Consider the following 72,089-nt stretch of genomic DNA (forward strand, 5'->3'; position numbering starts at 1 on the left):
ATTTTCAATTAATTTGTAAAAATTTAAAAAAAACATCATTCCAATTTGACATTATGGGATATTGTGTGTAGGCCAGTGACAAATTAATTTATATTTAATCTTTTTTAAATTCAGGCTATAACACAACATTTGGAAAAAGTCAAGGGGTGTGAATACTTTCTGAAAGCATTGCAGTGTTTTAGAATGAAACTCTCAAAAGATAAAAAAATTATATTTTTTTCTCTCCAAAATGCTATTCACAAATGCCACCGCAATTCAACAATGACCCTATTACAATCTCCACCTTATAGCAGCGGACCAACCACAGTTTGTGACCTCAAAGACATTGCTTCGATTGGCTCTGTTTGATTACACAGGAGATTGTTACTTAGCAGTCCACTCCACTCCGTCCCCTGGACAAGCAAAGCACAACACATCCACAAGAAGAAAGAGAAGAAAGAAACCAGCCGTTATCCTCCTTCTTATTCTGTGAAAATAACTGCATTTATCATCGAAAAACTTGAGATACCTTCGTCAAACAGATTATTTCTTAGAATAGGTGAGGCTTGTTGAAAATGGAGTACTCATGCAAGTCTATTAGATATCCTGAAGAGAGACGACCAACAAGTAGCAAGGTATGTAGGCTATACGTTGCACCATTATGTAGTGAACAAAATTGACATTTTATGTCCTCAGGACAGAAGACTATCATCTGTCCACCGCAAATGTCTATTTATTTTTATAACCTCTTTCTTGGTGAACTTTGCTTTTTGGTAAACCAATGCCTGATAGGGCCAAGTGTACTAAGCTCCAATACTTATTAATTTCGATTGCTTTCCTATTAGTTTGTAGAGCTCCATGTGCTGTTTGTACCAAATGAACAGTGGAACTTAAAACTGAATAGAGTTTCGGTTGAAGCCATAGAGAGCTTCATATCTGCTGGATTCATCAGGTGAGATATTTATTAAATGAGACCAGTATAGCCTACAATTTGTAGGAATATTTGTAATAGAAAATATGTACAGAATATGTAAAGAAAACTGCAGATTAAACAGTCAACAAGATACTTTGATGGTTGTTGTCTTCACCTATATTGTATTGATGTGAAGATGTTTTTGAACATAGTGCCTCTTCACTGTAAATTATGTTGTTTTCATGCCAGGGTGTCTCCTGATATATCTCTCAGAACTCTCAGGAGTGAGCTCGGCATTCTCCTCGGAGCTGAGAGAGATATTGACAAGTTTTCATTTCTAAAATGCGTGGGCCAAAGCTTGGCATTGGTGAGTATAGCAGGCCTAGTTCAGGGATACATGTACATTACATTTTAATCATTTAGCAGACGCTCTTATCCAGAGCGACTTACAGTTAGTGAGTGCATACATTTTTCATACTTGCCCCCCGTGGGAATCTAACCCACAACCCTGGCGTTGCAAGCGCCATGCTCTACCAACTGAGCTACAGGAGGCCTCCAATTGCTTATAGCTTGTGTTTCATTTGGCAAACTGGCACGAGGTGATTCATTGTACCACTGCACTTGTATTTTTTTAACAGGTCAAAGCCAAACAAGAAAGAGATCTGAAAGTGAAGTATTTTGCCCCTCCATATGTATGTACCGTACATTCAGCTTTAATTTTTCAATTTGTTTTATATTGTGCCTTCAGAAAGTATTCGTACCGCTTGACTTATTCCACATTTTGTTGTGTTACAGCCTGAATTTACACACAATACCCCATAATGACAAAATGTAGAATAAGTCAAGGGGTATGAATACTTTCTGAAGGCACTGTAGATAGTATAGTATTAATATAAGTGAAAGAAAGAAATCTATAAATAACAAGCTTGTAGCATGCCCTATCCTTATGTCATGATCCTCTCCTACTCTCCAGGCCCCTCAGCCAGAGCTGTACCTGTTGCCCATGGTGGAGAGCGTCAACAGTGTCTGCTCACAGTCCCTCACCCCTGACACCCACAGCCACTCCACAGACCCCCAGACTTACTACACTGCCAGAGTGCGAGGAATGCCAACAGGGACAAAAGAACCTTTTAAATTCCCTCAGATCCCCCAGGGTCTCCAGCCACAGCCCCCTCCCTCCCCCAGCCCCGATGAGGAGGAGGCGGAGGAAGTGGAGAGCTATAGCTCCACAGAGGAGAACGAGGAGGACCTTCTCTCCTCTCAGAAGCCTTGGTGCGCTGAGGATGACCACCTCCTGAGGAAAGCCCAGGGGCCACCCCAGCGTGTCATAGAGGCTAAAGGTGAGAGTTAAAGGGATAGTTCATTACAAAATTAAAGTTTTTTTCGTAGATGTTTTCGTACCCGAAAAGTGGTCTTGTATGAAATTGTCTGAAAAACTTAGATTTTGGGGTGAACTAACCCCTTAAACTGATGTTTCTAAAAGCAAGTCAACCTTGTACTTGTTGTAACAGACAGACTTGTTGTTACAACCATTTACTTTCAATCCATTTGGGCAGAATCAGTCGTGAAGGTGGCGCCAGCTAAGAAGAAACAGCGTTTCAAGAGAAACCGAGCCAGAGATTCGGGGGTTCCAATGTCACTGGAAGATCATGATTCTGTGTTTTCTCCCACCCAAGACAGGTAACACACAGAGGAACCCTTTTGCCGTAACAGAGAGGAAGAGATCTACCAACTTCAGAGCAATTTAAACCCTGGTTACAGGCACTGAATTTCTAGATTATAGTCATTTGAAATACAGTACCAGTCAAAAGTTTGGACACACCTTCTCATTCAAGGGTTTTTCTTTATTTTTACTATTTTCTACATTGTAGAATAATAGTGAAGACATCAAAACTATAAAATAACACATATGGAATCATGTAGTAACCAAAAAAGTGTTAAACAAATCAAAATATATTTTATATTTGAGGTTCTTCAAATAGCCACCCTTTGCCTTGATGACAGCTTTGCACACTCTTGGCATTCTCTCAAACAGCTTCAACTGGAATGCTTTTCCAACAGTCTTGATGGAGTTCCCACATATGCTGAGCACTTGTTGGCTGCTTTTCCTTCACTCTGCCGTCCGACTCATCCCAAACCATCTCATTTGGGTTGAGGTCGGGGGATTGTGGAGGCAGGTCATCTGATGCAGCACTCCATCACTCTCCTTCTTGGTAAAATAGCCCTTACACAGCCTGGCGGTGTTTTGGATTATTGTCCTGTTGAAAACAAATGATAGTCCCACTAAGCCCGAACCAGATGGGATGGCGTATCACTACAGAATGCTGTGGTAGCCATGCTGGTTAAGTGTGCCTTGAATTCTAAATAAATCACAGACAGTGTCACCAGCAAAGCACCCCCACACCATAACATCTCCTCCTCCATGCTTTAAGGTGGGAACTACATATGCAGCGATCATCCGTTCACCCACACCACGTCTCACAAAGACACGGCGGTTGGAACCAAAAATCTCCAATTTGGACTCCAGACCAAAGGACAAATTTCCACTGGTCTAATGTCCATTGCTCGTGTTTCTTGGCCCAAGCAGGTCTCTTCTTATTATTTGTGTCCTTTAGTAGTGGTTTCTTTGCAGCAATTCGACCATGAAGGCCTGATTCACACAGTCCCCTCTGAACAGTTGATGTTGAGATGTGTCTGTGTCTTGAACTCTGTGAAGCATTTATTTGGGCTGCAATTTCTAAGGCTGGTAACTCTAATGAACTTAACCTCTGCAGTAACTCTGGGTCTTCCATTCCTGTGGCGGTCCTCATGAGAGCCAGTTTCATCATAGCACTTGATGGTTTTTGCGACCGCACTTGAAGAAACGTTCAAAGTTCTTGAAATGTTCCGTATTGACTGTCCTTCATGTCTTAAAGTAATGGACTGTCGTTTCTCTTTGCTTATTTGAGCTGTTCGTGCCATAATATGGACTTGGTCTTTTACCAAATAGGGCTATCTTCTGTGTACCCCCCCTGCCCACCTTGTCACAACACAACTGAACCATTAAGGAGGAAAGAAATCCACAAATTAACTTTTTAAGAAGGCACACCTGTTAATTGAAATGCATTCCAGGTGACTACGTCATGAAGTTGGTTGAGAGAATGCCAAGAGTGTGCAAAGCTGTCATCAAGGCAAAGGGTGGCTATTTGAAGAATCTCAAATATAAAATATATTTTGATTTGTTTAACACTTATTTGGTTACTACATGATTCCATATGTGTTATTTCATAGTTTTGATGTCTTCACTATTATTCTACAATGTAAAAAATAGTAAAAATAAAGAAAAACCATTGAATGAGAAGGTGTGTCCAAACTTTTGACTAGTAGTGTAAATAAGCACAATATTGTTTATTTTTCTCTTTGGAGGTTCAGGAAATATAAAGATGCACAGACACAGAAGTATATCAGGATTAAACGAAAAAATGAGGTAAGAGATGCTTGCGTGCTGCTTACATACTTATTGAAATGGCATTATGTTACAATTACCATATTTTTCTGTCATAGCCAGCCTATTGAAAATCTGCAAGCCCATTCAATTGTGTTTTCTTGAAGGTGTAGTTCCATCAAGTACTGCACACTAAGGGAGGTTGTTGAGACAACTCAAGAGTAGTTTTATTGTAAATGTCCAGCGCCTTGTAAAAAACGTGTGGCTTTGTTACTGCTTCAAAATTCCACAGCCAGCAGGTGGGTTGAATTGAAAAGGGGGTCTTAATCAGGGAAATACACTACCAGTCAAAAGTTTGGACACCTACTCATTCCAGAGTTTTTCTTTATTTTTAAAAATTTTTACATTGTAGAATAATAGTGAATACATCAAAACTATGAAATAACACATATGGAATGATGTAGTAACCAAAAAAGTATTAAACAAATCAAAACATATTTTATATTTGAGATTCTTCAAATAGCCACCCTTTGCCTTGATGACAGCTTTGCACACTCTTGGCATTCTCTCAACCAGCTTCATGACGTAGTCACCTGGAATGCATTTCAATTAAAGGTGTGCCTTGTTAAAAGTTAATTTGTGGAATTTATTTCCTTAATGCATTTGAGCCAATCAGTTGTGTTGTGACAAGGTAGGGGTGGTATACAGAAGATAGCCCTATTTGGTAAAAGACCAAGTCCATATTATGGCAAGAACAGCTCAAATAAGCAAAGAGAAACGACATTCCATCATTACTTTAAGACATGAAGGTCAGTCAATACGGGACATTTCAATAACTTTTAAAGTTTCTTCAAGTGCAGTCGCAAAAACCATCAAGCACTATGATGAAACTGGCTCTCATGAGGACCGCCACAGGAATGGAAGACCCAGAGTGACCTCTGCTGCAGAGGTTAAGTTCATTAGCGTTACCAGCCTCAGAAATTGCAGCCCAAATAAATGCTTCACAAAGTTCAAGTCACAGACTCATCTCAACATCAACTGTTCAGAGGGGACTGTGTGAATCAGGCCTTCATGGTCGAATTGCTGCAAAGAAACCACTACTAAAGGACACCAATAAGAAGAAGAGACCTGCTTGGGCCAAGAAACACGAGCAATGGACATTAGACTGGTGGAAATTTGTCCTTTGGTCTGGAGTCCAGATTTGAGATTTTTGGTTCCAACCGCCGTGTCTTTGTGAGAAGCGGTGTGGGTGAACGGATGATCTCCGCATGTGTAGTTCCCACCGTAAAGCATTGAGAAGGAGATGTTATGGTGTGGGGGTGCTTTGCTGGTGATGCTGTCTGTGATTTATTTAGAATTCAAGGCACACAACCAGCATGGCTACCACAGCATTCTGCAGCGATACGCCATCCCTTCTGGTTTGGGCTTAGTGAGACTATCATTTGTTTTTCAACAGGACAATGACCCAACACACCTCCAACACACCTCCAGGCTGTGTAAGGGCTATTTTACCAAGAAGGAGAGTGATGGAGTGCTGCATCAGATGACCTGGCCTCCACAATCCCCCGACCTCAACCCAATTGAGATGGTTTGGGATGAGTCGGACAGCAGAGTGAAGGAAAAGCAGCCAACAAGTGCTCAGCATATGTGGAAACTCCTTCAAGACTGTTGGAAAAGCATTCCAGTTGAAGCTGGTTGAGAGAATGCCAAGAGTGTGCAAAGCTGTCATCAAGGTGGCTATTTGAAGAATCTCAAATATAAAATGTACTTTTTTGGTTACTACATGATTCCATGTGTGTTATTTCATAGTTTTGATGTCTTCACTATTATTCTACAATGTAGAAAATATTAACAATAAAAAATAAACGTTGAATGAGTTGGTTTGTCCAAACTTTTGACTGGTACTGTACGTCCAGAGGAGTACTTAAACTATTTTCTTGGCATGCAGACAGAAATCGATTCGCTTCAACAACAAAAATAAAATCACATTTGACCAATTGTTTATTTTCATGTAGGTCCCTGGACACCCAGTGACTATGCCTACACCTACCGAGTACGCTTCTCCATTCCCCGCCCCAACCCTGGGCACTCGTAAAACGGCTGCCCCTGTCTTCCTAACAAGTAGTAAGCAGGCATTTCTGTGATATTGTCTCAGTCATCCATATTGTTGTTGTAGAAATGTAAGGCGCAAATTACATGGTATGTTTCCTCCCTCCCTCAGGAGATGAACTGATAGAGAAAATTAAGATGGCAAAAGACGAGAGAAAGCAACTAGAACAGACAAGACAAGAGTTGCTGAGAAAAGGAAAAGACTTGCTGGCACAGAACAGACACCGTCGAAATCAAGGTGGTGTATGTCTGGACTAGTTATTTTGCACCCCCTTTTCAGGATATGACAAACGCACGTATGACCCCCTTCTAATGTATTATCATCTCATTATGATCCAGATTAAATACCAACAAGCTTGTTTAACTATAAAAATAAGCTGTGCGACAGGGCACAGCAAAATAAATTACTGGCCTGCCCTACAACATAGAAATGACTATTGTGATGCATAATTGCCATGGTTTGCCATTGTGATGCATATTTTATAATAATAATAATAATAATAATAATAATAATAATAATAACTAGATTGAAACCCTTGAATGAGTAGGTGTGTCCAAACTTTTGACTGGTACTGTATGTGGTCACCAATTGTGTGGTTGTGGTCAGAAGTTGTGTGGTTGTGGTCAGTTGTTGTAGTCAGTAGATGAGTGGTCAGTAGTTGTGTGGTGAGAAGTTGTGTGGTTGTGGTCAGAAGTTGTGTTTTGTGGTCAGTGGTTGTGGTCAGTAGTTGTGTGGTTGTGGTCAGAAGTTGAGTGGTTGTGGTCAGTAGTTGTGGTCATTAGATTTGGTCAGAAGTTGTGTTTTTGTGGTCAGTAGTTGTGTGGTTGTGGTCAGAAGTTGTGTGGTTGTGGTCACTAGATGTTGTCAGAAGTTGTGTTTTTGTGGTCAGTAGTTGTGGTCACTAGATGTGGTAAGCAGTTGTGTCGTTGTGCTCAGAAGTTGTATGGTTGTTGTCAGTAGTAGTGTGGTTGTGGTCACTAGATGTGGTCAGCAGTTATGTGGTTGTGGTCAGAAGTTGTGGTCAGTGGTTGTGTGGTTGTGGTCAGTTGTTTTGGTCAGTAGTTGTGGTCAGTATTTGTGGGGTTGTGGTCTGTAGTTGTATGGGTCAGTTGTTGTGTGGTCAATATTTGTGTGGTTGCGGTCAGTAATTGTGGTCACTCTTCACCCTCGTCATAATTTCTGCCCTCTGTGTCTGTGAGTATTCATAGCAACGACACCATTTAGGCTGTTCAATGATGACTCAGAGACCTGTTAGTAGACGTCAACTAGCAACTTTTTAAAACTCAAAACTCAGACAAACAACTACGTGTTTATTGGTAGAAGCTATTCCTAATCCACTCTATCCAGTCAGAGGGGTACAGCCCAGCCTTCTCTTTAGAGACAGGCAAACGAGCCTGTTAAGTTATTTAGTGCACTTAGCATGATCCTGGAAAAGGAGGACAAAGCTAGAAAGCATTAGAAATATTCTCTTTATCATTCCAGGTCGTCCAGATCGGGAAAGTATTGTTAATATTAACGCTATCTGTTTTGTCTGAAACATATTGATAAATCATGGGAATTTAAAGAACTATGAAGACATACATTCCAGCGAGCCAAACGTTGCTAGGCAACAGTAGCCTTGGCAACACTGCTGCCTTTTGGCTAAAGCAAGTGAGAAACATGCTAACATACGGTAAGTTTGTGCTTTAATATTAACTAAATACTGCACTCTGACCCACAAAATGTCTTTGCTAGATTCATGATAGTGTTGTTAGACAAATCAAGGAAAGTGAACTTCAAAATGTGATGTAGTTTTACTGCAATTTGCAGCTGTTGTTGGTAAATTAATCTGCTAGCTTCTGACATGATTTACTGTAGCTAGAAAGAGAGCAGTTGATGGGTTCCTAAAACAGCTCTCTCTAGAGATTGGTAGACGGTATTCCTAATCCATTTTCGGATTTTACAAGCAGAGAAGTAGGGGAAGATTTCATACCTTGGAATATTTGTGTCTAACTTGTTGGGTTAGTGGTCAAAACGGCAGTTGTTTGGAAAAAGGTGGAAGAAAATGTGCAGTTACTAAAACAGCCAGAGTGAATATTGTGGTTCCGCGAACAGATATGAAATCCTTTCAAATTCCCATCGATAGTCAGTATTGGTCAGCAGTAGTGGTCAGTAGTTGTGTGGTTCAGTACTTGTAGTCAGTCTCTTCACTCTCCTCATAATTTTGGCCCTCTGTGTCTGAGTATCCTAACAACGGTTCCGTTTTGGAATCTCAAAGATGACATAGAGAGCTGTGGCTAGAAGATATCAGGCGATGGGTTACTAAAACAGCTCTACCTAGAGATTGGTACACACAATTTCTAATCCGCTTTCTGATTTGACAAGCAGAGAAGTCATGTAAGTCGCTCTGGATAAGAGCGTCTGCTAAATGACTAAAATGTAAATGTAAAATGTAAGTAGTAGATTTCCTACTTTTAAAATGGTTCTATAACTTGTTGCGTTAGTGGTCAAAACGGCAGTTGTTTGGAAAGTAGTGAATCTGCTAGCTTCTGACATGATTTACTGCAGCTGGAAAGAGAGCACACGATGGGTTACTAAAACGGCTCTAGTTACAGATTGGTACGCACGATTTCGAATCTGATTGCGGAATTGACAAGCAGAGAAGTACGGCAGTTGTTTGGGAAAAGTTGGAAGAACACGTGGTAATGCAGTTACTAAAACAGCTGTGCCGTAAGTTCCGTAGTGAATATTTTGATTCCGCAAACAGATATGAATAGCAGAGAAGTAGACGAATATCCCATACCCTCTAACTTTTTGTCTAACTTGTTGGGGTAGTGTTCAAAACGGCAATTTGCAAAAATGTTATAGAAAATGTTGTTGATGCGGTTCACTTAAACTGCTGTATCCTTTTATCCAAATATTTTATGTCCAAACGCCAGATTTGAGTAGCAGAGAAGAAAAGGAAGATGGGAACGCTTTAACTTTTTGTCTAAGTTGTTGCATAGTGGAAAAACTTGCTGAATCGTGTCAAAAGTTGCATGATTTCACTTACAGAAAACGGACTGAAAAATGTATAATGTAAAAAGTATAACAGATATCAAAAAGTTGTATACAAGCAACTCGATCGAGACCGTTCCGCATGTTTTGAAGTTTGAACGTTGTTTCTAGCTTAAACGGTGTAGGAGGAGTAGCGTGCAGAATAATAATAATAATAATAACTAGATGGTAACTTTACAAGTAAAGTTGTGGGGCTTGCAAAAGCTCTTTAAAAGTTTTTTTGTGGTAATGAAAGAAGTTTAAAAAATTGCACTTTGATTATATTATTCCCATTTTGAAATCATTTTTAATTCCCATCAATAGTCAGTAGATTTGGTCAGAAGTTGTGGTCAGTAGTAGTGGTCAGTAGTTATGTGGTTCAATTGTTGTGGTCAGTAGTTGTGTGGTTGTGGTCAAGTTCTGTGGATATGGTCAGTAGTTAGATGTTTGGTCAGAAGTTGTGTGGTCAGAAGTTGTGTGGTTGTTGTCAGTACTTGTGGTCCTTAGATATGGTCAGAAGTTGTGTGGTTCTGGTCAAAAGAAAGTTCTGTGGATATGGTCAGAAGTTGTGTGGTTGTGGTATGTAATTGTGTGGTTGTGGTCACTAGATATGGTAAGCAGTTGTGTGGTTGCAGTCAGAAGTTGTGTGGTTGTGGTCAGTAGTAGTGTGGTTGTTGTCAGTAGTTGTAGTCATTAGATGTGGTCAGAAGTTATGTTTTTGTGGTCAGTGGTTGTGGTCAGTAGTTGTGTGGTTGTGGTCAGAAGTTGAGTGGTTGTGGTCAGAAGGTTTGTGGTTCTGGTCAGAAGTTGTGTGGTTGTGGTCACTAGATGTGGTCAGAAGTTGTGTTTTTGTGGTCAGTAGTATGTCGAATATCTAAACTGGGGCTCTTGCTGCACAATCCCCACAATAATAATAAGAAGTATGTCGAATTTCTAAGCTGGGGATCTTGCTGCGCAAGTCCCACATTCATATTAAGACGTATGTCGAATATCTAAGCTGGGGATCTTGCTTTGCAAGCCCCACAATAAGTAGTATGTTGAATATCTAAGCTGGGGCTCTTGCTGTGCCAGCCCCACAATAATAAGAAGCATGTTGAATATCTAAGTTGGGGCTCTTGCTGCACAAGCCCCACAATAATAATAATAAGAAGTATGTTGAAATTCTAAACTGGGGATCTTGCTGCGCAAGTCCCACATTCATATTAAGACATATGTCGAATATCTAAGATGGGGCTCCTGCTGCGCAAGCCCCACAATAATAAGAAGCATGTTGAATATCTAAGCAGGGGCTCTTGCTGCACAAGCCCCACAAGAAGTATGTTGAATATCTTAGCTGGTGCTCTTGCTGCGCAAGCCCCACAATAATAATCTGAAAAAGTATGTTGAATATCTAAACTGGGGCCCCACAATAATAATAAGTATGTCGAATATCTAAGCAGGGGATGTTCCTGCGCAAGCCCCACAATAATAAGTATGTTGAATATATCTAAACTGGTGCTCTTGCTACGCAAGTCCCACAATATCAAATATGTTGAATATCTAAGCTGGGGATCTTCCTGTACAAGCCCCACAATAAGAAATATGTTGAATATCTAAGCTGGGGCTCTTGCTGCGCAAACCCCACAATAATAATAAGAAGTATGTCGAATATTTTTGTCTAACTTGTTGGGTTAGTGGTCAAAATGGTAATAAGAAGTATGTAGAATATCTAAGCTGGGGATCTTGCTGTACAAGCACCACAATAATAATAAGAAGAAGAATAAGAAGTAGTATGTTGAATATCTAAGCTGGGGGTCTTGCTGCACAAGCCCCACAATAATAAGTATGTTGAATATCTAAGCTGGGGCTCTTGCTGCGCAAACCCCACAATAATAATAAGAAGTATGTTGAATATCTAAGCTGGGGCACTTGCTCACAAGCCCCACAATAATAAGAAGAAGTATGTCGAAAATCTAAGATGGGGATCTTCCTGCGCAAGCCCAACAATAATAATTATGTTGAATATCTAAACTGGGGATCTTCCTGCGCAAGCCCCACAATAATAATAAGAGGAAGTATGTCGAATATTTTTGTCTAACTTGTTGGGTTAGTGGTCAAAATGGTAATAAGAAGTATGTAGAATATCTAAGCTGGGGATCTTGATTCGCAAGCCCCACAATAAGTAGTATGTTGAATATCTAAGCTGGGGCTCTTTCTGTGCAAGCCCAACAATAATAAGATGAAGTATGTCGAATATCTAAGCTGGGGCTCTTGCTGCGCAAGCCCAACAATAATAAGAATGAGTATGTCAAATATCTAAACTGGGGCTCTTTCTGCACAATCCCCACAAAAATAATAATAAGAAGATGTATGTTGAATTTCTAAGCTGGGGCTCCTGCTGCGCAAGCCCCACAATAATAAGAAGCATGTTGAATATCTAAGCTGGGGCTCTTGCGGCACAAGCCCCACTAAGTATGTTGAATATCTTAGCTGGTGCTCTTGCTACGCAAGTCCCACAATAAGAAATATGTTGAATATCTAAGCTGAGGCTCTCGCTGCGCAAGCCCCAAAATAATAATAATAAGTATGTCAAATATTTTTGTCTAACTTGTTGGGTTAGTGGTCAAAATGGTAATAAGAAGTATGTAGAATATCTAAGCTGGGGATCTTGCTTTGAAAGCCCAACAATAATAAGAATGAGTATGTCGAATATCTGAACTGGGGCTCTTGCTGCACAATCCCCACAATAATAATAAGAAGAAGTATGTCGAATTTCTAAGCTGGGGATCTTGCTGCGCAAGTCCCACATTCATATTAAGACATATGTCGAATATCTAAGATGGGGCTCCTGCTGCGCAAGCCCCACAATAATAAGAAGCATGTTGAATATCTAAGCAGGGGCTCTTGCTGCACAAGCCCCACAAGAAGTATGTTGAATATCTTAGCTGGTGCTCTTGCTGCGCAAGCCCCACAATAATAATCTGAAAAAGTATGTTGAATATCTAAACTGGGGCCCCACAATAATAATAAGTATGTCGAATATCTAAGCAGGGGATGTTCCTGCGCAAGCCCCACAATAATAAGTATGTTGAATATATCTAAACTGGTGCTCTTGCTACGCAAGTCCCACAATATCAAATATGTTGAATATCTAAGCTGGGGATCTTCCTGTACAAGCCCCACAATAAGAAATATGTTGAATATCTAAGCTGGGGCTCTTGCTGCGCAAACCCCACAATAATAATAAGAAGTATGTCGAATATTTTTGTCTAACTTGTTGGGTTAGTGGTCAAAATGGTAATAAGAAGTATGTAGAATATCTAAGCTGGGGATCTTGCTGTACAAGCCCCACAATAATAATAATAATAAGAAGAAGAATAAGAAGTAGTATGTTGAATATCTAAGCTGGGGGTCTTGCTGCACAAGCCCCACAATAATAAGTATGTCGAATATCTAAGCTGGGGCTCTTGCTGCGCAAACCCCACAATAATAATAAGAAGTATGTTGAATATCTAAGCTGGGGCACTTGCTCACAAGCCCCACAATAATAAGAAGAAGTATGTCGAAAATCTAAGATGGGGATCTTCCTGCGCAAGCCCAACAATAATAATTATGTTGAATATCTAAACTGGGGATCTTCCTGCGCAAGCCCCACAATAATAATAAGAGGAAGTATGTCGAATATTTTTGTCTAACTTGTTGGGTTAGTGGTCAAAATGGTAATAAGAAGTATGTAGAATATCTAAGCTGGGGATCTTGATTCGCAAGCCCCACAATAAGTAGTATGTTGAATATCTAAGCTGGGGCTCTTTCTGTGCAAGCCCAACAATAATAAGATGAAGTATGTCGAATATCTAAGCTGGGGCTCTTGCTGCGCAAGCCCAACAATAATAAGAATGAGTATGTCAAATATCTAAACTGGGGCTCTTGCTGCACAATCCCCACAAAAATAATAAGAAGAAGATGTATGTTGAATTTCTAAGCTGGGGCTCCTGCTGCGCAAGCCCCACAATAATAAGAAGCATGTTGAATATCTAAGCTGGGGCTCTTGCGGCACAAGCCCCACTAAGTATGTTGAATATCTTAGCTGGTGCTCTTGCTACGCAAGTCCCACAATAAGAAATATGTTGAATATCTAAGCTGAGGCTCTTGCTGCGCAAGCCCCAAAATAATAATAATAAGTATGTCAAATATTTGTGTCTAACTTGTTGGGTTAGTGGTCAAAATGGTAATAAGAAGTATGTAGAATATCTAAACTGGGGCTCTTGCTGCACAATCCCCACAATAATAATAAGAAGAAGTATGTCGAATTTCTAAGCTGGGGATCTTGCTGCGCAAGTCCCACATTCATATTAAGACGTATGTCGAATATCTAAGCTGGGGATCTTGCTTTGCAAGCCCCACAATAAGTAGTATGTTGAATATCTAAGCTGGGGCTCTTGCTGTGCCAGCCCCACAATAATAAGAAGCATGTTGAATATCTAAGCTGGGGCTCTTGCTGCACAAGCCCCACAAGAAGTATGTTGAATATCTTAGCTGGTGCTCTTGCTGCGCAAGCCCCACAATAATAATCTGAAAAAGTATGTTGAATATCTAAACTGGGGCCCCACAATAATAATAAGTATGTCGAATATCTAAGCAGCGGATGTTCCTGCGCAAGCCCCACAATAATAAGTATGTTGAATATATCTAAACTGGTGCTCTTGTTAGGCAAGTCCCACAATAACAAATATGTTGAATATCTAAGCTGGGGATCTTCCTGTGCAAGCCCCACAATAAGAAATATGTTGAATATCTAAGCTGGGGCTCTTGCTGCGCAAGCCCCACAATAAAAATAATAAGAAGTATGTTGAATATCTTTGTCTAACTTGTTGGGTTAGTGGTCAAAATGGTAATAAGAAGTATGTCGAATTTCTATGCTGGGGATCTTGCTGTGCAAGTTCCACATTCGTATTAAGACGTATGTCGAATATCTAAACTGGGGCTACTGCTGCGCAAGCCCCACAATAATAAGAAGCATGTTGAATATCTAAACTGGGGCTCTTGCTGCACAAGCCCCACAATAAGTATGTTGAATATCTTAGCTGGTGCTCTTGCTACGCAAGTCCCACAATAAGAAATATGTTGAATATCTAAGCTGGGGCTCTTGCTGCGTAAGGCCCAAAATAATAATCTGAAGAAGTATGTTGAATATCTAAGCTGGGGCTCCTGCTGCGCAAGCCCCACAATAATAAGAAGCATGTTGAATATCTAAGCTGGGGCTCTTGCTGCACAAGCCCCACAATAACAATAAGAAGAAGTATGTTGAATATTTTTGTCTAACTTGTTGGGTTAGTGGTCAAAACGGTAATAAGAAGTATATCGAATATCTAGGCTGGGGCTCTTGCTGCGCAAGCCCCACAATAATAATAATAATAATAATAATAACAAGAATAAGTATTATGTTGAATATCTAAACTGAGGCTCTTGCTGCACAAGACCACAATATTAATAAGAATTATGTTGAATATCTAAGCTGGGGCTCTTGCTGCGCAAAACCCACAATAATAATAAGAGCTATGTTGAATATCTAAGCTGGGGCTCTTGCTGCGCAAGCCCCACAATATTAAGTATGTTGGATATCTAAGCTGGGGCTCTTGTTGCGCAAGCCCCACAATAAGAAATATGTTGAATATCTATGCTGGGGCTCTTGCTGCGCAAGCCCCACAATAGTAATAAAAATAAGAAGAAGTATGTCGAATATCTAAGATGGGGCTCTTGCTGCACAATCCCCACAATAATAATAATAATAATAAGAAGAAGAAGAAGAAGTATGTCGAATATTGTTGTCCAACTTGTTGGGTTAGTGGTCAAAACGGTAATAAGAAGTATGTCGAATATCCAAGCTGGGGCTCCTGCTGCACAAGCCCCACAATAAGAAGTATGTAGAATATATAAACTGGGATTCTTGCTGCGCAATCCCCACAATACTAATACTAATAATATGAAGAAGAAGTACACTACCGGTCAAAAGTTTTAGAACACCTACTCATTCGACTGTTTTTCTTTATTTTTACTATTTTCTACATTGTAGAATAATAGTGAAGACATCAAAACCATGAAATAACACATATGGAATCATGTAGTAACCAAAGAAGTGTTAAACAAATCAAAATATATTTTATATATACTTACTGCGCATGCCCCACAATAATAAAAACTAGTAAGTTGAATATCTAAACTGGGGCTCTTGCTGAGCAAGCCCCACAATAATAAGAAGAAGTATGTCGAATATTTTTGTCTAACTTGTTGGGTTAGTGGTCAAAACGGTAATAAGAAGTATGTTGAATATCTAAGCTGGGGCTCTTGCTGCGCAAACCCCACAATAATACGTACAGTGGGGGAAAAAAGTATTTAGTCAGCCACCAATTGTGCAAGTTCTCCCACTTAAAAAGATGAGAGAGGCCTGTAATTTTCATCATAGGTACACGTCAACTATGACAGACAAAATGAGGAAAATAATTCCTGAAAATCACATTGTAGGAATTTTTATGAATTTATTTGCAAATTATGGTGGAAAATAAGTAGTTTGGTCAATAACAAAAGTTTCTCAATACTTTGTTATATACCCTTTGTTGGCAATGACACAGGTCAAACGTTTTCTGTAAGTCTTCACAAGGTTTTCACACACTGTTGCTGGTATTTTGGCCCATTCCTCCATGCAGATCTCCTCTAGAGCAGTGATGTTTTGGGGCTGTCGCTGGGCAACACAGACTTTCAACTCCCTCCAAAGATTTTCTATGGGGTTGAGATCTGGAGACTGGCTAGGCCACTCCAGGACCTTGAAATGCTTCTTACGAAGCCACTCCTTCGTTGCCCGGGCGGTGTGTTTGGGATCATTGTCATGCTGAAAGACCCAGCCACGTTTCATCTTCAATGCCCATGCTGATGGAAGGAGGTTTTCACTCAAAATCTCAAAATACATGGCCCCATTCATTCTTTCCTTTACACGGATCAGTCGTCCTGGTCCCTTTGCAGAAAAACATGATGATGTTTCCACCCCCATGCTTCACAGTAGGTATGGTGTTCTTTGGATGCAACTCAGCATTCTTTGTCCTCCAAACACGACGAGTTTAGTTTTTACCAAAAAGTTATATTTTGGTTTCATCTGACCATATGACATTCTCCCAATCCTCTTCTGGATCATCCAAATGCACTCTAGCAAACTTCAGACGGGCCTGGACATGTACTGGCTTAAGCAGGGGGACACGTCTGGCACTGCAGGATTTGAGTCCCTGGCGGCATAGTGTGTTACTGATGGTAGGCTTTGTTACTTTGGTCCCAGCTCTCTGCAGGTCATTCACTAGGTCCCCCCGTGTGGTTCTGGGATTTTTGCTCACCGTTCTTGTGATCATTTTGACCCCACGGGGTGAGATCTTGCGTGGAGCCCCAGATCGAGGGAGATTATCAGTGGTCTTGTATGTCTTCCATTTCCTAATAATTGCTCCCACAGTTGATTTCTTCAAACCAAGCTGCTTACCTATTGCAGATTCAGTCTTCCCAGCCTGGTGCAGGTCTACAATTTTGTTTCTGGTGTCCTTTGACAGCTCTTTGGTCTTGGCCATAGTGGAGTTTGTAGTGTGACTGTTTGAGGTTGTGGACAGGTGTCTTTTATACTGATAACAAGTTCAAACAGGTGCCATTAATACAGGTAACGAGTGGAGGACAGAGGAGCCTCTTAAAGAAGAAGTTACAGGTCTGTGAGAGCCAGAAATCTTGCTTGTTTGTAGGTGACCAAATACTTATTTTCCACCATAATTTGCAAATAAATTCATTAAAAATCCTACAATGTGATTTTCTGGATTCTTTTCCCTCAATTTGTCTGTCATAGTTGACGTGTACCTATGATGAAAATTACAGGCCTCTCTCATCTTTTTAAGTGGGAGAACTTGCACAATTGGTGGCTGACTAAATACTTTTTTTCCCCAGTGTATGTTGGATATCTAAGCTGGGGCTCTTGCTGCGCAAGCCCCACAATAATAAATATGATATAAGAGTGTGCAATACTATCATCAAGGCAAAGGGTGGCCATTTGAAGAATCTCAAATATAAAATATATTTTGATTTGTTTAACACTTTTTTTGTTAATACATGATTCCATGTGTTATTTCATAGTTTTGATGTCTTCACTATTATTCTACAATGTAGAACATAGTAAAAATAAAGAAAAACTCTTGAATGAGTAGGTGTTCTAAAACTTTTGACCGGTAGTGTATGTCGAATATCTAAGATGGGGCTCTTGCTGCGCAAGCCCCACAATAAGAATAAGTATTTTGAATATCTAAGCTGGGGCTCTTGCTGCGCAAGCCCCACAATAAGTAGTATGTAGAATATCTAAGATGGGGCTTTTGCTGCGAAAGCCTCCAAATAATTATGCACTTTCTAAATTGGCCTACAAATACATACACCATATGCATTGTGACAGCATGGTATACCAGGGATACCGGACACTCACACAAAAACCGGGAAAATAAACTACAAAAAATAACAGCTGATGAAACTGTGGGTTTGCACAATTGCAGAATTTCTGCACAAACTGTCAGAAACCGTCTCAGGGAAGCTAATCTGCATGCTCGTTGTCTTCACCAGGGTCTTGACCAAGGGTAGTCGGTGCTGTTCAAGATGAGGAAGGATGATTTTATTTTTTTATATGAACATGGCCTTATTTCTATTACAGCATATTTGATGACTGTCATTCATATTCCATTCACCCAGCTCAATGTATAAACAATATAGGTTTAGGCTACTACATGATACTAACATTTTCCCTGTACCCATCATGAGGTTACTACAACCTAGCCTATGAATTAAAGTTTACAACGTAGGTGCGCAGGTCGAGAGAATTGAGTAATCAAGGTGACAGACAGTGACACATTCAATACCGCCTTGTACACTCTTGCCTGAATCTAGCTGATCTAGGGTGTAATCATTAGTCCAACAGTTGCAAATTAGTTTTTATTGGACAAATTCAGGTATGTTTATCCCCGTTTAAGAAATGTTTTTCTACAGAATCGGCGCAATGAATACATCCCTGATCAGACGCAAACACAGTTCACTTTCATAGCAGCCACATACAAACAGCTCGTTGTATATATAGTTCCTTCTCGCATCTATCTACTACGCACTCTCCTCCTCTCACCTTTTCCCTTCGCATGTGGACTTCAGTGCACAACACATCAGCTGTCTGTGACCAGGCGAAAAAATATTTCCAAGCCAAACCGTCATATCATGTCTGCTAACCGCTATACACAGCCCCTACATTGTTGTCACGTCATAGTCAACATAGCTACTAGAGCTAACGTGTTAGTAAACCCGTTACAATCATGCAGTCCAGTCAGCAGCAAGCAGTTTAGTAGTTACACCCACAGGCCCCGGTGGCAATAAATGAATAAAACCAAAAGCTTACCTTGACTTGGAAAAGTTCCAGTGTTGGATAGCCAGCTAGCTAACATAGCATCCCTCTCTGTTGGAGCTGGGTGTTTGAGTAGGCTAAACTAGCTAGCTGCATTCGATGCTAGTTAAGCAAGTAAAAGTGAAAAAATATATACTACGAAATCTCTCTAGAAATTAATTTGTTTAAAACAGTTCAATTATTGTCTCTCTCTTTGAGTCAACTACTCACCACATTTTATGCACTGCAGTGCTAGCTAGCTGTAACTTATGCTTTCAGTACTAGATTCATTCTCTGATCCTTTGATTGGGTGGACAACATGTCAGTTCATGCTGCAAGAGCTCTGATAGGTTGGAGGACGTCCTTCGAAAGTTGTCATAATTACGGTTTAAGTCTTTTGAACGGAGTGAGAACCATGAGCCTCCTAGGTTTTGTATTGAAGTCAAGACAGAAGCTAGCTGTCCTCCGGGTACACCATGGTTCTACCCTACATAGTGCTGCTGAGGCTACTGTAGAACGTCATTGCAAAATAGTGTTTTAATCAATTATTTGGTGACGTGAATACATTTAGTGTCGTTTTATCTGAAATACATACCTTTAATGTTAAAAAAAGAAAAAAGAAAAAATGAAATTCACTGAGGATGGTCCTCCCCTGAGGAGCTTCCACTGGTCTTGACCTGACTGCAATTCGGCGTCGAAACCGACTTCAGTGGACAAATGCTCACCGTCGCTGACCACTGGTACACTGGAGAAGTGTGCTCTTCAACGATGAATCCCGATTTCAACTGTACCGGGCAGATGGCAGACATGGCGCCATGTGCGCGAGCGGTTTGCTGATGTCAAGGTTGTGAACAGAGTGCCCCATGGTGGTGGTGGGATTATGTTATGGGCAGGCATAAACTACGGACAACGAACACAATTGCATTTCATCGATGGCAATTTGAATGCACAGAGATACCGTGACGAGATCCTGAAGCCCATTGTCGTGCCATTAATCCGCTGCCATCACCTCCTGTTTCAGCATGATAATGCACAGCCCCATGTTGCAAGGATCTGTACACAATTCCTGGAAGCTGAAAATGTCCCAGTTCTTCCATGGCCTGCATATTCCCCAGACATGTCACCCATTGAGCATGTTTGGGATGTTCTGGATCGACATGTACGACAGCATGTTCCAGTTCCTGTCAATATCCAGGACTGGGACAACATTCCACAGGCCACAATCAACTGCCTGATCAACTCTATGCGAAGGAGATGTCGTGCTGCATGAGCCTTTTTTTTTTTCAAGGTATCTGTGACCAACAGATGCATATCTTTATTCCCAGTCATGTGAAATCCATAGATTAGGGCATAATACATTTAAATTGACTGATGTCCTTATATGAACTGTAACTCTGTAAAATCTTTGAAATTGTTGCATGTTGCGTTTATATTTTTGTTTAGTGTAGAAAACAAAAGGCTCATACATGCTTATAACAAGTTATAAAGCATTATAGCTACAGGCTTTAAAAGTTACAGATAAAACAAATAAATCATGTTTTCCTTCCTCAATTTAACCTTTATCTTATGTTTTTCAAAACTCTTTCTGGAAATAAATGGGTTCAGACTTGACACTGGAGCCAGTCGATTTTGCACTGAGAGCTTTTGTTGTTGTTTTCCAGCTCGTAACAGTTGGAAGAGGAGTTATTTTGATACCAAGAAGGCCACAGCACCTTTAGAAGTCACACTGAGAAGTCTTCGTCAAGAGCTGGAGATATTCTACAATAACATCCTACACCAGCTAAAGGCGAGGGATGGAGGAGGCAAGCCCAGATGGCAGGGAAGAATGTCCAGCACCAAAGTAACAATAGTCCTTCAACTGAAGTGTGCTCCCCTCCCCAAACATTTAAAAGCATTGGATTGGTTGAAGCATTGGCTAGATAGTTTCCACCACATTTCTTTTACTTTTAAATCTGAGAAGGAAGTGGAGTTTTTTACTTTTAAATCTGAGAAGGAAGTGAACAAGTGCACACTTCTGCAGATTATTGGGACGCAAAGTTGATTCACTGTTTAAGGTTCAGTAAGGCCATAGCAACAATGTCAGTTTGACTGTGCCACAATGTCCACTAGAGGGAATCAGTTCATATTGTGGTCAATACAGACCATGTCATTATTATAGACAGTGGTGTAAAAATACTTTGAAGTACTACTTAAGTAGTTTTTTGTGTGTATCTGTACTTTACTATTTCTAATTTGGACAACTTTTACTTTACTACATGTACTTTTTACTCGAATCATTTTGCTTGACACCCAAGTACTCGTTACATTTTGAATGCTTTGCAGGACAGAAATTGTTAAATTCACACACTTATCAAGAGAACATCCCTGGTCATCTCTACTGCCTCTCTGGCGGACTCACTAAACACAAACGCTTTGTTTGTAAATTATGTCGGAGTGTTGTTTTCTTTGATAGCCAGGGGCAAAAAAAACAAAAACATTTTGCCATCTGGTTTGCTTATTGTAAGGAATTTGAAATTATTTATACTTTTACTTTTGATACTTCAAGTATATTTAAAATCAAATACTTTTAGACTTTTACTCAAGTAGTATTTTACTTGAGTCATTTTCTATTAAGGTATCTTTACTTTTACTCAAGTATGACAATAGGGTACTTTTTCCACCATGTTCAGAATGAGCTCATTATCCAGATAATGACAGAGAGCCATGAGATTGACAACCTAAGGAGGAAGGTGGATGATGCCAAGATGAAGCTTGTCACAGAGATCAAGGTATTAAAATAATATTTATTGGAATTTGACTCCCTCATAACTCTACAAATGTAAATACAATTCTCCTTTATTTTTCCATCCCTGTTTATCTCATGGGGAAAAACTACAGTATGTTATTTAAGGCCTCAGTTGAAAAATATTTGATCTTGTGAGAAGAAGGCAGAAATGTCTGTTATCAACTTTTACATGGGGCTTGGGCAGGAGGTGGAGAGCTTTGCTGGACAGACAGTGCTCAATGTTTTCTCATTGATGTACTTCCTTGTTTATTTCCTTCTAGCTCAGGAAGCAGGCTGCCACAGAGCTGAGAGCCTTGAAGGCTGAGCTGGCCCAGAAGAAGACCCAGACATCTCTCTCTGGATCCATGGGCTTTGGAGCAGGAGCATGGGACAGACCACAGGCTCAAAGCATCCCTAACTGAGCCACATCTACCAGTACCACAGTGGCCTTATTCCAAAAGACAATGTTTGCTTTTTGCTTATTCCAAATGATATATTTTTTAAAGGTCACATTTAAAATTGTGATGTCTATTTGCAATGCATATCATGTGAAAGCCATGATTTCACAGTTTAATACAAACAATTGTGTTTGTTGTTTGGTAAACTGTCGTGTCCCAGTTGCAGCGAGGAGGATCTTATTTTATAATTTACCTGTGTTGATACTACCATCTTAAAATCTTAAGTATGAAAACAAATATTTGTACAGTATCAAAGCAACAGTATTCACCATGAATAAGGGCTTAAGAAATTCCGTAACTGTTTCATGATGGAATTTTCTTCAGAAGTCACAGCGGTTTTAGGATGGACTATTTCTGAAGCGTAAACATTTACATCACATTTTAATCTTAGCAGCTCTTATTGAAAGTGACTGCATTCATCTAAAGTAGGTAAAACAACCACATATCCCGATCATTGCAAGTAAAACCGCTATCTGCAAAATCAGTGTTCGTGAGAGTAAAAGAAAATACAAGTACAACAGTTAAGTGTTGTTAGTAGGGGTTATGTGTTTTAAAAAGTCTACTGGCCTATAGTATTTATTCTGCAAAGCCAAATTTGTTTTGTGAGATTCAGACAGTGGCACAACGCTGTGTTTGACAATCAACCATTTTGAGTGAATCTGTGATGGCATGAATCTTAGTACAAAACATATCCCCCCTGTTAAAGTGGCTCATGTTTTTACAATTGCAATAAAAAAAATTTAAAAAATGAAATAGAAGTGCAAGTACGTATCCCTGAGTTCAAGAGGAAGACACTTTATGGTTCCTCCGTCCCACTTCTGTCCTCAGACAAAAGCATCTATTGACTTAGCAACAAATAGCTGTGGGATCCGGGGGAAAGGCAGTCTCTCAGCACGGAGCGTCTTGGCAACCCATGAGGGCATTCCACATGTCTCGACTCTGTTCCTGGGCAACAGGGTTGTTGCTGTAGTCCAGGAGGTTGCCGCACCACATGCCCGTGCCCTTCAGGCCCAGGTCTCGTACATAGGCCACCTTCAGGGAAATGCTTTCTGGGTCGTCGTACCACACCTGATGGATCTGTCCCCTTTGGTCCTGCGGATGATATTTCAGTTCACATACTCGGTTAACGAGGAAGATAATGCAGCCTTGGCGAGAGTTCAACTTGAGCCAGAGTGTTTTATTGGATTTGGAGGAAGCGATTTGTTGTGAGGTGACTGTGTTAGTTAAATCTAACGGCACTGCAGTCAAATAGCCTTTTCCCCGAAATGGCTGCAGCTTGTGTTGAGTTGTCACTTGTCACCAGCAGCCCAGACAAATGGGCTTAGGCTACTCTTACTCTTTCTATACACGTTCTATACAATGTGTCTCCATACCTTGTAGTTGTAGTAGGGAGCCAGCTGGACCTCGTCCCACAGCCTCCCAGACATAGAGCCGTTGATCTGTTTCATCATAAAGCTGTAAGGGATCTGACGGCCAGCTGCATCGCTACAAGGCGCGCCCCGGAACGGAACCTTGGCTAAGGAGCACACCCCTTCCTAATTAGAGAAAAAGACACACATAGTTTAGAGATACAGCAGGACAATGTTCTCTCTAATTTAAAGCGCTGTCAAATTGGTTGATGATTATTGCTAGACAGCCATTTAAGTCTTGCCATAGATTTTCAAGCCGATTTAAGTCAACTGTAACCAGGCTACTCAGGAACATTCAATGTCGTCTTGGTAAGCAACTTGGTCAAGTTATTGTCCTGCTGAAAGGTTAATTTGTCTCCCAGTGTGTTAGAAAGCAGAATGAACCAGGTTTTCCTCTAGGATTCTGCCTGTGCTTAGCTCTATTCCGTTTATTTTTTATTATAAAACTCCCTAGTCCTTGCCGATGAAAAGCATACCCATAACATGCAGACACCACCATTCTTGAAAATATGATGAGTGGTACTCAGTGATGTGTTACAGTATGTTGGATTTGACCCAAACATAACGCTTTGCATTCAGGACACAAAGTTAATTTGTTAGACACATTTTTGGCAGTTTTATGGTAGTGCCTTGTTGCAAACAGGATGCATATTTTGGAATATTTTTCTTCTGTAGATGCTTCCTTCTTTTCACTCTGTAAATTAGGTTAGTATTGTGGAGTGAGTAACTACAATGTTGTTGATCCATTCTCAGTTTTCTCCTATTACAGCCATTAAACTCGGTAACTGTTTTAAAGTCACCATTGGCCTCATGATGAAATCGCTGAGCGGTTTCCTTCCTCTCCGGCACTATCGGTGTATTGATACACCATCGAAAGCGTTATTAATAACTTCACCATGCTCAAAGAGATATTCAATGTCTGCTTAAAAAAAGTAAAACATTAAAACCTATCTACCAATAGGTACAATTCTTTGCGAGGTTGAATCTGTGTTTGAAATTCACTGTGACTTGTTAAGCACATTTTCGCTCCTGAACATACAGTGCATTCAGGAAGTATTCAGACCCGTTGACTTTATCCACTTTGTTACGTTACAGCATTATTCTAAAATGGATAGTTTTTTCCCTCATCAATCTACACACAATACCTCATAATGACTAAACAAAATGTTAGAAAACTTATTACAAATAAAACATGGAAATATCACATTTATGTAAGTATTCAGTACTTTGTTGAAGCACCTTTGTCAGCGATTACAGCCTCAAGTCTTCTTGGGTATGGCGCTACAAGTATGGCACACCTGTATTTGGGGAGTTTCTCCCATTCTTCTCTGCAGATCCTCTCTAGCTCTGTCAGGTTGGATGGGGAGCGTCGCTGCACAGCTGTTTTTCAGGTCTCTCCAGAGATGTTTGATCGGGTTCAAGTCGGAGCTCTGGCTGGGCCACTCGAGGACATTCAGAGACTTGTCCCGAAGCCACTCCTGCGTTGTCTTGGCTGTATGATTAGGGTCGTTGTCCTTTTGGAAGGTGAACCTTCGCCGCAGTCTGAGCGCCCTGGAGCAGGTTTTAATCTTTCCTCGAGCCTGACTAGTCTCCCAGTCCCTGCCACTGAAAAACAACCCAACAGCACGACGCTGCCACCACCATGCTTCACCGTAGGGATGGTGCCAGGTTTCCAGAGAATCTTGTTTTTCATGGACAGAGTCCTTTAGGAGCCTTTTGGCAAACTCCAAGCGAGCTGTCATGTGCCTTTTACTGAGGAGTTGCTTCCGTCTGGCCACTCTACCATAAAAGCCTGATTGGTGGAGTGCTGCAGAGATGGGAGAACCTTCCAGAAGGACAACCATCTCCACAGAGAAACTCTGGAGCTCTGTCAGAGTGACCAGCTCCCCCGATTGCTCAGTTTGGCCAGGCAGCCAGCTCTAGGAAGAGTCTTGGTGGTTCCAAACTTCTTCCATTTAACAATGATGAAGGCCACTGTGTTCTTGGGGACCTTCAATGCTGCAGAAATGTTTTGGTACCCTTCCCCAGTTCTGTGACCCGACACAATCCTGTCTCGGAGCTCTACGGACAATTCCTTCGACCCCATGGCTTGGTTTTTGCTCTGACATGCACTGTCAACTGTGAGACTTCATTTAGACAGGTGTGTGCCTTTCCAAATCATGTCCAAACAATTGAATTTACCACAGGTGGACTCCAATCAAGTTGTAGAAACATCAAGGATGATCAATGGAAACAGGATGCACTGGAGCTCAATTTCAAGTCTCATAGCAAAGGGTCTGAATACTTATGTATCTGTTTTTTATTTGTAATACATTTGCTAACATTTCTAAAAACCTGTTTTCGCTTTGTCATTATGGGGTATTGTGTGTCGATTTGTTTATTTAATCCATTTTAGAATAAGGCTGTAACCTAACAATGTTGGAAAAGGGAAGGGGTCTGAATAATTTGCGATTGCACTGTAATTCCACTTTGACATTATGAGGTTGTGTGTGTAGGCCAGTGACCAAAAAAAACTATTTAATTCATTTTAAATTCAGGTTGTAACAAAATGTGGAAAAGTCAAGGGGTGTGAATACTTTGAGGGCACTGTAAGCGCAAACTTGAAAGTTGTAAGAATTTTGTACAACTTCTGGTACGTGTTTACTGTGAACACTGAGGCTGTACCTGCTTTAAGTTAAAGTTTTAACAGTGGCCAAGTAGGCTACTGTGGCTATTTGATCATAATGTAGGCCTACCAGAATGGCCTATCAACAAAAACAATGGCAAAAATGCATCCCATAACATTTTAACATGGAAATAGCTATTGAAATAGCTGTTCCATGATACAGCCTACAGTAACATCCAATATGTGTTCAATGTAGGCCTCCATTCCATGAGACTTCAGAAAACATCCTGACAAAATGTATGCTACCCTCTGCCTATTGGCTTCTTAGCTTATTCAAGCCTGTCTCAAAATACAACACTGCCCCTTTAAGACATAAAAAAAGCTCTTTACCTGACTCTTTTAAAGATGGCAAGAAATGTACATGTTTTGTGCTCTTGTAAGAAGTAATCACTCCCCCATTGCTGACCAGAAATAAGCTACACCTGGGCTAATAACTCACTAACTAGTAAAGAATATGAACAAATGTGCACACATGGCTACATGCGGCTCTGATCTCAAAACAAGTGCATCTACTCGCGATCGCTCGTGCCTGTGAATGCAATAGAATCCTCAGTTGATGCGCTCTGCCTAAAACAAAATCACAGACTGTCTTGCATAGTTAGATTTGTTTCGGTATGTTGCATTGAAAATGGCTAATATGTTGATTCGATCACAATTCCCACAGTAGAGGGAAACATTGATAGTGTAAACTAACAAGGCATACACTCTAGTAAAGTGCGTCTCTGCACGGGCTGGTATTTCTTATGCGTGGCAGTCATGGGGGAGCTGCACTCAGCTTAGAGGGAACATTGCAGCAGGATAACATTATATAATAGCAATACACTGTCTAACAACTATAATGTACATTTTTCTATGCACTCACTGGAGCACTTCGCGATTGTCTTTCAATGAAAAGCGTGTTATAAATCAAATGTATTGTTTTATTACTAACTATATTCATGGAGTATTCACCTGGGAGAAGTCGAGACAAGGGTAATCATAGCCATACCATGGTACTCCCATCACAAGCTTCTTTGGATCCATCTTCATCGCCAAATATTGGTCGTACGCTGGAATAAAAGACAGAAAGCCATGGCAGGTTAGCATTAGTATATTCAGCATGACAAGTAGTGGCTAGGGATCTGTAGCTTTTTGCTTTAAGTCAAATAACTGCAATAAAATGGCTTCTGGTTTGGGCTTATAGAGGTCCTTCTCAACAGATGACTTACCTGTCAGTGTCTGATTGAATGGGGCGTTCGCCATCGCAACACAGTTGCCCCATATCTGACTCTGCTCGTCATAGGACATCACAAATAGCAAGTCGCAGGACTCGGCAATGGCGGCGTAGTCGTAGCAGCGCCTGTCTATACACTTGGGCGACCAGGCAACATCAAATGACACCTGAGAAAGAGTCAGGAGAAGAGGATAAGTTAAGGGCACGGAGGAAGCTATTCATTAGGGCAGTGGTTTTCAAATCTCTCCTCTGGGACCCCCAGATATTCCACACTATTGTTGTAGCCCTGAACTAGCTCATCTGATAAACCTAATCAAAGGTTTGATAATTAGTTGACAAGTTGAATCAGGTGTGCTAGCTCTGGAATAGCTCAAATACATGGAATGGCTGGGTGTCCCCGAGGAGAGGTTTGAAAACCCCTGCATTAGGGCACACTGTAGTATTATTGGACTGTTTAATGTAGTCCCTCCCTGTTTCAGTTCATTTTCTTCTGTTTGGTGCCTGATGAGTGTTTTCAGTTGTGACACCCAAAAAAGCTTAGGTATGCAGATTGTAAGGTTGGATTAATCAATTTACTTTTAACCAAAATGTTGTATATGACCTGCTTTCATTTGTGAATTCGGAGCGTAATTAGCCTACATGCCAACATATCTCTTACACCAAGTTATTGGTCTGGTATGACTCGGATACACTATTGTATTCACCTGGGAACCTGGGATCTCTCTATGAAAGGCCTCAGTGGTCTCTTTGACGAGTGCTGTCAAGGCGTAGTACTCTGGGGAGGAGTCGGCCACCTCTTGCTCAATGTCTATGTTGATGCCATCCATAAACTGCCTCTTGGCCAAGTCCACTTTGCCTGTGATCCATGCTGTCCTGTTGGCAGGGTCAACCATTTCAGGGATGGACACATCACCTACAGTAAAATAATGTACAACAATGACAAATGCATTTAGGATTAATTCACATGCACGGCTCTTATAGGGCTAGGCGATATATATAATTATTTCGATTAATTCAAATGTCAGTTTTAGCGCGATGTTCCAAATGCCTGTATAGCAAGAATCAATTTTTAAAAAGCCAAAAAAGCTCAATTTTGTTTAAAAAATTGTTTTTCAATATAGCCAATTTTGACCTTGTAGCTGGCCTATCTAGGGGGATATCACTCAATTCTGCCTCCAGGACAAGACTCATGACAATAAACATCAACCTGCTCATTACTAGTGGATGTGCCGTGCATTGTGCATGGTTCTGGTTAAATTTAACAAAACATTTATTTTCATAGACTTCAAAGCCAGACCAGTGATTATTGCAAAAAAGTATGTTAAACTACTTTGATTATTTTATTGTTGGGTATTATGGTTGTGGAAGGCTTACAGTGTCTTCAGAAAGTATTCATTCCACATTATGTTGTGTTAAAGCCTGAATTCGAAATTAATTTAATTTATTTTATTTCTCACCCATCTACACACAACACCCCATAATGGCAAAGTGAAAACATGTTTTTAGAAATGTTTGCAAATTTATTGAAAATGAAATTGAAATAAACGACATTGCCAAAAGTATGTGGACACCTGCTTGTCAAACATCTCATTCCAAAATCATGGGCATTGATATGGAGTTTGTCCCCCCTTTGCTGCTATAACAACCTCCACTCTACTGGGAAGGCTTTCCACTAGATGTTGGAACATTGCTGCAGGGACTTACTTCCATTCAGCCACCACAGCATTAGTGAGGTCGGGCACTGATGTTGGGCGATAAGGCCTGGCTTGAAGTCGGCATTTCAATTCATCCCAAAGGTGTTCGATGGGGTTGAGGTCAGGGCTCTGTGCAGGCCAGTCTCGACAAACCATTTCTGTATGGACCTCACTTGGTGCACAATGGCTTTGTCATGCTGAAACAGGAAAGGGCCTTCCCCAAACTGTTGCCAAAAAGTATCGTCTAGAATGTCATTAAGTTAAGATTTCCCTTCACTGGAACTAAGGGGCCTAGCCCGAACCATGAAAAACAGCTCCAGACCATTATTCCTCCTCCACCAAACTTTACAGTTGTCACCTTACATTGGGGCAGGTAGCGTTCTCCTGGCATGCGCCAAACCCAGATTAGTTTGTCAGACTGCCAGATGGTGAAGCGTGATTCATCACTCCAGAGAACGCGTTTCCACTGTTCCAGAGTCCAATTGCGGCGAGCTTTACACCACTCTAGCCGACGCTTGGCATTGCACATGGTGATCTTAGGCTTGTGTCCGGCTGCTCGGCCATGGAAACCTATTTCACGAAGCTCCCGACGAACAGTTCTTCTGCTGACATTGCTTTCAGAGGCAGTTTGGAACTCAGTAGTGAGTGTTGCAACCGAGGCCAGATGATTTTTAGGTGCTACACGCTTCAGCACTCGGTGGTCCCGTTCTGTGAGCTTGTGTGGCCTACCACTTTACGGCTGAGCCATTGTTGCTCCTAGACGTTTCCACTTCACAATAACAGCACTTACAGTTGACCAAGGCAGCTCTAGCAGGGCAGACATTTGACAAACTGACTTGTTGGAAAGGTGGCATCTTATGACGGTGCCACGTTGAAAGTCACTGAGCTCTTCAGTAAGGCCATTCTACTGTCAATGTTTGTCTATGGCTGTGTATTCGATTTTATACACCTGTCAGCAATGGTGTGGCTGAAATAGCCAAATCCACTAATCTGAAGGGGTGTCCACATACTTTTGTATATATAATGTACTAGCTAACGATAAGAGAGTGGCTAAATGCTAGCAGCACATTGAAGGGACACTAATAGCTAAAAGTTTTCAAGGGGCATTAACGTTAGTCACTACAAAGAGAAGAACATTCTCATTAAAGGACTGACATTGTTAATAGCCATTTAGTGATAAAGTGGGCTTGAGGTAACAGTAACGGTTTAGGTGTGCACATTTCTTTTTTCCTGTGATAAGTCTGTACTGTCTAACAACAGAAGTAGTATTTTTTTGTAATCTCTTACAAATGTTTGTTTACATGGATTAAGGTCTTCGAGGAAATGTTTTACTTTCATACAAAGTTATATTTTTCTACAGTCAGTCAGTAAAGGAAATACAGATATTGAAGTATTATTTTTGCTAAAGCAAAGTTACATATTTTATTTTGGTGGTTTTTGTCAAGGTTACGGAACCGGTTCCATAGGTTAAGTCACACTCATTGTGTACAGGATTATGCGTAAATATTGTCTTGGTGTCTATTTTCTGTGTTACAAAAAGTAGGCAGAGGTTCATTCATATTTGTATGTGAAGCATTTATTGTATACAGTGCATTTGGAAAGTATTCAGACCCCTTCCCTTTTTTTCCACATTTTGTTACGTTACAGCCTTATTCTAAAATGGATTAAATAAAACATTTTCCTCAAACTACACACAATACCCCATTACGACAAAGCGTTTTTGAAATGTTTGCACATTTATAAAAACAAATACCCTAAGTATTCAGACCCTTTGCTATGAGACTCTTGTGATTAATTGAGCTCAGGTGCATCCTGTTTCTACAACTTGATTGGAGTCCACCTGTGGTAAATTCAATTGATTGGACACAGTTGATAGTGCATGTCAGAGCAAAAACCAAGCCATGAGGTCTAAGGAATTGTCCGTAGAGCTCCGAGACAGGATTGTGTCTAGGCACAGATCTTGGCAAGGGTAGCAAAAAATGTCTACAGCATACAAGGTCCCCAAGAACACAGTGGCTTCCATCATACTTTTTTGTTTTGTTTGTTTGTTTTACTTTTTACCACTTTTACTCCCCAATTTCATGACATCCAATTGGTAGTTACAGTCTTGTCCACATCACTGCAACTCCCGTACGGACTCGGGAGTGGCGAAGGTCGATAGCCATGCGTCCTCCGAAACACGACCTTGCCAAGCCGCACTGCTTCTTGACACACTTCTCGCTTAACCCGGAAGCCAGCCGCACCAATGTGTCTGAGGAAACACCGTACAGCTGGCGACCGAAGTCAGCGTGCATTCGCCTGGCCCGCCACAAGGAGTGTGATGGGATAAGGACATCCTGGCCAGCCAAACCCTCCCCTAACCCGGACGACGCTGGGCCAATTGTCCAACGCCTCATGGGTCTCCTAGTCGAGGCCAGTTGCTACACAGCCTGGGATCGAACCCGGGTCTGCAGTGCCTTAGACAGCCGTGCCACTCGGGAGGCACCGGCTTCCATCATTCTTAAATGGAAGACGTTTGGAACCACCAAGTCTCTTCCTAGAGCTGGCCGCCCAGTCAAACTGAGCAATCGGGGGAGAAGGGCATTGGTCAGGAAGGTGACCAAGAACCCGAAGGTCACTCTGACAGAGCTCCTCTGTGGAGATGGGAGAACCTTCCAGAAGGACAACCATCTCTGCAGCACTCCATCAGGCCTTTATTGTAGAGTGGCCAGACGGAAGCCACTCCTCAGTAAAAGGCACATGACAGCCCGCTTGGAGTTTGCCACAAGGCACCCAAAGGACTCTCAGACCACGAGAAACAAGATTCTCTGGTCGGATGAAACCAAGATTGAACTCTTTGGCATGAATGCCAAGTGTCACATCTGGAGGAAACCTGTCACCATCGATACGGTGAAGCATGGTGGTGGCAGCCTCATGCTGTGGGGATGTTTTTCAGCGGCAGGGACTGGGAGACCAGTCAGGATCGAGGGAAAGGTGAACGGAGCAAAGACCCTTGATGAAACCCTGCTCCAGAGCACTCAGGACCTCAGAATGGGGCGAAGGTTCACCTTCCAACAGGACAACAACCCTAAGCACACAGCCAAGACAACGCAGGAGTGGCTCCGGGACAAGTCTCTGAATGTCCTTGAGTGGCCCAGCCAGAGCCCGGACTTGAACCCGATCAAACATCTCTGGAGAGACCTGAAAAAGCTGTGCAGCGACGCTCCCCATCCAACCTGACGAGAGCTTGAGAGGATCTGCAGAGAAGAATGGGAGAAACTCCCAAAATAAAGGTGTGCCAAGTTTGTAGCGTCATACCGAAGAATGTAATCGCTGCCAAAGATGGTTCAACAAAGTACTGAGTAAAGGGTCTGAATACTTAAGTAAATGTGATATTTCCGGGGGGGGGTTTATTTTATAAATTTGCAAACATAAAAATAAATACAAATAAATGCCTTGTCATTATGGGATATTGTGTGTAGATTAATGAGGGGAAAAAACAATTTAATCAATTTTAGAATAAGACAGTAACGTAACAAAATGTGGAAAAAGTCAAGGGGTTTGAATACTTTCCGAATGCACTGTATATGTGGTTGCAATTTTGAAAAAAGGGTTTATTTTGTGTAAAAGGGACCCAGAGTATTGTGATTACACCGTTATTACCAACTCTAAACTTTCTATTCATTAAAAAAAGCAGAACAAAAGGGTTAATGAAAACAGAAGTCAAACCAAGATACTGTGAGAATCCCGAAACCCTGGTTCCCTTGTATTAATGTCCTCAGATAATTACATCTTTATATTTGGCATCCCACAAACAGGTTTAAACAAGTGTGCATAAAAGTTCACATTCATCAATAATAATAATAATAATAATAATAATAATATGCCATTTAGCGGACGCTTTTATCCAAAGCGACTTACAGTCATGTGTGCATAAATTTTTACGTATGGGTGGTCCCGGGGATCGAACCCACTACCCTGGCGTTACAAGCGCCATGCTCTACCAATTGAGCTACAGAGGACCACATCAAAATGGCTGAAGAACTGGAGGCCCAAGTACAGTCTGAGGCAAGAGGTAGAAAAGCAAGAAGTGAGGTTTGAAGATCAGGCAATGCTCCTTACCCAATTTAGAGATGAGCATCGTGAAACCCTCTACTTGGCTAAGACAGTTATTGAGAATCAAAGCAACGTAACATCATTGGCCCCCACTTTTTATGTTCCCAGAGATAAAAAAGATACCCGACTTGGGTGGCCCCACCCACAAACAAGGAGTTATTTCAGTTGGAGTGGGTTACCCAGACAGACAAAAGAAGACCAAGCGGAGACTACCTCTTTGGGCAGGCAAAAATTACCATCAAGTTCTCTCTCCCTGAGGAGGGTGGTGTGGCAGCTAACAACCCATCTGCAGATAAGGGGTGGAGCTCTGCTGTGGCACACTCAGTCAGTTCTGAGCCAACGCCCGAGTCAGCTGCACTAACATGTCTCACAGAAGCATTGGAAAAGCTGGCTGCACGACAGGAAGACTTATTCCAGTTGACCGCAAAGTCCCCGTCCCCAAACCACCTCGCCGCTGACGAGATTAGGCAGCAAAGACTGAGACCCCCTCCTCAGAAAGACGAGAATGGACAATACATATGTTACCGCTGCAATAAGCCTGGTCACATTAAAAGGGATTGTCTCAGACCGGAGAACCGCCGTGCACAACAGAGGAGCACTGAAGCTGAGCAAGTTGTGACCAACACCCAGGGAAGCCCGGCTGTCAGAGCTATATCCCGAGGAGGATCAGACGGCTCGATGAAGGTTAGGCCTTCAGGCGAGATGCCTCATAAATACAGGATCTGAAGTGACAACCATATGCGCTTCCCACTTCAATGACGGTTTCCGAGGGAGCACTCATCTGAAGGATGCCAGCTGCTTGAAGTTGACAGCAGCTAATAGCCTTGACATTCTTTTCTTAGGGTTTATGGAAGCAGATGTTGAGTGCAAGGTGAAGGTCTTCCCAGGGAAATGCATCTTGGTCGTCAAAGAGGCAGACTGTGACTCAAGGAGAACGGACTCAGGTGCAAGGTATCCTTGGAATGAACATCCTTAAAGAGTACAATTACGTTTTTGGAGCGTTCCTCAGGCCTGAGGGAGAGACAATAAAAGAGAGTGGAAATGTATCCAGGATCTGGGCTAAGGTCAGACAACAAGGGCAGGTGTTAGATAAGCCAGGTCGTCTAAGTTATGTTAGATTAGTAGAACATCAGAAGGTCACTGTTCCCCCCTTCAGTGAGAAAATTGTCCAGGGCATAGACAGATGTCAGGTGCTGGTCAGTCCTACACCAGCATGCTCCCTACCCTCTAGTGTGCTGATAGGTCATATGTGTTGACTCAGGCTCAGAACCAGACAGTTCCAGTAAGAGTGCTAAATACAAGTTCTGAAAATATAAAGTGTCCACTCGTACAATAGTGGCGGAGATCAGCAGGCCAGCAGAGGTTGTCCCTCCAGAAGTCCTGGTTTTCGAAAAGCAAAGAAACTAAGTGCATGTCCGGGTACCTGTCAGCGCAAGAGTGTCAGCTGTTAGCGAACAGGGTTCGGCCAGAGGGGCTGGAATGCCGGTACCGGTGGATGTAGACACCCAAATGCTGACCAGTCAGAGGGAAAAGCTTATTTGCTTACTCCGACGACATGAGGAAGTGTTCTCCAAGAGTGATAATAACTTTAGGTACACTGATGCTGTTCACCACAGAGTCCCGACTGGCGCAGCAGACCCCATCAAACAGCGGCAAAAGGCGGGTGTTGCCTCACGTCTACCAAGAGTTCAAGAGCCATGTGATGGACCTGGTATCCCAGGGTATCCTATGGCGAAGTCACAGTGCCTGGGCTTCCCCTGACGTTATAGTGAAAAAGAAAGATGGGACAGTCAGGTTCTGTGGTGACTTCAGGAAGCTGAATAATGTCATATTGACATGCCTACCCTTTGCCACGAGTGGAGGGCTCACTGGAAGCACTGGGGCAGGCAAAGTTGTTCTCCTCCTTTGATTTGACATCCGGTTATTTCCAAGTCGCCATGGATCCTGCTGATCAGGCCAAGAGAGCCGTTATGACTAAATTCGGGCTGTTTGAGTGGACATGGATGCCGTTCGGATTGAGCAACGCCCCAGCATCGTTTCAGCGACTTATGGAGTCAGTGCTAGGGGACTACTTGTTTGACATGCTACTCATTTACCTCACCGACATCCTGGTTTTCTCAGCTGACTTCGACTCACACTTGGACAGGCTTCACCTTGTGTTCTCTAAGCTCAGAGACCGATGACTCAAACTCAAGCCAAGTAAATGTCACTTACTGAGAGAAGAAGTACGGTTCAGTAAGTTCGTGCCAAACTCCTCACAGATCGCCGCTCCGCTACATAAGCTTGTACTAACAAAGAGAAAACAGCTCTTCCTTTCATCTGGGATGAGGCATGTGCAGAGGCCTTGGAAGAGCTTAGAACTAGGCTAGGAACAGCACAGATTTTGGCTTATCCGGACCTGACGCGGCCCTTCCTTTTGACAACAGATGCCAGTTTCAAAGGCCTGGGTGCCATCTTGAGTCAAGAACAAGAGGGAAGAGCGAGAGAGTGGTGGGGTATGCAAACAGAAGACTGAGAGGGTCTGAAAGGCAAGAACTATAGTGCGTTCAAGCTGGAGCTTTTGGCTCTCAAGTGGGCTATCACTGAGAAGTTCCGTGAATACCTCATATACTCCAAGTTTGTTGTGTTCACAGATCATAACCCACTGAAATACTTTGATAATGCTAACCTCAATGCAACAGAGCAACGATGGGCTGCCCAGCTGGCAGATGTGACTTTGAAATAAGGTACAAGCCTGGAAAAGCCCATGGTGCTGCGGATGCTTTGACTCAACTGCCCAACCCTGTAGAACCGGAGGCTGATGACACAAGAGGAGATTTCTTCGTCATCCAACCACAGGAGGTCAGGGCATCCTTGTGGCCCCAAGGTGACGGTATTGACAGAGTGGGGTGTGCACAGATTCATATGTCAGATTCAAGTTACTTCCCTGAGGCCTTGAGACAGCTACAACTGGCAGACACAGACATATGCCCGGTGATCATGGCAGCAGAGAGTGGCTCTCAGCCTAGTTGGAAGAGTTGGGGAGACATTACCACTGTAGTGCTGTACAGAACCATGATCTATCCCAGGGATGGGGAACGAATCATGCAACTGATCATTCCTGGTGACCTACACAAGGCTGTATTTGAAGCCCGCCATGACCACAGAGGTCAATTTGGAGAAAGGGAACACAGGAAAGTTTGAGGAGAAGATACTACTGGATGGAGATGGATAAGGATGTGCAGGCTTGGTGAAAGAGTGCCAGAGGTGCATCCTGGCTCGAGATGTCTTTCGAAAGTACAGAGCACCTTTAACTTGCACTAACATGACAGTGCCACAGGAGGTCCTAACAATGGACTATATCCTGCTTGAGCCATGTGATAGGTACGAAAACGTTTTATTGCTGACGGATATGTTTACTCTACTCACCGTCACTGTGCCTACCCGGAACCAATAGCGAAGACAACTGCACGAGTACTTGTCAAACACTGGTTTGCCTACTATGGTGGTCCAGCCCGCTTGCACTCTGACCAAGGCAGAAGTTATATACGAACAATGCAAGCTGTATGGTATTGCCAAAAGCAGGACCACTCCATACCAAACCACATGGATCTCTGGGAGTCTACGCCCTACCTTGTTGTGAGACAGAATGGCTCAGACCTGCAGGTTTTCACTGTCCGTCCAGAGAAAGGCAGCAGGGAGCGTGTTATCCACAGGGATCAGATAAAAACCTTGCACATTCTCAATGGTGTCAGAGAGAGGGAGACGAGGAACTTAGAAGGGCCCTCACCCGCCAAGGTCTGAGGAGAGTGTTGACTCTTTGTGGCTAGCCCCTACACTGGTTAGATTAGGATGATAGCAACATGGTCTTCCCTGCAGCGTTGGAACCCAGAGGGGAGTCACTTAAAAAAAAAAAAAAAAAAAAAAAACACTTAAGATGATGGGAGTAGGTCCCGAGACCTCCGGCGGTCCAATCGCAGTACTAAAGGCAAGCCACCCCAGAGGTTAATTAGTCAACGGTAAAGGGACTGGTATGCTTTATTTATTTTTTTACCCACCGTAGGGATGGTGCCAGGTTTCCTCCGGACGTGACGCTTGACATTCAGGCCAAAGAGTTCAATCTTGGTTTCATCAGGCCAGAGAATCTTGTTTCACATGGTCTGAGAGTCCTTTAGGTGCCTTTTGGCAAACTCCAAGCGGGCTGTCATGTGCCTTTTACTGAGGAGTGGCTTCCATCTGGCGACTCTACCATAAAGGCCTGATTGGTAGAGTGCTGCAGAGATGGTTGTCCTTCTGGAAGGTTCTCCCATCTCCACAGAGGAACTCTGGAGCTCTGTCAGAGTGACCATCAGGTTCTTGGTCACCTCCCTGACCAAGGCCCTTTTGCCCCGATTGCTCAGTTTGGCCGGGTGGCCAGCTCTAGGAAGAGTCTTGGTGGTTCGAAATGTATTTATTTTAAGAATGATGGAGGCCACTGTGTTCTTGGGGACTTTCAATGCTGCAGACATTTTTTGCTACCCTTCCCCAGATCTGTGCCTCAACACAATCCTGTCTCGGAGCTCTACGGACAATTCCTTCGACTTCTCAGCTTGGGTTTTGCTCTGACATGCACTTTCAACTGTGGGACCTTATATAGACAGGTGTGTGCCTTTCCAAATCATGTCCAATCAATTGAATTTACCACAGGTGGACTCCAATCAAGTTGTAGATACATCTCAAGGATGATCAATGGAAACAGGATGCACCTGAGCTCAATTTCGAGTCTCATAGCAAAGGGTCTGAATACTTATGTAAATACGTTTCTTTTTTTATTTGCACACATTTCTAAAAAACTGTTTTCGCTTTGTCATTATGGGGTATTATGTGTAGATTGATGAGGGAAAAAAATTTTTTTATCCATTTTTAGAATAAGGCTGTAAGGTAACAAAATGTGGAAAAAGGGAAGGGGTCTGAATACATTCCGAATGCACTGTGAGGGAAAAAAGTATTTGATCCCCTGCTGATTTTGTACGTTTGCCCAATGACAAAGAAATGATCAGTATATAATTTTAATGGTAGGTTTATTTGAACAGTGAGAGACAGAATAACAACAAACAAATCCAGAAAAACGCATGTCAAAAATGTTATAAATTGATTTGCATTTTAATGAGGGAAATAAGTATTTGACCCCCTCTCAATCAGAAAGATTTCTGGCTCCCAGGTGTCTTTTATACAGGTAACGAGCTGAGATTAGGAGCACACTCTTAAAGGGAGTGCTCCTAATCTCAGCTTGTTACCTGTATAAAAGACACCTGTCCACAGAAGCAATCAATCAATCAGATTCCAAACTCTCCACCATGGCCAAGACCATAGAGCTCTCCAAGGATGTCAGGGACAAGATTGTAGACCTACACAAGGCTGGAATGGGCTACAAGACCATCGCTAAGCAGCTTGGTGAGAAGGTGACAACAGTTGGTGCGATTATTCGCAAATGGAAGAAACACAAATGTACTGTCAATCTCCCTCGGCCTGGGGCTCCATGCAAGATCTCACCTCGTGGAGTTGCAATGATCATGAGAACGGTGAGGAATCAGCCCAGTACTACACGGGAGGATCTTGTCAATGATCTCAAGGCAGCTGGGACCATAGTCACCAAGAAAACAATTGGTAACACACTACGCCGTGAAGGACTGAAATCCTGCAGCGCCCGCAAGGTCCCCCTGCTCAAGAAAGCACATATACAGGCCCGTCTGAAGTTTGCCAATGAACATCTGAATGATTCAGAGGAGTACTGGGTGAAAGTGTTGTGGTCAGATGAGACCAAAATCGAGCTCTTTGGCATCAACTCAACGTGTTTGGAGGAGGAGGAATGCTGCCTATGACCCCAAGAACACCATCCCCACCGTCAAACATGGAGGTGGAAACGTTATGCTTTGGGGGTGTTTTTCTGCTAAGGGGACAGGACAACTTCACCGCATCAAGATGGCGTAGTAGTGCAGTCCTGTTTTTGTCGTGTGTCTGTAAATAGCCCGTAAATACCCAGTTTTTTTGTATTTTTCGTACATATTTTCCTATCAGACTTTTCATCCTTCTACAAAATATACTTTCCTGCAACCCGCCTCACTCAACGTGGAACAGATTCTATTATTGACTTACCTTTTATCTAGAATCTCCAGTTGAAACTAGCTAGCCAGCTAACTAGCTACTTGCGGTATTTCACCCAGAACATTGGATTTTTCTGCCGGAATAATTTAATCACTGGACATTAATCACCGGATCGCAACTAGCTAGCCGCAACCGAATGGATGTTGCTGTTTGGCTAATCACCACTGCCCCCGATGCAAGCACCAGTTAGCCTCGAGCTAGCCTAGAGCCAGGCTCATATCCCGGCTATATACCTCTAGGTCTACCGGACGGGAGTAGCCAGCTAACTAGCTACTTGCTATCAGCTACCGTTAGCGGTTTATCACCATTGTCCGTGGCCTGCACCACCTACCAGCCAGCTCTAGTCTGGACTATTATTCGGCCAGTCTGCACAGCGCGTTATCGACCCAGAACATATCAGTTTTTCTGCCGGAATCACTGAATCACTGGACCTTTAACTCCGGATTCATCGCTACCAGCTAGCTGCAACAAAATGGACGTTGTGGTCTGGCTAATCATCCTGAGCTAGGCCCATCTCCCATCTCCCGGATATCTACCTCTCTGTCAACCGGACGGGACCACCTAGTGTTGACACGGAGCCCCGCCGATCCTACACGACTGGTCTGCCGACGAAATCGTCTGATGTGGTTACAACAGGCTTACCGTTACGACATCGACCACGAAGATTCCATCTGCTAGCCCCGGCCCGCTAGCACACGCTAGCCGTGGCCTCTTGCTCGCTAGTGCTTTAGCAGCCCCCGAACTACCTCCGAACTATCCTATTGCTGTTCACCGGACCTTATGATAACTCAGCTATACAGCTGATGTCTGCTGGACTGTTCCTTTTTACGGTACTGCATCCTGTTTATGTTTAGCCTCAGCCCAAACTGTGTCGTCATTACCAGCTGTTGTCTTAGCTCTCTCAAATTACACCTGTGATTGCTTTATGCCTCTCTCCCTTGTCAATATGGTTAGCTTATTGTTGTTTCGGTTATTTCTAATTGTACTATTTCACTGTAGATCCCCCAGCCCAGCTAAACCTGCCTTAGATAGCTCCTTTGTCCCACCCCCCATACACGCGGAGACCGACTCAATTGGTGCCTCCAGTGATGCTATCTCTTTCATTGTTACCCAACGCTTAGGTTTACCTCCACTTTACTCATATCCTTCCATATCCTTGTCTGTACATAATGCCCTGAATCTTTTCTACAACGCACAGAAATCTGCCCCCTTTATTCTATGTACCCAACGCACTAGAAGACCAGTTCTTAAAGCCTTTAGCCGTATCCTTATTCTAGTCCTCCTCTGTTCCTCCGGTGATGTAGAGGCTAACCCAGGCCCTGCAGCCCTCAGTATCACTCCTACTCCCCAGGCGCTATCATTTGCTGACTTCTGTAATCGCAAAAGTCTTGGTTTCTTGCATGTAAATATCAGAAGTCTACTTCCTAAGTTTGAGTTATTCACTGCGTTAGCACACTCCGCCAACCCTGATGTTCTAGCAGTGTCTGAATCCTGGCTTAGGAAGCCCACCAAAAATTCTGAAATGTCCATCCCCAACTACAACATTTTCCGTCTAGATAGAACTGCCAAAGGGGGTGGAGTTGCAATCTACTGTAGAGATAGCCTGCAGAGCTATATCATACTATCCAGGTCTGTGCCCAAACAGTTTGAGCTTCTACTTCTAAAAATCCACCTTTCCAGAAATAAGTCTCTCACTGTTGCCGCTTGCTACAGACCCCCCTCAGCCCCCAGCTGTGCCCTGGACACCATATGTGAATTGATTGCCCCCCATTTATCCTCAGAGTTCGTACTGCTTGGTGACCTAAATTGGGATATGCTTAACACCCCGGCCATCCTACAATCCAAACTAGATGCCCTCAATCTCACACAAATTATCAACGAACCTACCAGGTACAACCCTAAATCCGTAAACATGGGTACCCTCATAGATATCATCCTGACTAACTTACCCTCTAAATACACCTCCACTGTCTTCAACCAGGATCTCAGCGATCACTGCCTTATTGCCTGCGTCCGTAACGGGTCCGCGGTCAAACGACCACCCCTCATCACTGTCAAACGCTCCCTAAAACACTTTAGCGAGCAGGCCTTCCTAATTGACCTGGCCCAGGTATCCTGGATGGATATAGATCTCATTCCGTCAGTAGAGGATGCCTGGTTGTTCTTTAAAAGTAATTTCCTCTCAATCTTAAATAAACATGCCCCATTCAAAAAAATACAGAACTAAGAACAGATATAGCCCCTGGTTCTCCTCAGACTTGACTGCCCTTGACCAGCACAAAAACATCCTGTGGCGTACTGCATTAGCATCAAATAGCCCCCGCGATATGCAACTTTTCAGGGAAGTTAGGAACCAATATACACAAGCAGTCAGGAAAGCAAAGGCTAACTTTTTCAAACAGAAATTAGCCTCCTGTAGCACTAACTCCAAAAAGTTTTGTGACATTGTAAAGTCCATGGAGAATAAGAGCACTTCCTCCCAGCTGCCCACTGCACTGAGGCTAGGAAACACTATCACCACCGATAAATCTACAATTTCAACAAGCATTTTGCTACGGCTGGCCATGCTTTCCACCTGGCTACCACTACCCCGGCCACCAACTCTGCACCCTCCGCTGCAACTTGCCCATGCCCCCCCCCCGCTTCTCCTTCACACAAATTCAGACAGCTGATGTTCTGAAAGAGCTGCAAAATCTGGACCCCTACAAATCAGCTGGGCTAGACAATCTGGACCCTTTCTTTCTAAAACTAGCCGCCGAAATTGTCGCAACCCCTATTACTAGCCTGTTCAACCTCTCTTTCGTAACGTCTGAGATCCCCAGAGATTGGAAAGCTGCCGCGGTCATCCCCCTCTTCAAAGGGGGTGACACTCTAGATCCAAACTGTTACAGACCTATATCCATCCTGCCCTGCCTTTCGAAAGTATTTGAAAGCCAAGTTAACAAACAGATCACCGACCATTTCGAATCCCACCGTACCTTCTACGCTATGCAATCCGGTTTCCGAGCTGGTCATGGGTGCACTTCAGCCACGCTCAAGGTCCTAAACGATATTATAACCGCGATCGATAATAGACAGTACTGTGCAGCCGTCTTCATCGACCTGGCCAAGGCTTTCGACTCTGTCAACCACCTATTGGCAGGCTAAATAGCCTTGGTTTCTCAAATGACTGCCTCGCCTGATTCACCAACTACTTCTCAGATAGAGTTCAATGTGTCAAATCGGAGGGCCTGTTGTCTGGACCTATGGCAGTCTCTATGGGGGTGCCACAGGGTTAAATTCTTGGGCCGACTCTTTTCTCCGTGTATATCAATGATCCTCTACGCAGACGACACCATTTTGTATACATCTGGCCCTTCATTGGACACTGTGTTAACAAACCTCCAAACGAGCTTCAATGCCATACAACACTCCTTCAGTAGCCTCCAACTGCTCTTAAACACTAGTAAAACTAAATGCATGCTCTTCAATCGAACGCTGCTGGCACCCGCCCACCCGACTAGAATCACCACTCTCGACGGGTCTGACCTAGAGTATGTGGACAACTACAAATACCTAGGTGTCTGGTTAGACTGTAAACTCTCCTTCCAGACTCACATTAAGAATCTCCAATCCAAAGTTAAATCTAGAATCGGCTTCCTATTTCGCAACAAAGCCTCCTTCACTCATGCTGCCAAACATGCCCTCGTAAAACTGACTATCCTACCGATCCTTGACTTCGGCGATGTCATTTACAAAATAGCCTCCAACACTCTACTCAGCAAATTGGATGTAGTCTATCACAGTGCCATCCATTTTGTCTCCAAAGCCCCATACACTACCCACCACTGTGACCTGTACGCTCTTGTTGGCTGGTCCTCACTACATGTTCGTCGTCAAACCCACTGGCTCCAGGCCATCTATAAATCACTGCTAGGCAAATCCCCGCCTTATCTTAGCTCATTGGTCACCATAGCAGCACCCACCCGTAGTCTGCGCTCCAGCAGGTATATCTCACTGGTCATTCCCAAAGCCAACACCTCCTTTGGCCGCCATTCCTTCCAATTCTCTGAAGCTGGAGACTCTTATCTCCCTCACTAACTTTAAGCATCAGTTGTCAGAGCACCTTACCGATCACTGCACCTGTACACAGCCCATCTGAAATTAGCCCACCCAACTACCTCATCCCTATATTGTTATTTATTTTGCTCTTTTGCACCCCAGTATCTCTATTTGCACATAATCTCTTGCACATCTAGCATTCCAGTGTTAATACTATTGTAATTATTTTGCACTATAGCCTATTTATTGCCTTACCTCCATAACTTGCTACATTTGCACACACTGTATATATATTTTCTGTTGTATTTTTTTTGACTTTATGTTTTTTTACCCCATATGTAACTCTGTGTTGTTGTTTTTAATCGCACTACTATGCTTTATCTTGGCCAGGTCGCAGTTGTAAATGAGAACTTGTTCTCAACTGGCTTACCTGGTTAAATAAAGGTGAAATAAAAATAAAAAAAATAAAAAAAGGGACGATGGACGGGGCCATGTACTGTCAAATATTGGGTGAGAACCTCCTTCCCTCAGCCAGGGCATTGAAAATGGGTTGTGGATGGGTATTCCAGCATGACAATGACCCAAAACACACGGCCAAGGCAACAAAGGAGTGGCTCAAGAAGAGCACATTAAGGTCCTGGAGTGGCCTAGCCAGTCTCCAGACCTTAATCCCATAGAAAATCTGTGGAGGGAGCTGAAGGTTCGAGTTGCCAAACGTCAGCCTCGAAACCTTAATGACTTGGAGAAGATCTGCAAAGAAGAGTGGGACAAAATCCCTCCTGAGATGTGTGCAAACCTGGTGGCCAACTACAAGAAACGTCTGACCTCTGTGATTGCCAACAAGGGTTTTGCCATCAAGTACTAAGTCATGTTTTGCAGAGGGGTCAAATACTTATTTCCCTCATTAAAATACAAATCAATTTATAACATTTGTGACATGCGTTTTTCTGGATTTTTTTGTTGTTATTCTGTCTCTCACTGTTCAAATAAACCTACCATTAAAATTATAGACTGATCATGTCTTTGTCAGTGGGCAAACGTACAAAATCAGCAGGGGATCAAATACTTTTTTCCCTCACTGTATATCTATTGGCGCTGATTTGCTGGTGTTTTCAGTCTTATGTCCAACAATAAAAATAATTGTAAAAAATTGTTCTGAAAACTTGGGGGGACAAATAAAATCACTGGGCCGCCAGTTGAGGAACCCTGGGCTAGGTTGTTTCCAAATACCAGTAATTTCCTTTCAAATCCATGTATGGAGTTCTCCCAAGTCCACACTTTGGGAGAAAGGAGAGATAATTGAGACAAACCCATGGACTGGCATATGGTTGAGATACCAAACCTTACCTTTCAGGACTACCCGTGCTCCTTTCGAATGGGCGTAGCACATGAGTTCAGCATCATATTTCCCAAATGCAGCAACAGTTGTCACTTTGCCCCAATCATATGACTTCCATGCTTTCTTGCCCACATCAAACACAAACACCTGAAAGCAGAGAGACCAGTGGCAGGTGATGAACTCTAAAGCCTCTTATCAGGTCATCAACTTTTTTACTGAATCTAGGCTAGATAAACGATTTCACTAATATCATCAAAATCAATAAATAGCACGTTTTTGGGCTCATTTAGTAGTTACCTAATTAAGTAGAATCCTGTTGAAAAATGAATGTTAGAAGTACCATTTATATTCCTAAAACACAAGTTAAAAATGATTATTGCTGCTTCCTGTTGTCATACATTTTTTATTTATAGCCGAGTGGCAAAACACTGGTTCTAAATGCCCAAATTCATAATAATAATAATAATAAAATGCCATTTAGCAGACGCTTTTATCCAAAGCGACTTACAGTCATGCGTGCACACATTTTTTGTGTATGGGTGGTCCCGGGGATCGAACCCACTACCTTGGCGTTACAAGCGCCGTGCTCTACCAGCTGAGCTACAGAGGACCTCATAATCAATATGCTGAAATAAGTTGTGATATTTTGAAGACCAAGACATAACAATTACTCCCTACACAGCCATGTCACACATGTTCAGATTACGGTGCTATATGATTACCTTATAAACTGCACGTACTCACAAACTTTTACCTGGCGGTCACTCCAGACTGAAATTGATTAGCTTGTTCTACTATAATCAATAGCATGCGCAAATGATTCACACATTGATATTGGCGATCGTGACGACATGAACCCTTTGCACACTTTTAACAGACAAACCTCAATTAATTTAGTTATACTACCTATACCAGTCGATAGATGAGAACCTGTAGTAGCGATTTATCAACTCATATCTCTGTGAGAAAATGTTTATTGCAGACAGGCGACAGCCAATATGAAGAAGGAAACAACACTTTTTTGGCTGGATAATTTCAACGAATCATCACCTCACATCGGTTTCTAAATAGTGGCAGTGGTTGGCTTTCATTTGAGTGATAGCTTAACCCTCAAATCCATGCCTTCATGTGAGGCCAGAGACATTTACAGGAACTAGGGTTGGGCGGTTTCCAGATTTTCATATAGGCTTGGGCGGTATACCGTATATACCATACAGTGGGGAAAAAACATTATTTAGTCAGCCACCAATTGTGCAAGTTCTCCCACTTAAAAAGATGAGAGGCCTGTAATTTTCATCATAGGTACACGTCAACTATGACAGACAAAATGAGAAAAAAAATCCAGAAAATCACATTGTAGGATTTTTTATGAATTTATTTGCAAATTATGGTGGAAAATAAGTATTTGGTCAATAACAAAAGTTTCTCAATACTTTGTTATATACCCTTTGTTGGCAATGACACAGGTCAAACGTTTTCTGTAAGTCTTCACAAGGTTCACACACTGTTGCTGGTATTTTGGCCCATTCCTCCAAGCAGATCTCCTCTAGAGCAGTGATGTTTTGGGGCTGTCGCTGGGCAACACAGACTTTCAACTCCCTCCAAAGATTTTCTATGGGGTTGAGATCTGGAGACTGGCTAGGCCACTCCAGGACCTTGAAATGCTTCTTACGAAGCCACTCCTTCGTTGCCCGGGCGGTGTGTTTGGGATCATTTTCATGCTGAAAGACCCAGCCACGTTTCATCTTCAATGCCCTTGCTGATGGAAGGAGGTTTTCACTCAAAATTTACATTTACGTAATTTAGCAGACGCTCTTATCCAGAGCGACTTACAAATTGGTGCATTCACCTTATAGCCAGTGGCATAACCACTTTACAATTCTTTTATTTTATTTAATTTTTTTTTTGGGGGGGGTAGAAGGATTACTTTATCCTATCCCAGGTATTCCTTAAAGAGGTGGGGTTTCAAATGTCTCCGGAAGGTGGTGAGTGACTCCGCTGTCCTGGCGTCGTGAGGGAGCTTGTTCCACCATTGGGGTGCCAGAGCAGCGAACAGTTTTGACTGGGCTGAGCGGGAACTATGCTTCCGCAGAGGAAGGGGAGCCAGCAGGCCAGAGGTGGATGAACGCAATGCCCTCGTTTGGGTGTAGGGACTGATCAGAGCCTGAAGGTACGGAGGTGCCGTTCCCCTCACAGCTCCATAGGCAAGCACCATGGTCTTGTAACAGATGCGAGCTTCAACTGGAAGCCAGTGGAGTGTGCGGAGGAGCGGGGTGACGTGAGAGAACTTGGGAAGGTTGAACACCAGACGGGCTGCGGCATTCTGGATGAGTTGTAGGGGTTTAATGGCACAGGCAGGGAGCCCAGCCAACAGCGAGTTGCAGTAATCCAGACGGGAGATGACACGATACATGGCCCCATTCATTCTTTCCTTTACACGGATCAGTCGTCTTGGTCCCTTTGCAGAAAAACAGCCCCAAAGCATGATGTTTCCACCCCCATGCTTCACAGTAGGTATGGTGTTCTTTGGATGCAACTCAGCATTCTTTGTCCTCCAAACACGACGAGTTGAGTTTTTACCAAAAAGTTCTATTTTGGTTTCATCTGACCATATGACATTCTCCCAATCCTCTTCTGGATCATCCAAATGCACTCTAGCAAACGTCAGACGGGCCTGGACATGTACTGGCTTAAGCAGGGGGACACGTCTGGCACTGCAGGATTTGAGTCCCTGGCGGCGTAGTGTGTTACTGATGGTAGGCTTTGTTACTTTGGTCCCAGCTCTCTGCAGGTCATTCACTAGGTCCCCCCGTGTGGTTCTGGGATTTTTGCTTGATGATCTTGTGATCATTTTGACCCCACGGGGTGAGATCTTGCGTGGAGCCCCAGATCGAGGGAGATTATCAGTGGTCTTGTATGTCTTCCATTTCCTAATAATAATCTTGCTTGTTTGTAGGTGACCAAATACTTATTTTCCACCATAATTTGCAAATAAATTCATTAAAAATCCTACAATGTGATTTTCTGGAAAAAAAATTCTCAATTTGTCTGTCATAGTTGACGTGTACCTATGATGAAAATTACAGGCCTCTCTCATCTTTTTAAGTGGGAGAACTTGCACAATTGGTGGCTGACTAAATACTTATTTTCCCCACTGTATATTGGGTTATTTGGAAATAGCCACAGGTTGGTTTTTCCAATACCGTTGAAACTATTCACTTGAAGTTTTTTTATACATTGTAATATTTGTAGCTACTTACCTGCAGTCAACTTGTGCAATATGTTAGAAGATGAAGCAGATTGAGTTCTTCATTTCACCTGCCACATTATTTTACATTACTATAGTTCCCCAGAACAGTTGAGCCAGTCACCTGTTAGTTTGTAAATAGCATAACTGGAGAAATCGAGGGCAGGTGAATCCAGGGGTCACGTTTTATATTGAAGGTCAAGAGTTCTTTTTTTTTTTCTTCAATAGAGTGATCTATAGGTTTTCTTTCACAGAAAATACATTACTGCAAAACATTTGGCAGAAAATAGCTTCATTTACATCAGATGACAACAGAAGTGTAACACTATTTGGCTGCCATCCACACAAGTAGGATAAATGAGCTTACAATGAAAAAGCAAGGTATCTTTTGCTAAATCTATGCATGGCTAACATATTTATGTTTATTATAGACAGCTACATTTCCTAATGTTTTTCTTAAAGTTAATCTTACATTTTACCGGAGAAAAGTAGGCTGGCTACACCGAGAAAAATACAGGAGAAAAGTAGCTACACATCAGTCAGAGCATTGTCTGCTGATAGAACGCCCGTTTGTGAATTCTCATCTGAGTGGAGAAGTGAAACTGAAGCACAAAATTGGTCTGATGCAGAGCAGTAATTACAATAAGAAATATTTTAGAGCTTTGTTTACAAAATGCAGCAAGATATTTCTTACGCATTTTATATTTTATCCTGCTTGAAAAATGTCATCCTGCTCTCACCAAAATGCAAAAAAAAAATTGCACAAATAATAGTGAATTTCCATGGAGGCTGCTAGCTAAATATGCTAACGAGCACAAACGAAAATAAACGAATTGCAAAGACAGGCAATCCAGCTCATAAAGCTATACATATACAGTGCATTCGGAAATTATTCAGACCCATTCACCTTTTCCACATTTTGTTACATTATAGCCTTATTCTAAAATGGATTATTATTTTTTTCCCCCCTCATCAATCTACACACAATACCCCATAATTGCAAAGCAAAAACTTTTGCAAATGTGTGTATATGTGTGTGTATATAAGGCTTTATTTAAGAAAATGAAATATCACATTTACTTAAGTATTCAGACCCTTTACTCAGTACTTTGTCAAAACACCTTTGGCAGCGCTTACAGCATTGAGTCTTCTTGAGTATGACGCTACAAGCTTGGCACACTTGTATTTAGGGAGTTTCTCCCATTCTTCTCTGTAGATCCTCTTAAGCTCTGTCAGGTTGGATGGGGAGCGTTGCTGAAAAGCTATTTTCAGGTCTCTCCAGAGATGTTCGATCGGGTTCAAGTCCGGGCTCTGGCTGGGCCACTCAAGGACATCCAGAGACTTAACCCGAAGCCACTCCTGCATTGTCTTAGCTGTGTGCTTAGGGTCGTTGTCCTGTTGGAAGGTGAACCTTCGCCCCAGTCTGAGGCCCTAAGAGCTCTGGAGCAGGTTTTCATCAAGGATCTCTCTGTACTTTGCTCCATTCATCTTTCCCTAAATCCTGACTAGTCTCCCAGGATTGTGTCGAGGCAAACTCACATGTACCAAAACATTTCTGCAGCATTGAAGGTCCCCAAGAACACAGTGGCCTCCATCATTCTTAAATGGAAGAAGTTTGGAACCACCAAGACTCTTCCTAGAACTGGCCGCCTGGCCAAACTGAGCAATCGGGGGAGAGGTGACCAGGGAGGTGACCAAGAACCCGAAGGTCACTCTGACAGAGCTACAGATATCCTCTGTGGAGATGGGAGAAACTTTCCAGAAGGACAACCATCTCTGCAGCACTCCACCAATCAGGCCTTTATGGTAGAGTGGCCAGACGGAAGCCACTCCTCAGTAAAAAGGCACATGACAGCCCGCTTGGAGTTTGCCTAAAGGCACCTAAAGGACTCTCAGACCATGAGAAACAAGATTCTCTGGTCTGATGAAACCAAGATTGAACTCTTTGGCCTGAATGCCATGCGTCACGTCTGGAGGAAACCTGGCACCATCCCTACGGTGAAGCATGGTGGTGGTGGCAGCATCATGCTGTGGGGATGTTTTTCAGCGGCAGGGACTGGGAGACTAGTCAGGATCGAGGGAAAGATGAATGGAGCAAAGTACAGAGCACACAGCCAAGACAACGCAGGAGTGGCTTGGGGTTAAGTCTCTGAATGTTCTTGAGTGGCCCAGCCAGAGCCCGAACTTGAACCCGATCAAACATCTCTGGAGAGACCTGAAAATAGCTGTGCAGCGACGCTCCCCATCCAACCTGACAGAGCTTGAGAGGATCTGCAGAGAAGAATGGGAGAAACTCCCCAAATACAGGTGTGCCAAGCTTGTAGCGTCATACCCAAGAAGACTCGAGGCTGTAATCGCTGCCAAAGGTGCTTCAACAAAGTACTGAGTAAAGGGTCTGAATACTTATTCAAATATGATATTTCAGTTTAATGTTCATACATTTGCAAACATTTTCAAAAACCTGTTTTTGCTTCGTCATTATGGGGTATTATGTGTAGATTGATGAAGGGGGGAAAAACTATTTAATCCATTTTAGAATAAGGCTTTAATGTAACAAAATGTGGAAAAAGTGAAGGGGTCTAAATACTTTCCGAATGCACTGTAGTGGATCTGATTTTTGCATGGGCTCAATCCACCGCATCCGCCGATGTTGCCCATCCGCATCTGCGGCGAAAGGTGGCAGCGCTAGAGCGGTGTTTGTCAGACCATGAGGCATCCCGAAAATTGGTCTTCTCACGAAAATGTCTGTGGCGTCCGAACGGCTTGGCCTACAAACTCTTATGACCCCTCTATGGAAAGACGTTTTGCTCTACGACCCCCACACGCGGCATTGTACTCGCCTGAAGTCGGTACAGCCGATATGCCAACTTCTATCTGTAGTGGAAAGGTGATTCTATCACGAACACATCCTGGTTGTTTAGCTCTAAGACGCCCACAAGCCTCAAAAGACTAGTCTTAAGGTAGCCGGGTACCAGTAAAAAAAATAATTAATGGAAGTATATATGGAGATACTTTAGTGCCTATAATAAGGGGCTAAATACATGTTAAAAAATATATATAGTTAAATAAACAGTTTCCTGATTTACATTACATTACAATTTAGTCATTTAGCAGACGCTCTTATCCAGAGCGATTTACAGGAGCAATTAGGGTTAAGTGCTTTGCTTAAGGGCACAGACAGATTTTCACCTAGTCGGCTCGGTTACTGGCACAACGCTCTTACCCATTAAGCTACCTGCGACCCCTGATCTTTCTTTTACGTCTCAAACTTCATTCTGAATTTTTGGGGGACTATCTGTTTATGTATGAAGCTGTTCTTCAATGCATTTCTATGGGATAATAGCAGTAAGGCCAAATTCAATGTTTTATCAAATATATATATTTTTTGATACCTTAAGGGATCCTAAAATTGTAAATCAAACAGCTAAATGATTCTTGGTTTGACCATCTTAAAACAATTCCATATGTGACCGACCGCCTCGATTCGGTCTTATGTAGCAACATTTGAAAGTGTTATTTTTACATTGGATAAAAGTAGAGACTCAGAGCTAGAAAATAGTATATCATAAACTGCAGCTGAGGAACAAATGGGAAAGTAATTCTGCTTTTAAAATGGACCTTGAATGTTTTGTGTCACCTACTGGAGAGGTCTTCTTTGTCTACACCCAAACAGCATCGTTCACACCTTCTTAAGCCTTAGGCCCACCCATCTCTAAGGATTCACATGGGAGGCCATGTGCTAAACAGTGACTACGGTAGTGTACAACAAAAGATTTCAAGACTAAAGGCTGGTTTATACTACGTCTATCGACATGATTGTACAGTCGTGGTCAAAAGTTTTGAGAAGTACACAAATACTAATTTTCACAAAGTCTGCTGCCTCAGTTTTGATGATGGCAATTTGCAAATACTCCAGAATGTCATGAAGAGTGATCAGATGAATTGCAATTAATTGCAAAGTCCCTCTTTGCCATGAAAATGAACTTAATCCCCCAAAAACATTTCCACTGCATTTCAGCCCTGCCACAAAAGGACCAGCTGCCATCATGTCAGTGATTCTCTCGTTAACACAGGTGAGAGTGTTGACGAGGACAAGGCTGGAGATCACTCTGTCATGCTGATTGAGTTAGAATAACAGACTGGAAGCTTTAAAAGGAGGGTGGTGCTTGAAATCATTGTTCTTCCTCTGTTAACCATAGTTACCTGCAAGGAAACACGTGCCGTCATCATTGCTTTGCACAAAAAGGGCTTCACAGGCAAGGATATTGCTGCTAGTAAGATTGCACCTAAATCAACCAGTTATCGGATCATCAAGAACTTCAAGGAGAGAGGTTCAATTGTTGTGAAGAAGGCGTCAGGGCACCCAAGAAAGTCCAGCAAGCGCCAGGACCGTCTCCTAAAGTTGATTCAGCTGCGGAATCGGGGCACCACCAGTACAGAGCTTGCTCAGGAATGGCAGCAGGCAGGTGAGTGCATCTGCACGCACAGTGAGGCGAAGACTTTTGGAGGATGGCCTGGTGTCAAGAAGGGCAGCGAGGAAGCCACTTCTCTCCAGGAAAAATATCAGGGACAGACTGATATTCTGCAAAAGGTACAGGGATTGGACTGCTGAGGACTGGGGTAAAGTCATTTTCTCTGATGAATCCCCCTTCCGATTGTTTGGGGCATCTGGAAAACACCTTGTTCGGAGAAGACAAGGTGAGCGCTACCATCAGTCCTGTGTCATGCCAACAGTAAAGCATCCTGAGACCATTCATGTGTGGGGTTGCTTCTCAGCCAAGGGAGTGGGCTCACTCACATGTTTGCCTAAGAACACAGCCATGAATAAAGAATGGTACAAACACATCCTCCGAGAGCAACTTCTCCCAACCATCCAAGAACAGTTTGGTGACGACCAATGCCTTTTCCAGCATGATGGAGCACCTTGCCATAAGGCAAAAGTGATAACTAAGTGCCTCGGGAAACAAAACATCGACATTTTGGGTCCATGGCCAGGAAACTCCCCAGACCTTAATCCCATTGAGAACTTGTGGTCGATCCTCAAGAGGCGGGTGGACAAACAAAAACCCACAAATTCTGACAAACTCCAAGCATTGATTATGCAAGAATGGGCTGCTATCAGTCAGGATGTGGCCCAGAAGTTAATTGACAGCATGCCAGGGCGGATTGCAGAGGTCTTGAAAAAGAAGGGTCAACACCGCAAATATTGACTCTTTGCATAAACTTAATGCAATTGTCAATAAAAGCCTTTGACACTTATGGAATGCTTGTAATTATACTTCAGTATACCATAGTAACATCTGACAAAAATATCTCATAACACTGAAGCAGCGAACTTTGTGAAGACCAATACATGTGTCATTCTCAAAACTTTTGACCACAACTGTATACAGTTGTTGCAGTGACATGAACATTCTATTATCGTCCGACATCAAATTTGTCGTTGTCGTTATGACAACCTGGGGATCCAAAATAGCATAATTGGTGAATTTTAACACCAATAAACCCATCCCTTTAAAAATTAATTTAGTATATGTCGATCTAGCAAACCAGACAACTAAAAGCAACTTTTTAAACAATGGTTTTGGTTCGTTTCTATCTTGTTAGAAGGTGTAAATGGTACAGTGAAATGGTTACTTGCATAGTGGAGTCTTTAGTTTAGACATGTAGCTAGCTAAACAATTATCCATAATCCCAACATTACTACCCTGCATTAATCTACAGGTAGCTAAAGCTAACCAACTAGCTAGGTTCAATGTTAGCTGTTGTATGATACTACACATATCATACAAGTAACGTTAGCTAGTGAGCCAGCCAGTCAGCTAATGTTAGCTAGCTAGCTAACAGTACGCTTTAACTAGCAATGGCAAAATTAGAAACGTATAATATCTGAAGACGTACAGTTGAAGTCGGAAGTTTACATACACTTGGAGTCATTAAAACTCGTTTTTCAACCACAAATTTCTTGTTAACAAACTATAGTTTTGGCATGTCGGTTAGGACATCTACTTTGTACATGACATAAGTAATTTTTGCAACAATTGTTACAGACAGATTATTTCACTTATAATTCACTGTACCACAATTCCAGTGGGTCAGAAGTTTACATACACTAAGTTGACTGTGCCTTTAAACAGCTTGGAAAATTCCAGAAAATGATGCCATGGCTTTAGAGGCTTCTGATAGGCTAATTGACATCATTTTGAGTCAATTGGAGGTGTACATGTGGATGTATTTCAAGGCCTACCTTCAAACGCAGTGCCTCTTTGCTTGACATCATGGGAAAATCAAAAGAAATCAGCCAAGACCTCAGAAAAAAAATTGTAGACCTCCACAAGTCCGCTTCATCCTTGGGAGCAATTTCCAAACGCCTGAAGGTACCACGTTCATCTGCACAAACAATAGTATGCAAGTATAAACACCATGGGACCACGCAGCCGTCATACCGCTCAGGAAGGAGACGCGTTCTGTCTCCTAGAGATAAACGTACTTTGGTGCGAAAAGTGCAAATCAATCCCAGAACAACAGCAAAGGACCTTGAGAAGACGCTGGAGGAAACAGGTACAAAAGTATCTATATCCACAGTAGTCCTATATCGACATAACCTGAAAGGCCGCTCAGCAAGGAAGAAGCCACTGCTCCAAAACCGCCATAAAAAAGCCAGACTACGGTTTGCAACTGCACATGGGGACAAAGATTGTACTTTTTGGAGAAATGTCCTCTGGTCTGATGAAACAAAAATAGAACTGTTTGGCCATAATGACCACCGTTATGTTTGGAGGTAAAAGGGGGAAGCTTGCTAGCCGAAGAACATTATCCCAACCGTGAAGCACGGGGGTGGCAGCATCTTGCTGTGGGGGTGATTTACTGCAGGATGGACTGGTGCAATTCACAAAATAGATGAAATCATGAGAAAGGAAAATTATGTGGATATATTGAAGCAACATCTCAAGACATCAGTCAGGAAGTTAAAGCTTGGTCGCAAATGGGTCTTCCAAATGGACAATGATCCCAAGCATACTTCCAAAGTTGTGGCAAAATGGCTTAAGGACAACAAAGTCAAGGTATTGGAGTGGCCATCACAAAGCCCTGACCTCAATCCTATTGAAAATGTGTGGGCAGAACTGAAAAAGCGTGTGCGAGCAAGGAGGCCTACAAACCTGACTCAGTTACACCAGCTCTGTCAGGAGGAATGGGCCAAAATTCACCCAACGTATTGTGGGAAGCTTGTGGAAGGCTACCCGAAACGTTTGACCCAAGTTAAACAATTTAAAGGCAATACTTCCAAATACTAATTGAGTGTATGTAAACTTCTGACCCACTGGGAATGTGATGAAAGAAATAAAAGCTTAAATAAATCACTCTACTATTATTCTGACATTTCACATTTGTAAAATAAAGTGGTGATCCTAACTGACCTAAAACAGGGAATTTTTACTAGGATTAAATGTCAGGAATTGTGAAAAACTGAGTTTAAATGTATTTGGCTAAAGTGTATGTAAACTTCCCACTTCAACTGTAGCTAGCTAGACACTCTTACCCGTATACATGGATGACCGCTTCTCCCTCTCTGTCACGGATGCCATTGTTGCCCTTAATTTTAAGATGTAATCCAGACAGGTGTTTTATACAACAGCCTTTTGTGTTCTCTTTTCGACTCCCTCCACATTTGCAATCAAACGCCTCAATTTACACCACCTCCTTAGTTTTCATACTCAGCTTCCACCGGGCATTCCACTGATTTCAAAACTCGGTCCTCCAGAAAGTGGAGAGCCTCAGCAACACCTGTGTAGTTCTTCGTGATATAAAAAAAAAAAAAGCCGCTTTAAAGGATTACCTACACATACTAAGCAGCTCATGTTATAGACTACATGGCAGACCAATCCGAACTCATCTCTCGGCATGTCAAGTCCATCCATTATCTCAGCCAATCATGGCTAGCAGGAAGGTTCCTGTCTTTTTCCGTGGCTAAACAAACTATGCTCGTAATTTAACAATGTTATTCATATTTACAAATTGCATACAAGTTCGTTTTTAAGGCACATGAAAGTTCCCATGTTCCAGAAGGCATTCCTTCCAAAAAAAAGCATTTTGATTATTTAAAACAATAATTACATTCAAATGCCTCTCCTGTGAAGTAGTGATGCTCGACACATATGTTATCTTAGTAGAATAACCCCCCCCTTATAAAAACCTAAAAGTTACTATTCTGTTTTTTTGTTGTTGGCAGAAATGCCTTCTGGAACATGGGAACTTTCATGTGCCTTAATAACAAACTTGTATCCCATCCATAAATACGAATACAATTGTTAAATTACGAGCCTAGTTGGTTTAGCCATGGAAAAAGACAGGAACATTCCCACAAGCCATGATTGGCTGAGATAATGTATGCCGGGAGATGAGTTTGGATTGATCTGCCATGTAGCACGCTTCTGTCTATAACGTGAGCTGTTCAGTATGTGCAAAATATGCAAATTAATTACTTAAAAATCATACAATGTGATTTTCTGGATTTTTGTTTTAGATTCCATCTCTCACAGTTGAAGTGTACCTATGATAAAAATTTGAGACCTCTACATGCTTTGTAAGTAGGAAAACCTGCAAAATCGGCAGTGTATCAAATACTTGTTCTCCCCACTGTATATACACACTATTCCATCCTACAGATATACCAAATATTCTATCCACATACTGTCTATACATCCCATCACATATACATACAGTGAGGGAAAAAAAGTATTTGATCCCCTGCTGATTTTGTACGTTTGCCCACTGACAAAGAAATGATCAGTCTATAATTTAATGGTAGGTTTATTTGAACATTGAGAGACAGAATAACAACAAAAAAATCCAGAAAAACGCATGTCAAAAATGTTATACATTGATTTGCATTTTAATTAGGGAAATAAGTATTTGACCCCCTCTCAATCAGAAAGATTTCTGGCTCCCAGGTGTCTTTTATACAGGTAACGAGCTGAGATTAGGCGCACACTCTTAAAGGGAGTGCTCCTAATCTCAGTTTGTTACCTGTATAAAAGACCCCTGTCCACAGAAGCAATCAATCTATCAGATTCCAAACTCTCCACCATGGCCAAGACCAAAGAGCTCTCCAAGGATGTCAGGGACAAGATTGTAGACCTACACAAGGCTGGAATGGGCTACAAGACCATCGCCAAGCAGCTTGGTGCGATTATTCGCAAATGGAAGAAACACAAAAGTACTGTCAATCTCCCTCGGCCTGGGGCTCCATGCAAGATCTCACCTCGTGGAGTTGCAATGATCATGAGAACGGTGAGGAATCAGCCCAGAACTACACGGGAGGATCTTGTCAATGATCTCAAGGCAGCTGGGACCATAGTTACCAAGAAAACAATTGGTAACACACTGCGCCGTGAAGGACTGAAATCCTGCAGCGCCCGCAATGTCCCCCTGCTCAAGAAAGCACATATACAACTCAACTCGCCGTGTTTAGAGGAGGAGGAATGCTGCCTATGACCCCAAGAACACCATCCCCACCGTCAAACATGGAGGTGGAAACATTATGCTTTGGGGGTGTTTTTCTGCTAAGGGGACAGGACAACTTCACCGCATCAAAGGGACGATGGACGGGCCATGTACCGTCAAATCTTGGGTGAGAACCTCCTTCCCTCAGCCAGGGCATTGAAAATGGGTCATGGATGGGTATTCCAGCATGACAATGACCCAAAACACACGGCCAAGGCAACAAAGGAGAGCTCAAGAAGAAGCACATTAAGGTCCTGGAGTGGCCTAGCCAGTCTCCAGACCTTAATCCCATAGAAAATCTGCGGAGGGAGCTGAAGGTTCGAGTTGCCAAACGTCAGCCTTGAAACCTTAATGACTTGGAGAAGATCTGCAAAGAGGAGTGGGACAAAATCCCTCCTGAGATGTGTGCAAACCTGGTGGCCAACTACAAGAAACGTCTGACCTCTGTGATTACCAACAAGGGTTTTGCCACCAAGTACTAAGTCATGTTTTGCAGAGGGGTCAAATACTTATTTCCCTCATTAAAATGCAAATCAATTAATAACATTTTTGACATGCGTTTCTCTGGATATTTTTTTTGTTATTCTGTCTCTCACTGTTCAAATAAACCTACCATTAAAATTTTAGACAGAATTTCTTTCAAATACTTTTTTCCCTCACTGTACATACAGTACCAGTCAAAAGTTTGGACACACCTACTCATTCCAGGGGTTTTCTTTATTTTTACTATTTTCTACATTGTAGAATAATAGTGAAGACATCAAAACTATGAAATAACACATATGGAATCATGTAGTAACCAATTTTAGATTCTTCAAAGTAGCCTCCCTTTGCCTTGACGACAGCTTTGCACACTCTTGGCATTCTCTCCACCAGCTTCATGAGGAATGCTTTTCCAACAGTCTTGAAGGAGTTCCCACATATGCTGAGCACTTGTTGGCTGCTTTTCCTTCACTCTGCGGTCCAACCCATCCCAAACCATCTCAATTGGGTTGAGGTCGGGTGACTGTGGAGGCCAGGTCTGATGCAGCACTCCATCTTGGTCAAATAGCCCTTACACAGCCTGGAGGTGTGTTTTGGAAAGAAAAGCAGCAAACAAGTGCTGAGCATATTTGGGAACTCCTTCAAGACCGTTGGAAAAACATTCCTCATGAAGCTGGTTGAGAGAATGCCAAGGCAAAGGGTGGCTACTTTGATGAATATACAATATATTTGGATTTGTTTAACACTTTCTTGGTTACTTCATGATTCCATATGTGTTATTTCATAGTTTTGATGTCTTCACTATTATTCTACAATGTAGAAAATAGTAAAAATTAAGAAAAACCATTGAATGAGTAGGTATGTTCAAACTTTTGACTGGTACTGTATATATACTATATTTATACTCGACTCCGACATTGCTCGTCCTAATATTATATATTTCTTAATTCCATTCTTGTACTTTTAGATGTGTGTATTGTTGTGAATTGTTAGATATTCCTACACTGTTGGAGCTAGTAACACAAGCATTTCGCTACAGCCACAATAACATCTGCTAAATATGTGTATGTGACCAATAACATTTTATTTGATTTATTGCAGCCATATTGGATTTGACACAAAATCCATGGTGGGCCAAAAAATTATCTGTGGTGGCCCTGATTTAATTACAAGAGTAGGGGCTAAAGATACAAAATCCTTCAAGGAACCTTGGACCCCAAAACAATCTAATTCCAATTTCTAAACCCACTTAGAGCAGATTACACTAGCCACAACATTAAAAACATGTGCAACTGTATGCATTTTTGTCAGACAGGACTATACAGCACTGAATGAGAGCAAATGTGACTTGGAAAGTTGTCTATTAATCAGCTACCAAAATGTAAAGCTTACATTCATCATCAATATTCATAGTTGACATGTCCACCTATTGTATCTGTGTTTACACCTATTGTATCTGTGTTTACAGGTCTATATTTACAAGATGCATTAAGATACCCTAATGCTGTTTGTTTGTGTATGTAAAACAGACAACGGACTACTTGTATTCCAAATTGTAGCAATGGCAGAACTTGCAATATTGGATTACACGAGTTTATGCTGCCCATCCCTCCTCCCAGGCCTTTTCTGCACTTTTTGAGTTGGGTGTATGTCACAATATCTATCAATTTAACCACTTGCAGTAACATACTTGTACACAACCATCCATTTCATATATGGGATGTGAAAAAATATTATATTTATAAATATATATATTTTGTTAGGGCTATCTCAAAAATGTTAGGGCTTTGCCATTAGCCTAGTTTGTCAGTGTACACTCACCCACGAATTCAGCCAAATGTCATGGTTTAGTGTCGCAGAGTATCACATTTTGTGGGCCTGTCAGCCTAAACTCTCAAGTAGTTCCATCACTTATTATGCTACCAACAGGAGCATGGCGGGCTACATTTCAGCTAATCCTGTCATGCTAACGTTACCTCAAAGTCCTTCTCATCGCGAATTTGATGACATAGTTCCTGGGTCTCGCATGGACAAACTTCTGCCTTGCAACACACGCTAAGCACCGTCAGAAACAAAAACAGCCACATTGTTGACAAAACTTTACAATAGTTGGGTAAGGTATCGCAGTGAAATTGTTTTCAGTTTTGATATTCGGAGTTTGCTCGTCATTACCTCTTCGACGGAAGGTCTTGCTTCTTCTTCTTCTTCGGAGGGATTTATCGGTGGTTGGCATCCAACGTTATGGTGCATTACCGCCACCTACTGTACAGGAGTGTGGGCCAGAGACAGGGACAAACTAAATCTTACCTGCCAGCCCCGTTGCTCTTAAAAAAGATAACAAAATATTTGAGACTATATCTAATGACCTTCTACTCGATATACTCTTTAAACTAATTTCCTGTATCCCCTTCTCTCTCATACTAGATCTCAGCCTCTCTCTGCCCACACTGTACCAATACATGCTCCACGGTCTCTGTTTCCTGGCAATGCTGTTGGATGCTTTCCTATCACATGTTATGTCTTATTCAACTGGCTGTGTCCTACCCTTAATCTTGTAAAAACTAGCCCCCTCTCTTTCTGTCCCTTCCTGCCATCCTCCCCTCCCCGACTTTCCTCTGTACTTGAAATAAATGCCTGCCCTTAGTATCTCTATTCCACTGCTCCTGCCATCTCTGCACCATCACTGTCCATATCATGCTTTTTGCCTCTGCCTTGCTCATTGAAACTACAACATCCCCACTACTAAGTGCTTGTTTAGCCAGTACATCAACTGCCTCGTTCCCCTCCACCCCCACATGAGCTGGGACCCAAGTAAATCTTATCTGTATACCCATCTGTCTAATCCTGCCATTGGTTTGTAGCACCTCATAAAGCAGGTCTTGTCTGCTACGTGAGCTAAAGGACTGGAGACTCATTATTACTGCATGTGAATCAGAGCAAATAACTACTCTGTCTGGCTTGACTTCCTCCACCCACTGCAAGGCCAACAGTATGGCCATCAGCTCCACCGTATATACAGCCAGATGATCTGTAATACGTTTCCAGACTTCCACCCCACATTCCTGCACTACAAGTGCTGACCCAGTACGTCCTACATTTTACATTTTAGTAATTTAGCAGACGCTCTTATCCAGAGCGACTTACAGTTAGTGAGTGCATACATTTTTCATACTAGTCCTTGGATCTTTTGAACCATCTGTGTAAATGGCCACAAAATCCTGATACACAGTATCCAGACGTCTCTTAAACAAATTAGATGGATCAACACCCTCCCTAACTTTCTGTATTCACTCCAACACTTCTAGATCAACTACTGGAGGTGGGAGTAGCCATGGTGGATTTACAGGAATAGCTACCGTTGGACTAAACTCCCTTCATACAGTCCCATCTTCTTCGCTTGGGTATTACCCTCCCACCCTAAGCTCGTGTTCTGTCTTCACTCATGTTTCCAGCATGCCTGTAAAATCCTTTTCGCAGGATGAGACACCCCATGTCCCTGTAGGTTGACCCAATAATTGATTGCCAGCTGCTGTCTCCTAATCTGCTATGGCATATCCCCCATCTCTACCTGTAGTGCAGCCACTGGGGACGTCCGAAACACCCCACTACATATTTTGAGTCCTTGCCCCTGTATGACATCTAGCCTTTCCAATGATGTCCGGGCTGCCGAACCATTCGCTATACTGCCATAGTCTATTATAGATCGGATCAATGCAACATACATGGTCCTCAATGAGGAACGCCCAGCGCCCACTCCTTCCCCGTCAGACAGCGCATCACATTTAGTACCTTCTTACACTTTCCCACCACTCTCTCAGTGTGTTCTGCCCAGGTCAGTCTAGTGTCAAAGTATACCCCAAGGAACCTGAAGGCCCCCACCCTCTCCAAGTTTTCCCATATAACCTCAAGCATACCTCATATACCACCTTCCTCCTGGTAAAGAACACTGTCTGAGTTTTCTCTACAGAGAACCTGAATTCCCACATTAATGCCCACCTCATTAATTGCTTCCTGTACCTTCCTGACTATGAATGGCACATTTCTTCCCCTCTTCCATAAGGCCCCATCATCTGCAAATAACGACCTCCCAATATCCGTCTGTACCTGAGAGTAAACATCATTGATCATGATTGAGAAGAACAGAGGACTAATCACGCTCCCCTGGGGTGTACCGTTATCCACCAGGTAGCTGCCTGATAGAGACTTCCCCACCCTCACCTGGATAGACCTTCCAAACAGGAAATCCATTATCCAGTTGTACGTTCTTCCTCCTACCCCCATAATATCAAGCTTGATTAACAACCCCTCCTTCCACATCACATCATACACCTTCTACACATAAAAAAAGACAGCTACAACAGTCTCCTTGTTCACCTGAGCCTTCCTGACCTCTGCTTCTAAGCAGAGCACTGGGTCCATAGTTCCCCTACCCTTCCTGAACCCACTCTGATGTGGCGATACTAATCCCCTGCTCTCCAGGAAGTAAGTTAGCCTCTCCATAATCATGCGTTCCATAATCTTACATACATGTGATGTTAAAGCTATTGGCCGATAGCTTGTTGGCCTCGTTGGGTCCTTCCCTTGCTTACGGATTGGTACCACTACTGCCTCCTTCCAACTGCCTGGTAGTTTCCCTCCTCCCACACGCTGTTGTACAACACCAATACCTTATCCAGTGCCTCATCAATAAGATGGGCCAACATAACATAGCACACCTCATCTTTCCCAGGTGAAATTAACCCAGCCTTACCTATTGCCCTTTTCACCTCTGCCATGGTAAATGGTGCATTCAATGTATCATTTACATCCTCCCTCCTATCCAGCACTCCAGGATGCTCCTCTCTCATTCTCTCTCCCCCTCTGCCCCTCCTCTGACAAATTTGCCGAGCTATGCACTTGGACAAACGCTTTGTCCATCATCTCTGCCTTCTCCTCATCTGTTAATGCCACATCCTTCCCACTCGTCAACACTGGATAATCCCACTCACTTCTGACCCCACTCATCCTCTTAATCATCCCCCACACTTCTCCTACAGGTGTCGCCCTTCCAATGGTGTCACAGAACCGACGCCAACATGACGGATAGTTCTCCTCACCAGGGCCTGGGCATGCTTATACTGAATCACATGTTGGAAGTTATATGTTATTTTCAGTACTCTTAATGCCCTGTTCCTACTCCTCTACACAACACAACACAACACTAAACAATACATTAATTACACTATAACGGTGACAAACGGTACCCACAAGCTGTTAGGGCCTACATAAAGCTGTCCCAACAGCAGAGTCCCAACAGCAGTCCCAACACCTTACCACTGCTACACCTGGCTATCAGCGGAGCCTTGTCTGGCAGCGAAACAGTTCATTCAGCCTCATTTACTGCCTTAAAAAAACATAGCTGATATGGCTGACTTGCTTAAACAAATGTGGTTTCTACTGACAATTGAGATGAACAAACTATGGCATAAGGGGACGACAAGCGGATAATTTCGATTAAGACATTAATGAACGAGCTAGGATGGACGTAGTCAATATAACTATTTGTTCAGCACTTTTGAAATGTACAGCGACAGAATTCAGAACATGGGCCATTCTTACAGTATTCTCCCTGTACACCAAGACAGAACCGTAGGATAAATAAAGGGGGCATGTAAGCAGACAATGAAAGCTCTTACAATATTCAATCATTACATTTCTCTAAAACAGGTTATAGGCTACATGTGCACCACCAAGTCAGAACTGTAGGTGAAATTAAAAGGGAAAAATAAACCTAATTATTAGAGTGAGGTATGGGCTACTAACAGCTTACTACACAACACTTAGTATTACTTTCTTAGCTACAGTATACATATCTCCCTGGCATGTTACATAATTTATGCAGCAGCATACAATACCTTTTTGGACTCACCTTGTTGTGCTGTGCTCACTTGAACAGGAAGGTGGCGTGGCGGTCATCAAATTTTGTCATCAAACTTTGTCATCAAAGTTTGGCATTCTCTGGATTTATTGTGCTTTCAAGACAACTGGGAACACTGAAAAAAACAAGGTTGAATCATGATGACATCAGTGATCTTCAGGTCGTATCTCTAGAAAGAGACCCGAGTTCCCGATTTACAATTCCGAGTTGGATGACCGTTCAAAACTTCCCAGTTGTTTTGAACTCACTGAAGTCAGATTTCTCAGTTCCGAGTTAACAGTTGTTTTGAGCACAGCAGAAATCATGCTAGATTGACAGCATTGCCAATGTTGATTTTTTAAATCATTTTAAGCTTGGGATCACACAGCTACTCCACTGAATAGCAGGTTAGTGATTGCTTTGCAATGCTTGCCGTCAGCCACTGATTCCATCCAAACCACTCATTGTTGAGCGATTACGATAGAGGAAACCAAGTCTAGATTTAACCTTAGCCTACAGCTTTGATATGTGCTGAGTGAAGGACAGTGTACCATCTAGCCATACTCCCAAGTACGTGTATGAGGTGACTACCTCAAGATCTAAACCCTCAGAGGCAGTAATCACACCGGTGGGAAGAGGGGCATTCTTCTTACCAAACCATATGACCTTAGTTTTGGAGGTGTTCAGAACAAGCTTAAGGGCAGAGAAAGCTTGTTGGACACTAAGAAAGCTTTGTTGTAGAGCGTTTTACACAAAATCCGGGGCTGCTTGCAATGCTGTGTTTCACACTTTCAGTGAGTCTTCGTCATGGTCTTTGTTAGCAGAGATGACAATAAGGAATTTCAGTTAGTCAAAACATTTTGCCATTCACTTTGAGCTGTGTCTTTGGTGTACGTATACTAGCTTTTTATTGCTGTCTAACATTAACATAGCTATAATCTACCAAGCTAACATTCGCTAACCTAGCCTGTTAAAGTAGCTATCATCACCGAGAGTCTTGTTTGCTGTGAGCAACAGTTAGCTAATGTTATAAACTCATCTAACTAACGTTAACTAGCTAGCTAGCTTACTAAACTATTTGTCATTTATGTTTGTGTTTGACAGCATATAACAGTTTTTAAAGCTGCTGTTGGCCGCATTGTTTTATCCAAGTGCCAGAAGTGCCAATTGTATCATTGCCCCATCTACCAGCCCTCCATTATCAAGCCCCGAGACTACAGTTGAAGTCGGAAGTTTACATACACCTTAGCCAAATACATTTAAACACAGTTTTTCACAATTCCTGACATTTAATCCTAGTAAAACTTCCCTGTCTTAGGTCAGTTAGGATCACCACTTTATTTTAAGAATGTGAAATGTCAGAATAATAGTAGAGAGAATGATTTCTTTAAGCTTTTATTTCTTTCATCACATTTCCAGTGGGTCAGAAGTTTACATACACTCAATTAGTATTTGGTAGTATTGCCTTTAAATTGTTTAACTTGGGTCAAACATTTTGGGTAGCCTTCCACAAGCTTCTCACAATAAGTTGGGTGAATTTTGGCCCATTCCTCCTGACAGAGCTGGTTTAACTGAATCAGGTTTGTAGGCCTCCTTGCTCGCACACGCTTTTTCAGTTCTGCCCACACATTTTCTATAGGATTGAGGTCAGGGCTTTGTGATGGCCACTCCAATACCTTGACTTTGTTGACCTTAAGCCACTTTGCCACAACTTTGGAAGTATGCTTGGGGTTATTGTCCATTTGGAAGACACATTTGCGACCAAGCTTTAACTTCCTGACTGATGTCTTGAGATGTTGCTTCAATATATCCACATAATTTTCCTTCCTCATGATGCCATCTATTTTGTGAAGTGCACCAGTCCCTCCTGCAGCAAAGCACCCCCACAGTATGATGCTGCCACCCTCGTGCTTCACGGTTGGGATGGTGTTCTTCGGCTAGCAAGCTTCCCCCTTTTTCCTCCAAACATAACGATGTTCATTATGGCCAAACAGTTCTATTTTTGTTTAATCAGACCAGAGGACATTTCTCCAAAAAGTTAGATATTTGTCCCCATGTGCAGTTGCAAACCATAGTCTGGCTTTTTTATGGCAGTTTTGGAGCAGTGGCTTCTTCCTTGCTGAGCGGCCTTTCAGGTTATGTCGATATAGGACTCGTTTTACTGTGGATATAGATACTTTTGTACCTGTTTCCTCAAGCATCTTCACAAGGTCCTTTGCTGTTGTTCTGGGATTGATTTGCACTTTTCGCACCAAAGTACGTTCATCTCTAGGAGACAGAACGCATCTCCTTCCTGAGCGGTATGACGGCTGCGTGGTCCCATGGTGTTTATACTTGCGTACTATTGTTTGTACAGATGAACGTGGTACCTTCAGGCATTTGGAAATTGCTCCCAAGGATGAAGCGGACTTGTGGAGGTCTACAATTATTTTTCTGAGGTCTTGGCTGATTTCTTTTGATTTTCCCATGATGTCAAGCAAAGAGGCACTGAGTTTGAAGGTAGGCCTTGAAATACATCCACAGGTACACCTCCAATTGACTCAAATGATGTCAATTAGCCTATCAGAAGCTTCTAAAGCCATGACATAATTTTCTGGAATATTCCAAGCTGTTTAAAGGCACAGTCAATTCAGTGTATGTAAACTTCTGACCCACTGGAATTCTGAGCCACCGGTCTGAGCGCACCACCTCAGTAACACCGGAATGGAAATTCAACGCACTCTAATCACATCCAGCACACCTGCACCTCATCATCTGCATCGTAGTGCTAGCTGTGCCACTAGAGATCCTGGTACGAATCCAGGCTCTGTCGTAGCCGGCCGCGACCGGGAGACCCATGGGGCGGCGCATAATTGGCCCTGCGTTGTCCAGGGTAGGGGAGGGAATGGCCGGCAGGGATGTAGCTCAGTTGGTAGAGCATGGAGTTCGCAACGCCAGGGATGTGGTTTCAATTCCCACGGGGGGCCGGTATATAAAATAATGTATGCACTCACTAACTGTAAGTCGCTCTGGATAAGAGCGTCTGCTAAATTACTAAAATGTAAATGTAAATGGATGTAGCTCAGTTGGTAGAGCATGGCATTTGCAACGCCAGGGTTGTGGGTTCTATTCCCACAGGGGGCCAGTATGAAAAATAAAAGAATGTATGCACTCACTAACTGTAAGTCGCTCTGGATAAGAGCGTCTGCTAAAATGACTAAAATGTAAAAAAAATCATCTCATCACTACCTCTATTTAGCCCTGGAGTGTTCTGTAGGATGTTGTGTGTGATTGTTTTGCTTCATGTCATGTACTCTATCTTTGTTAATTCTCTTTGTCATTGTTTGAGTAAACCTCCTCCGTACTCGTCACAGAATCACACACCAAACGAAAATGGATGCAGCAGGAGTTTCCCAGTGCCTCGACCAGCACCAGCAGCAGTTTGTCCAGTTGAACGTCGCCATGCAGGAAGTGCTCCAAACTCTGCATAATCTGCCCATAACAGGTGATTGTTTTGCTTCGTGTCATGTACTCTATCTTTGTTAATTCTCTTTGTCATTGTTTGAGTAAACCTTGACCTTGTTAATTCCTGCGTCTGCGTCCTGCCTCTTCGTATCCTCAGTACTGGTCACAGAAATAATCTGTCTGTAAACAATTGTTGGAAAAAGTATTGTGTCATGCACAAAGTAGATGTCCTAACATACTTGCCAAAATTATAGTTTGTTAACAAGAAATTTGTGGAGTGGTTGAAAAATGAGTTTTAATGACTCCAACCTAAGTGTATGTAAACTTCCGACTTCAACTGTACCTTTGTTTGGTTGTAGTGCGTAACAGTATCCGGTTTTCTTCCAGCTCATCAACAGACAAATCCCAGTCAGTGTCTCCTTGATACCTATGCGCTTCAGCCACAGTACAGTCCCTGATGTGCTTTAGCATGTCCATGTCACATAAACAACGAAAGAATGTAAGTGCAGTGCTGATGTTGTTTTTTGCTTGAGATGTAGGGCCTGCTCCCTCAGTGATGACATATTGTGCTGATAATTGGCCCATGGCATTGTCACCAGCTTGTTCTATGCAAACGGTGCTGTCCCCTCCCCTCTCATGTCTCACCGTTTCATTTGGTGGTGGCATGGGCACCTGTTCAGTGCGCACCGTTCTGGCTTTTTTCCCGTTAGTTGTAGGTTCAAGCTGAGGCTCAGAATAATCATCAGAGAAGTCATGATTCATTTCTTCCCCGAGTCATTTTTATTCAGATCTTGTAGCAGAGCTAATGCAGCATGTGCATCCATTTGTATTGGTCTTCTTGCTATTGTAAATTATGCACGCTAGCACTGTGTACTCCAAGTAGGCCAGAGTAGACTGATAAGACTGCTTGGATTTGGTGGACTGATATAGGGTACATACCATTTTGAGATTATAATTAGAATATACCAATAAAATAGAATGGCCTGCCCTGTTCTTCATTTACAATCGGTGATTACATAATTATGCATAGTTCGCTTCCCCTCGCTCATCAACTCACCCATTCTCCCCCTTTCTCCCCCAGCATACTTCACTTCATTTATTTAATCTGTTGTTATAGTTTAGGTCCAGTTTCGAGGCAATTATCGGGGTGATCATCAACTGGGCAATGCACCTTCCAATGTCGGCAGAATGAGCGGAGCAGGCCCTACTGTTGGGAGAAGGAGGGGCAATGGGGGAAAACCATTCAAATAATGTCATGCGCTCCTAAAACTGGTTCTGACTCCAGTTCTGTTTGTGATATTATGATTCTAACAACGACAGTGTGTTATATAGACCTATTTAGGAAATGTTAAGGACAGAGGTGGGCATGACTTTAAAAATGGCAGAATAATACAATTAATATATTAATGAGCAGTCAAAATGCCTCCTTTAGCTGCTCTAGTGTTAACCGAAATTGACAAAACGTTTCACCAAATATAAATACCAATGTTGCCAAGATACACAAGTGATAGCCTCCAATGGCGGCATATTTCAAATCATCCAACAAAATTACACACTGCTAAACTCAGCTCAGCCATAGGCTGATGTAGCATCCACAGTTACAACTGATACTGTAGGTGCATTCGGAAAGTATTCAGACCCCTTCCCCTTTTCCACATTTTGTTACATTACAGCCTTATTCTAAAATGTTCCTCATCAATCTACACACAATACCCCATAATAACAAAGCGAAAACAGGTTTTATAATTTTTTGCAAATAAAAAACAAACAAAAATCTGAAATACCTTATTTACATAAGTATTCAGACCCTTTAATGTAAGACTCGAAAGTGAGCTCAGCTGCATCCTGTTTCCATTGATCATCGTTTGAGATGTTTCTACAACTTGATTGGAGTCCACCTGTGGTAAATTCAATTGATTGGACATGATTTGGAAAGCACACACCTGTCTATATAAGGTCCCACAGTTGACAGTGCATGTAAGTGCAAAAACCAAGCCATGAGGTCGAAGGAATTGTCCGTAGAGCTCGGAGACAAGGTTTTTGTGTAGAGGCACAGATCTGGGGAATGATACCAAAAAATTTCTGCAGCATTGAAGGTCCCCAAGAACACAGTGGCCTCCATCATTCTTAAATGGAAGAAGTTTGGAACCACCAAGACTCTTCTTAGAGCTGGCCACCCGGCCAAACTGAGCAATCGGTGGAGAAGGGCCTTGTTCTAGGAACTTGAAAAAGGCAGGTGCAAGGGGAAAAACGCTGGTAGGCTTGAAAAAAACAAAACAAACTGGCAACAGACAAACAGAGAACACAGGTATAAATACACTGGGGATAATGGGGAAGATGGGCGATACCTGGAGGGGAGTGGAGATAATCACAAAGACAGTTGAAACAGATCAGGGTGTGACAGAATGCCAAGCGTCACGTCTGGAGGAAATGTGGCACCATCCCTATGGTGGTGGCAGCATCATGCTGTGGGGATGTTTTTCAGCGGCAGGGACTGGGAGACTAGTCAGGCTTGAGGGAAAGATGAATGGAGCAAAGTACAGAGAGATCATTGATGAAAACCTGCTCCAGAACGCTCAGGTCTTCAGACTGGGGCGAAGGTTCACCTTCCAACAGGACAATGACCCTAAGCACACAGCCAAGACAACGCAGGAGTGGCTTCGGGTCAAGTCTCTGAATGTCCTTGAGTGGCCCAGACAGAGCCCAGAGCCAAGACTAATATCTCTGGAGAGACCTGAAAATAGCTGTGCAGTGACGCTCCCCATCCAACCTGACAGAGCTTGAGAGGATCTGCAGAGAAGAATGGGAGAAACTCCCCAAATACAGGAGTGCAAAACTTGTAGCGTCATACCCAAGAAGACTCAAGGCTGTAATCACTGCTAAAGGTGCTTCAACAAAGTACTGAGTAAACGGTCTGAATACTTATGTAAAATGTAATATTTCAGTTTTTAATTTTGTTATAAATTAGCAAAAAATTATAAAAACCTGTTTTTGCTTTGTCATTATGGGGTATTCTGTGTAGATTGATGAGGGGAAAAAACAATTTAATTCATTATAGAATAAGGTTGTAATGAAACAAAATGTGGAAAAAGTCAAAGAGAGTGAATACTTTCCGAATGCACTGTATGGACACATTATATTCGCAACCCAAACTCCATAGCCTTTCAAAATAGCTATGCAGCGACGCTCCCCATCCAACCTGACAGAGCTTGAGAGGATCTGCAGAGAAGAATGGGAGAAACTCCCCAAATACAGGAGTGCAAAACTTGTAGCGTCATACCCAAGAAGACTCGATGCTGTAATCGCTGCCAAAGGTGCTTCAACAAAGTACAGAGTAAAGGGTCTGAATACTTATGTAAATGTGATATTTCCATTATATAAATTAGCAAAAATGTCTAAAACCTGTTTCTGCTTTGTCATTATGGGATATTGTGTGTAGATTGATTAGGAAAAAAACAATCTAACACATTTTAGAATAAGGCTTTAACGTAACAAAATGTGGAAAAAGTCAAGGGGTCTGAATACTTTCCGAAGGCACTGTGAGTGTATTTTTGGACTGGCTATCATTTTGGGACCCCTAACATTGCACTGGATACATGTAAGCACAACACAAATAGTTTAATTCACAGAGCTGAATGTTGTCGAACAATTACATTAATTAACTCATTATCTGATTGTCTAAAATCATAGCCAGGCCTTGTTACTGTTAATTGGATGAAAGTACAAACATGTATTTTTATTTTAAGGATTGCGTAATCATTTGTCAAAACTCAATAAGCACTTGTTTTTAATTTATAACAGTTTTGTTATTGGACGTTGCAGTTTTGATTAAGATTACGCAGAGGGGGGCGCTCATAAGATTGATTTAGATGCCGTCAAAACAATTGTCATAACTTTTAAGATATGATATGATATTGACAACGAAAAAAACATGTTGCACTTGCATTCAGAATTGTAACATTATAATAATGTCATAATAATGATGCAGTACTGATTTTGATACGATAGGTCAATCTTATCCCATCATTTTGGGGGGGGTTTCTCCCCTTACAGAAAAAACACGATTTCACATGTGGAATATCACATGATTTCACTTTTTCATGTGTAGTTTCATGTTATCACATGTTGCTTTACATTTACATTACATTTTAGTCATTTAGCAGACGCTCTTATCCAGAGCGACTTACAGTTAGTGAATACATATATATATATATATATATTATTTTTTTCATACTGGTCCCCCATGGGAATTGAACCCACAACCCTGGCGTTGCAAACGCCATGCTCTATCAACTGAGCTACATCCCTGCCGGCCATTCCCTCCCCTACCCTGGACAACGCTAGGCCAATTGTGCGCTGCCCATGAGTCTCCCGGTCACGGCCGGCTGCGACAGAGCCTGGATTCGAACCAGGATCTCAAGTGGCACAGCTAGCACTGCGATGCAGTGCCTTAGACCACTGCGCCACTCAGGAGATAACATGTTGTCACATGTTATCACATTAACTTCACATAAGATCACGTGATCACGTAAAAACATTTTTTTTGAACATTTCACGTGATCACGTGAAATTCATGTGGTTTTTTCCGTATGGGTCATAAGAAACAGTTTGGTGAGCACTGTTCCAAATGTATTTCAAAATACAGGTGTCAGTATTTGAGATACAATAGAAGTCCTCATTTTTATTTACATACTTTTTGGTTCACAGACATAGCATTTCCTAGCAGCGGGACCTACAAGTACAAATACTTGCACTAACACTTACACTTGTCTTTTTTTACTAGAAAGGATTTTGCTGATAGACAATATATTTAGGAACATTTCTACTTACTATTACTGTGATATGTGGTTGTCATACCTAGCTA

At 42.4% G+C, this 72,089-nt stretch overlaps 2 protein-coding genes across 3 annotated transcripts; one reads left to right on the plus strand and one right to left on the minus strand.

Moving 5' to 3' along the window:
* Positions 1-372: 372 nt before the first annotated feature.
* Positions 373-22,036, plus strand: spata1 (spermatogenesis associated 1; the record flags this gene model as incomplete). The annotated part of the gene is made up of 12 exons (XM_084163768.1): positions 373-614; positions 825-931; positions 1,142-1,259; positions 1,531-1,584; positions 1,866-2,232; positions 2,449-2,572; positions 4,298-4,358; positions 6,332-6,440; positions 6,538-6,663; positions 20,512-20,690; positions 21,520-21,618; positions 21,896-22,036. Exons 1-12 carry the CDS (start codon positions 555-557, stop codon positions 22,034-22,036), a joined length of 1,545 nt encoding a protein of 514 aa, XP_084019894.1. The 5' UTR covers positions 373-554.
* ctbs (chitobiase, di-N-acetyl) lies at positions 21,614-60,070 on the minus strand. Of its 2 annotated transcripts, XM_084163770.1 has the most exons (8): positions 59,862-59,942; positions 55,439-55,693; positions 44,660-44,798; positions 28,064-28,272; positions 27,355-27,526; positions 27,098-27,195; positions 23,446-23,607; positions 21,614-23,164 (listed from the first exon to the last, which is right to left on the minus strand). In XM_084163770.1, exons 3-8 carry the CDS (start codon positions 44,700-44,702, stop codon positions 22,961-22,963), a joined length of 888 nt encoding a protein of 295 aa, XP_084019896.1. In that variant the 5' UTR covers positions 44,703-44,798; positions 55,439-55,693; positions 59,862-59,942; the 3' UTR covers positions 21,614-22,960. The 2 variants fall into 2 exon arrangements, with proteins under 2 accessions (XP_084019896.1, XP_084019895.1); XM_084163769.1 differs by lacking the exon at positions 55,439-55,693 and having other exon boundaries at positions 59,862-60,070.
* Positions 60,071-72,089: the final 12,019 nt, after the last annotated feature.

The sequence above is a fragment of the Coregonus lavaretus genome (assembly GCF_964263955.1).
Source record: "Coregonus lavaretus genome assembly, chromosome: 6".
NCBI lineage: Eukaryota > Metazoa > Chordata > Actinopteri > Salmoniformes > Salmonidae > Coregonus > Coregonus lavaretus.

What these genes read in the sequence shown, in the direction of transcription:
- ctbs (XM_084163769.1), bottom strand. Translation starts at nt 59,972, where the DNA reads ATGTGGCTGTTTTTGTTTCTGACGGTGCTTAGCGTGTGTTGCAAGGCA. An exon ending in GAGAGATCCCAGGTTCCCAG is followed by an intron (nt 27,527 to 28,063) that starts GTGAATACAATA and finishes ACTCTTTCTCAG; the next exon opens with GTGTCATTTGATGTTGCCTG. An exon ending in CTCCCTACTACAACTACAAG is followed by an intron (nt 23,165 to 23,445) that starts GTATGGAGACAC and finishes TATCATCCGCAG; the next exon opens with GACCAAAGGGGACAGATCCA.